The sequence below is a fragment of the Chenopodium album genome, chromosome 9 (assembly GCF_948465745.1).
Source record: "Chenopodium album chromosome 9, dcCheAlbu1.1, whole genome shotgun sequence".
NCBI lineage: Eukaryota > Viridiplantae > Streptophyta > Magnoliopsida > Caryophyllales > Amaranthaceae > Chenopodium > Chenopodium album.
Window position 1 is genome coordinate 3115138 of NC_137842.1, and position 72089 is coordinate 3187226.

At 38.3% G+C, this 72089-nt stretch overlaps 4 protein-coding genes across 30 annotated transcripts; all 4 read left to right on the top strand.

Annotated features, from left to right (window-relative positions):
• Nucleotides 1–11612: 11612 nt before the first annotated feature.
• LOC145559288 (uncharacterized) lies at nt 11613–15354 on the top strand. Its single transcript, XM_081620716.1, has 4 exons — nt 11613–12392; nt 12504–12563; nt 14600–14744; nt 14861–15354. The coding sequence occupies exons 1-4, from the start codon at nt 11613–11615 to the stop codon at nt 15352–15354; spliced, it is 1479 nt and encodes a 492-aa protein (XP_081476842.1).
• A 45-nt stretch (nt 15355–15399) lies between these two features.
• LOC145559289 (ATP-dependent DNA helicase RRM3-like) lies at nt 15400–16287 on the top strand. The gene has a single exon (XM_081620717.1). The coding sequence runs from the start codon at nt 15400–15402 to the stop codon at nt 16285–16287; it is 888 nt and encodes a 295-aa protein (XP_081476843.1).
• A 9595-nt stretch (nt 16288–25882) lies between these two features.
• On the top strand, nt 25883–27742 carry LOC145559290 (uncharacterized). Its single transcript, XM_081620718.1, has 8 exons — nt 25883–26026; nt 26118–26379; nt 26475–26583; nt 26666–26878; nt 26977–27088; nt 27206–27297; nt 27413–27533; nt 27605–27742. The coding sequence occupies exons 1-8, from the start codon at nt 25883–25885 to the stop codon at nt 27740–27742; spliced, it is 1191 nt and encodes a 396-aa protein (XP_081476844.1).
• A 4498-nt stretch (nt 27743–32240) lies between these two features.
• LOC145558253 (uncharacterized) lies at nt 32241–43993 on the top strand. Of its 27 annotated transcripts, XM_081619430.1 has the most exons (11): nt 32241–32518; nt 32989–33073; nt 34347–34504; nt 36230–36297; nt 37113–37310; nt 37428–37556; nt 37668–37725; nt 37853–37902; nt 37994–38077; nt 41756–41808; nt 42914–43993. In XM_081619430.1, exons 6-11 carry the CDS (start codon nt 37503–37505, stop codon nt 43062–43064), a joined length of 450 nt encoding a protein of 149 aa, XP_081475556.1. In that variant the 5' UTR covers nt 32241–32518; nt 32989–33073; nt 34347–34504; nt 36230–36297; nt 37113–37310; nt 37428–37502; the 3' UTR covers nt 43065–43993. The 27 variants fall into 27 exon arrangements, 11 of the variants coding, with proteins under 11 accessions (XP_081475556.1, XP_081475557.1, XP_081475558.1 ...); XR_014092407.1 differs by having other exon boundaries at nt 34331–34504; nt 37118–37310; nt 37668–37902; nt 42914–43432; XR_014092409.1 differs by lacking the exon at nt 42914–43993 and adding an exon at nt 42353–42905 and having other exon boundaries at nt 34331–34504; nt 37118–37310; nt 37668–37902.
• The last annotated feature ends 28096 nt before the right edge of the window (nt 43994–72089 follow it).

The following is a 72089-nucleotide window of genomic DNA, read 5'->3' on the forward strand; positions in this document are numbered from 1 at the left end:
TTTAATGCACAAATAAACTATTATTGGCGATCACTTGAATTATAATCAAATTACCCATAACAAGATTATTAATTATCTTATTAAGCGTGATTACAAGTACCAATTCCCTTTAAACATGCAATAAAAGGCGTGATCAAGCAATAAAAAATAAATAATGTATCAAGCAACATAATAATAATAATAACGATAATAATAATTATAATAATCACAATAATAATAATATCATCATAAATAAAATAACCATCATCAAAATAATAATATTCATAATCATCATAAATCATAATAATTATAATCATAATCATGTTCATGTTAATATTAAAGCATAATAAAAATAGCAAGATCCTAGGCATGATACTAACAAGATTAATAACAAACCCTAGCATGTCACTAAGCAATAAAAATCAAATCTTTAACCCTAACATGATACTAACATAAATAAATATTAGGAAGAACATAGGAAGCATCGTAACAATCATATTTAATATTAAAATTACCCTAGACATGATACTAGGAATATCATAATAACAATATAAACATGATTCCTACATCATAATATCAATTAAAACCATTAAAGCACTTACTTTGATGCCTCGTACCTCTTTCTAATAACAAAATACACACGTTAGTAACTTCAAGGAAAATAATAAACAACAATTAAATTAAATAATTAAAATAGAGATTTGGGACCAAACCCTCAGAAATTAAACCTTTAACGTCTAGGGCGAAGGCAACTTCGAATATGGCTAGGTGTTTCTAGATCTTGCGAATGCGGAATTTTGTATTTGAAAACAAAGTTTAGAAAAAGAGAGAGAGAGAGAATAATCAAGAAAACTTTATGAGAATTGGTCCATGAAAACGGAGTTTTTAATACGTTATTTATTGAGAAAATCAGCCAAAAAGATAAAATATCAAAACAGAGCACTTGGCGCACGCAAAACGAAGTTGGCGCACGCAAAACAGAGTTGGCGCCAACACCAGGCTATTGGCGCCAGGCACCAATGGCTAGCACCTGGCGCCAGGCGCCAGACCTGGTTCCAGGCGCTGATTTCAGAAATTGACGTGTTTTTGTTTTTATCATATCTTTTGATCCGAAAGTCCAAATAAGGCATATAATATGTCGTTGGAAAGCTATTAAAGTCTAATTTCCTACCTAATTAGAATCAGATTAAAATATTTTGTAGATAAAAAGATATGGCCAAAATAGTTGAAGGGTAGCAGTTTTGGATAAAGTTTCATGTCTCATTTATATCTTTTTCGTTATAACTCGGATTTAATATTATAATATATCATTGGAAAGATAATTTCAAGATCTATCCAACCATATAAAATTTCGATAAATATTATGAGGCACGAAAATAAAATCTGAATATATTCCACTTTGTACAAAACAAGGATTCTTAAAAGGAGTAGTTTTATTCAATTTTAAACTCTTTAAAACATAATTATCAATCCTAACTCCATTAGGATTTAAAAGAACCTTCTAGAGTATTCTAAAAGACTATAATCAATCCTAATAGCTTTAGGAATGATAATTAATAATAGGCCCTCCTCTAGATAATTGGGCCGCATATAAAAACCAAATCGGGCCCAGTTTAGTATTTTGGCCATAACTTCCTCGATATTCATCGGAATCGGGCTTATAATATATCGTTGGAAAGGTCTTTTCAAACCCCATCCGACTACACCATTATTGGACCCATATCATGGACCAACCAAACTAGATTGACTATTTTCTTAAAATAAGTTTTCAAAAACAGAGAGAAGATCGAGAAAAGAATTAAAACTATCCGCAATGCTAGACTTTCCACACTTTCACTTCATTCGATTATGATTCGACGTGAAAGGTACTCATCACTGGGTTTGGTTTTGGGGAGATACAAATGGGTGTCTACACAGGGTATGACCCCAGAGAAGGTGGCTACTCCAGATAAGAGCAATAATGCTCCAAAGCCAATTATCAAACTTCCATTCCCCAATCGTCACTTGAAGACAAATTTGGATAAGCAGTTTGGTAAGTTCCTGGAGATGGTAAAAGATTTGAAGGTAACAGTTCCCTTCACTGAATTAATCACACAAATTCCTTCATATGCAAAATTTATGAAAGAAATATTGACAAGGAAAAGGTCTATTAGTGAGATAGAGACAATAGCTTTCACTGCAGAGTGTAGTGCCATACTTCAAAATAAGTCTCCACCTAAATTAAAAGATCCGGGTAGCTTTTCTATCCCTTGTCATATAGGCAATCTAATGATTGATAATTCATTATGTGATTTGGGTGCTAGCGTTAGTGTCATGCCATTATCTGTGTGTTCCAAACTGAATATGGGTAAATTAAAAGCTACTAATATTACTCTACAAATGGCCGACCATTCTTTCAAATACCCTTTAGGTGTTTTAGATGATGTCCCCGTTAGAGTAGGTAAATTTTATATACCTGTGGATTTTGTTGTTCTTGATATGGCTGAGGATATGCAAACCCCAATTATTTTGGGTAGACCATTCCTTAACACTGCAGGAGCAATCATAGATGTAAGAAGTGGTAAGTTAACATTATCAGTAGGGGATGATAAAGTTATTTTTAATCTTAATAATACCCCTAAAAGCTCCATGACTGATTAGAAATGTTTTAGTGTTAATGTGGTTGAGAATTATTCTAACAAGCCCCAAGCTCTTGAAAAAGATCCCTTGGAGGCGGTATCTAGTGTTGCATCCCTTTCAGATAAGTAGACAAATGGCAGAAGGAAGTTGATGCAATAGAAAATGCCCTCTACACTGTTGGTCTTGGTTTTGAAGATGAAAAGGTGGAATCAATCAAGCAAGTTGTGCGATTTGAGCCTACGGTAAGTATTCCGCCAGATCGAGGTGCAAGTGTTGAATGCAATGACAATTTGAAGCAACCCTCGATCAAAGAAGGATCTTCATTGCGTAGCATTGAAGACCTCCCAATCCAAGTCAAGGAGGATCCACCGGACAAATTGAATTGGCGCCCCACAGGGCATGTCATAAAGCCGCGTCGCAGCCGAAACACCGCTAGACCGGGTGAGAAACCGCCCGATCAAGCGTTAGGCCATGGGTCCTAGTCATTGTACTTGGTAAGAAGGTCGTGCGGGACCTAGATAAACCAGCGCTTTGCGTGAGGCAACCCGTATTTTTAATGCTTTTTAGACTAGTTTTATTTTCCTTTTTCTTATGAGAGGAGAGATGAGGGAATTTAATGAGTTTTTATGAGTGTTTATACAGGTTTGAAGGAAAAGAGTTAGCCAAATTATGAAGAAAATAAGAAAATACGAAAGCTGATAATTAGCCTCGGGCCCGATCGGGCAAATGCCACCCGACCGGGCGCGAGAGCTAGTCTTCAAAATTAAGTATTTTCGCCCGACTGGGCGATGCGTGCCCGACCGGGCGCAAAATTCGTCGTATACGGACTAAATTGTATTCCCGATCGGGCGACTCTCGCCCTACCGGGCGCGAGAAGTGGCAAAAATTTGAACGTTAGATCGCCCGACCGGGCGAAGGGCGCCCGACCGAGCGCGAGAATTGAAAGAAATTCGGACTTAGATCGCCCGACCGGGCAAAATACCGCCCGATCGGGCACGAGAACTGTTCGATTAAATGGTCCAGATCGCCCGACCGGGCGACCCACCGCCCGACCGGGCGCGAGGGGAATCCGCCTCCTCTTCTTCTTTCTTTTCTTCTTTCTTCCTTCATTTATTCTTTCCTCCATTACTTTCTCTCTCTAAACCTCAAATTCTCTCTACCTTCTCTCTAAGATTTCTCCTTCATTCTTCAACCAAATTCAAAACTTTTTACATATTTGTAATCCCCTCTTCATCCTCTACATTTCCATATAAAAAATTTCAGTTTTTATTCAAATAAATTTTCATACCCATTTCTACCATGGCTTCAAAGAGGGCTAGGTCTATTTTCGGTAGGAGCTCCAGTTCGAGGGAGGAATACGACCCGGATTTGCAACTCCCGCACTGGCCGACGATCCCTATTGCTAGCCCCGAGAGCAAAAGGAGCGGCTAGAACACTTAATCGGGCGTGAGGTTTCCTTCTCGGTGGTTACACCGCCCTACTCTAGAATCATTTGGTTTGTATGATTTTGTAAAACGATTTTTAAATGACATTGGCATGAGAAAATTTGTTGATATGCACTATCCTACATTCCAAGAACTTACTTGTGAATTCCTGTCTTCTTTACAAGTTGTTAGTAGTAGAAATGGGCCGAACTTAATTTTTAGGTTGAACAATAGGAATATTAGTTTAACTTATGTAGAATTTTGTAAATTATTTGAATTAAATTCTGAATTACCTCACCAATGGCATGCGGACTATAAAATGGGTGACATATATCATGCTTTGACTGGTTTGCCTACTCCTGACCCCCAACATGCTAGTACCAAACCTATTCATCACCCTGTCCCAAAAATCTAGCAAAGATTTGCGGGTTTGTGTTTTTTAGGTAGGAACGAGCCCCAAAATGCCCAATCTAACGAACTAGCTGTCATAGGACACTATGTGTATGGGTTCGGGAAATTAAACATAGGTAGGTTTATTATTCACCATCTGAGCAGGCATGCCACGGCCAGCACCACATCTCGCACTCCCATCCGTTTAGGAAGCCTTATCACTCGAATAGCAGTGAAAAAGGCCGGTTTTGTAGTGGATGGACCCCACCAACTGACCAGCTGTGGACCAGATACCTATATGACTGCTAGGTATTTTGAGGAGTTGGGGTGGATACGACCAGATAGCGAGCAGACACCCTTCTGGTGTATTAGGACTGGGAGCGAGCAACCTTTGCCTATCTTTTCCCTACCCAGTCCTGACTTGACCGCATTTCCCCCAGGGCAACCATCCTATACATATGATCTTCTGGTTGCCAACGCTAGGGGGCAGGCACCACCACCACCAATTCCACCACCCCAGCCTCAGCCTCAGCCTCAGCCCGAGGTGGCATTCTCTCCACCTCGCATGTCTCACTCCATCCCTCATGTTGACTCTGACCCAGTTTGGGACCTTCAGAGTATAGGTCAGGCCTTAGGACGTATCCAGCATTCCCATACTGACCTTAGGAGGATGGTAGGCTCTATAGACCATAGGTTAGGGTACCTAGAGAGGAACCAGGGTAGAGCTCCCATGTACGATGATTATGCTCATCGGGGCAACATTCCCGACGATGCTATTTACCCTGACTGGTTTCAGCCTCCACCCCAGGGATACGATCGGGATCCCACTGCCCATGGTATTTACACTGACTATTCTTCCTTCCATGGGTACGGCCAGGACATTCCTTTCGGGGGACCGGCGGGGGGGAGTTTTCATGCTGATTATTTTGGTGGTAGCTCTTCTGGTGCAGGTGGCAGTGGAGGTGCAGGTTTCAGCTCCATGGATGAGGATGATCAGGACTAGCTATGCTGGGCTAGTTTCCGAGCCAATGAGGACATTGTCTAATTCTGGCTTGGGGGAGATTTTGGATTTGGTATCTTTCTTTTTCTTTTTTCTTTTATTTTTGGTGTGTTTTCTTAGGTTAGATTTATTGCTTTCTAGGTTAGTTTTATTGCTTTCTTATATATGAAAAATATAAAAAAAAAATAAAAAAAATAAAAAAAAAATCCAAAAATACGTTCCAATGAATTGTAAATCATGTTTCCCTGTGCCCCTTACTTGAGGAAATTGTTTTGATTCTTGGTATATGATGATAATCATTGTGGATTAGTTGATCATGATTTGATGTTTGATTGCCTTGAAACCTTAACATGCGTCAATTTTGCCCAACTACTTGTGAATATAGTGCTTGACTAGTTGATTTGATTAGGAATGTATGATAGTTCCTGGTATGTCAATGAATTTGAGTATTGGTTTGCAACTATAAGTAATGTTTATATGATTCATTATTATGCACATTGAGGAGGACGAAGGCATTTGTTCTTTTAGGTAGCCTCCAGATGATTGTAGATACATTTGTTCCCTTCTTACTACCCATGTTGTTGCCTTGACTTTTTATTGTTTATTAGCCACATTACAAGCCTATTTTGCCCCATTGGTTACTAGTCCCAAGCTTGGCTTGGGGGAGCTATTAGTGAGTGAGGTGAGGGAGTTTGTAGTGTGCTTATTATTTGCACAATTTGGGTGGGTTTTTGAGAAGTTGTTTTGTTTTTTATCATGTTTATTTTTGATGAGTTTGAGAGTTATATCTTCTTGACAAAATAAAGCATGATGTTATGAAAAAAAAAAGAGAAGTTCAAGAGAAAAAAAAAATGTGAAAAATAAGTGAACTTCAATAGAAAAACAAAAAGAAATAAAATGTTCAAATGTTCTAGTTGGAGGTTGATCAAAAGAAAAAAATAGAGCTTCAATGAAAAATTCAAGTTTGGAAATAAAGTTAGTTTATTCACTCCACTTCTTCATTATTATATTTCCATTAGTGAAATTTTAAGAGTTGGGATTGTTTATATTGTTTGGAGTATATTTGGTGGATTTTTGTTGGAGTTGGTTATGTAGGAGATGTTGATCATTATTTATTTTGATCATGGGCTTTATTAGGAGTTGCTCCCTTAAGCATAGTTTTTCTCTCACTTATTCCCAAATTTATCCTACCCTTTACCCTAGCCTTACATTACAAGCTTTAAAGACCTTCCGACCTTTGTGCATAGAATTGTATGAATGTGAAAGTGTTGTTTATCAATGCAAGTTATGATTTGACATATTTTGAGTCGACTAGTAGGTTGAGCGTTCATTGTTTTATACACACGAGAGTGTGAGTTGGGGGGGCATTGTTCACATAAAGGGTTGGTTGGAGAGTGATTGAGTACATCTTTTACTCGCCACATAAATGAGAAATGAGTGTGTGAGCACTAGTCTTGAATTCTATATGCTCTTGTGGTTTGCTCTATTTGACAATTGTTAGGGGAGATTGGTAGTTAGATGGATTTGATTGGTTGATTTTAAAGCATGTTTATTTGATTTACCCTGGATCGTTTGTGCTTGATTTTTACTTTTGGGGTGAAGCATATTTATTGATTCATTGATGAGATCTTTGCTTAGGGACAAGCAAAGGTTTGGCTTGGGGGAGTTTGATGTGTCTATTTTATATAGTATTTTTACCCCCGTCCCTTGGTCATAATTAGTAGTGTTTTTGGCTCTTTAGAGCCACTTTTATTACTAATTGGTGTTATCTAGTGTTTTCGTAGATTTGGTTGACTTTTGCAGGGATTTACACTTTTGGAGTATTTTCCTGAGATATTTTGGAGCAATCACGAACATTGGAGAAGCACGACCAGATTTTATAGCCCAGGGCCGGTTAAAGTCATCGAACCGGTGATTAAGGGCTCAGTATAGGTGATACCGGGGCATTTGGACCGAGTATTCAAGACCCGAAGAGGAAACCCAGGTTGGCCCGAAGAATTGGAGCTCAATCTTAGTCTAAATAGTAGACCAAGAGAGCCGCCCGGCCAAAGAGGCTGGCGCCCGGTGACGCGCCCGGCCGGGCGCGAGATTTAACCTGAAGAGAAAAAAGGCGCGCCCGATCGGGCGCGTGTAATTATTAGGAGACGATTAGCGTCGTTTTAGTTTGTTTTAGTTTAGGATTTGTACGGAGTATAAATACTCCTATGTAATACGATTTTACTCTATCTCTCTCTCTCTCTCTTTCTTTTACTTTCTTAATTGTTTTCTTAGATTTCTTTCTCTAAAACCTTTGTTCTTAATCTACTCTTAATTCCAGATTTATTTTGGTAACGATTTCTCTTCTCTTAATCTCAGTTGTTTATTTTCATTCCTTTAATCATGTCTTGCTCTATTGCTTTGATTAGTTTAGTTTCTATTATGTGTGAGTAGTTTAATTCTAGGGTTTATGGGGATCCATAATTAATATGAAGGGATAATTTGTTATTATTGATTATTGGTATTGCATGATAATTTCTTATTGAATTGTTTTAATTCTTTGCAATTAGATTATGAATCGAGCAGATGTAATTTGATTGTGAATGTTTAGCAATATTGAATTGATGAATCGAGCAGATGTAATTTGATTGTGAATGTTTAGCAATATTGAATTGATGAATCGAGCAGATGTTAATTTAATATTAAAGGCTATTTTTAATAGGAACTTAGATCTAGTAAATTGCGAAAGCCTGTTAGATCTATGCTGATTAATAAATTGCGAGAGCCTGTTAATCATGTTATTTGTGCAATGTTAATTATTAATTATTATGTTTTATCCCGAAATATTAATTATTGGTGAACCTGTGACCCTAGGCCTTCTTATTATTGTTTTTCTCCCTAAACTTATTCTTCGTAGTATAATTCCTTTAACAACAACAAATTGGTTACTTTAATAATTTAGATTATAATTGATTAATTAGGAATAGAAAGACCAGTTTCCCTGTGGATTCGACCCTACTTACCTATCTACTTTAGTGAGAGGACTTAGGTAATACTTTTGATTTGGGGATACGACTTTACCCTGTCAGATACATTTAAAAGGCATGGGTTCTGTGATCAGTTTCTTAGGGTTGCATCTGGTTAGGTTCAAACTTCAATATTAGAGACTTTGACCTAGGGAGGGATTTGTCTTTGAATTTCAGTTTGGCTTTGGTCAGGGAACTTAGTCTTGTTTATCTGTGTTTGAGGACCTAGGTGTTCTGGTTTCCTTATACGTGGTTTTTTATACGGACGGGTGAAGGCCAACCACCCTCGGAATGTATCCATTTCCTATCAGTGTTTGCTGAACCAGGTTGTGGCATGTTTGGAACTGCCAGCTCCTCTTTACACTCTGTCTGTAAATGGTGGAAATGTTGTTGAGTTGCACCTTGATACGGGTGACGTGTTAGGGCCCTATGTGTACAATGGTGGTCCGGCTGATACCCTCAACAAAGCCTCAATTGAAAAAGCATCTGAACAGGCTGTTAGGGGGCTAAGGGCTGAATTTGGTGTTCAGGTTGATGACTTCTCAAGTGACAAAATTGGTAAGCTAGAGCGTTGTGGGTTCTTGTATGAGATGAAACGCTTGGGGTTGGAATCTATTGAGAAGCCTAATGGGAAGACACCTGTGAGGTGGCCTTCTATTCCAAATCAGAAACGCGCTACTAAGTACGTCTGCATTGATAAGCTAAGTACATCTGCATTGTTCACGTCTGCATTGGTAAGCTAAGTACGTCTACATTGATTACCTAGATGTTTTGCGTTCTTTGGCTGCTGAAACTGGAGCCATTGTCTCATCGGTTGAAGCTCTGGAAATAGCTGACAAGAAGTGCATTGCTTGGCTTACAATATGCACTCCAACTCTTCTGGTGGTCTAGAGTGCATATACAGTTCACTGACTGGGAAATGCAAAACTGCTGCTCAAGATGCAGCAAAGAAAGGAGTTGGTTTTTTATGCTCCAGCTACAATCTGAACATTGTGGATTTGAATCATGCAAATGTGGTTTATGATGGGATTAAGTGTGCTCTAGCAAAGAAGAGTTTCATGGCAGTTAAGGAGCGTGTCTTAGGTGTTCAACAGCCATTGCATTTGCCTCCGTTCTTCACTGCACCTGAGTGCAGCACTCCTAAATCTACTGCCCAATAGTTAAAGTCTTTTAGTTGTCCCCCAGCTGCACCACGGAAGCCTAAAGTACGTCCCAACACTGCCTCTCGGGCTACTCTTACTCCTGTTGCAGTCCCTGAAGACTTAGAGCTTGTGTTTAAGCACAGGAAATTAGAATAGAATCTAGGGGGCTTTTGGGGGTTGTTTTGTGAACATGGCACATTCTTACAGCCATAGCTAGAAATGTTTGTTTCAGAAACTATCTGATGTTTCTTGTTTGTTGTGATTAGCACTGCTTATGTTTGTTATTCCTAAATGGCTGAAGTCTGTGAGTATGCCAGGACCCACTGGCCAGTTTATGTAAGCTTATGCTTTATGTGTTTTAATGATAATGATCCATTTTCTTCCTTATAATTCTGGGTTATTGTCTGCAATTGTTTCTGTTATAGTGTTATTTTCTACTGTTCATTATGTTTCTGTGTTGTTTGCCTGTTCCTAGAATTGTCGCGTTCAATGTTCTGCAATAGTTGTATTTGTCTACAGTTGTAGTGTTGTTGCCATGAGTAAGGAATCTTGCCTTCTTTACTATCTAGATGCATGTTGTTGGGCATTTTCTAAGTGTGGCTGTTTTAAAATTTATGTGATGTAGACCGCTGCCTTAATTACAAGACACCTGCTAATGCTCGTGCCAGCAAACGCACACGGGCCTTGGATGCTATGGTCCAGCCATTCTCAATACGGTATAAATTGTATATGTAATGTGTTGTTGTCGGCTTTGGTGCACTGTGGTGTACAATGGCATTTTACCTGATATTGTTTTACAATTGCAGTGAAACTGGCGAAACAAGTATTCAGGGTGCACAACAACATGTAGCTAAAAAACCTAAGAATAAACCTAAGCCTAATCCAAAACCAAAGCCAAAGCCAAAGCCAAAGCCTAAACCAAAGAGTGAGCTCCTCTCATGAAAAATAATATGTTATTAGCTTGCCTTATAAACTAATTTTTAATGATGTGCTGCAGTCAACCCGACTGCTGTTATTGGTCAGCCGCTGCCAGTTGGCCCTCTGCAATTAAAGGTGCTGCCTCCCTGTCTGAAGTGTGGTGCTAAAAAATTGAACATGAAACATTGCACTTCTGTTGTGGAGATGGGGATATCAAAATTGCTTCAAATTAATACCCTCCTGAATTGGAGCGTTTATTTATGTCTGATGATGAAGATGCAGTGCACTTTAGGACATATGCTCGGTTGTATAATAACTTATTTGCTTTCAACTCATTCAGAGGTGACCATGATGCTAAAACTGAAAAAGGAATTTACGTATTCAAAATGCATGGTCAGATATACCATTTTCTACCTGATCTGTTACCAAAAGAGGGGGGGCCTAAGTTTACAGTTGTATTTCTATGATGGCCAGTGTGAGGCTGCAAATAGAACTAAGTGTTTTCCAGAAGTTAGGGACGATATTATTGAAATTCTAATGCGAGTCACCAAAGACAATCCATATGCTCAGTTTTTCCGGTCTTTAAAAGAGATCAATGTAACTGAGGATACGCAAATAGTTATTAATCAACATGAAGTTTTGGACCAACGCGTGTTCAATGCACCAACAAGCGATGAAGTGGCTGCTATATGGACAGACAGTACAGCCATACATCTCTTTGTCCGGTATATCAGATGACATTCATCGAATATATCATTATTATGGATGTTATGATCCATTGCAGTATCCTCTTCTGTTTCCGTATGGTGATTGTGGATGGGCATAGGGGATGTGCAAGAATTACAGAGACAAACAACGGCATGGATCAACAGCAGTAGACCCTGTGCATTCATGTTCTGTAAACAGTGAAGAAGATTTGCTTGCTGAGGAGGCTATTCGTGAGTTCCTATATTACTATGACAAAATTTGCTATTTTGTTATTGTTATTTGGGGGAAAAAATGATACAACCCTTATGTCATTGTGTTCACTAACTTCTGTGTCTTATATTTAGGTGCTTCGAAAAGTAGTGGAACTTCAGACAGGCATATTTCCCCAAGGCAGTATTATGCGTATAAACTTTAAAATCGTCCACGCAATATGCTGCTTCGTGCAAGTTGTTGTTGCCAGCAGTATATTGTAGACATGTACATCAAAATAGAAAATACACAATTAGATTTCTTCAGGCGAAATCGGCAAACAATACGTGCTAATCTCTACCAGGGAATTTTAGATTCTGTGGAAGGAGGTGAAACAAATGTTATAAATGTTGGTCGTAGAGTTATTCTTCCTCCGACTTTTATTGGAGGGCCACGTGATATGAAACGCCAGTACTTAAATGCAATGTCATTGGTTCAGCGCTTTGGAAAGCCTGATTTATTTGTTACTATGACATGCAACGCTAAATGGCCTGAGATAACAGCTGAACTTGCTCATGGGGAACTTGCACAGAATTGTCCTGACCTTATAGCACGTGCTTTTCGGTCTAAACTTATCAGCCTTAAACATGAGATAATGAAAAAACATGTGTTTGGTGAAGTTGAGGCAATGATATATGTGATTGAATTTCAAAAAAGAGGCCTTCCTCATGCTCACTTCTTAATCATTCTTAAAGGTGAATGCAAGGTCAAATCACCTTCAGATTTTGATAAGTTTGTGTGTGCTGAAATCCCTGTTGAGTGTGACAATCTTCGGAAGATAGTCTTGGCCCATATGATGCATGGCCCTTGTGGCCTGCGGAACCCTTCATGTGGGTGCATGAAGAAGCAGACAAATGGCTATATTGCCTGTAAGTATAATTATCCTAGAGCATTCCTAAGCGAAACAACAAACAATGAAGATGGCTTCCCAATGTATCGAAGGAGAAACACTAGTGAAAGTGTACATATTCGGGGAACTAACTTAGACAACCGGTGGGTCATTCCGTATAATCCTTATTTATCAACCCTTTTTGACTGTCACTTGAATGTTGAGGTTTGTTCAATAATTCAGGCAGTCAAGTACTTGTACAAGTATGTGTACAAGGGCCATGATAGGGTGTCGTTCAGTGTGGTTGGTGTAGACACCCATTTGTGTCTCCCCAAAACCAAACCCAGTGATGAGTACCTTTCACGTCGAATCATAATCGAATGAAGTGAAAGTGTGGAAAGTTTAGTGTTGCGGATAGTTTTAATTTCTTTTCTTTTCTCTCTATTTTTGAAAACCTATTTTGAAAAAACAGCCAATCCAGTTTTGTTGGTCCATGATATGGGTCCAATAGTAGTGTAGTTGGATGGGGCTTGAAAGGAGCTTTCCAACGATATATTATAAGCCCAATTCCGATGAATATTGAGGAAGTTATGGCCAAATTACTAAACTGGGCCCGGTTTAAGCCTTATATGCGGCCCAATTATCTAGAGGAGGGCCTAATATAGATTTATCATTCCTAATGCAATTAGGAATGGTTTTAGTCTTCTAGATTCTTCTAGAAGGTTCTTTTCATTCCTAATTCAATTAGCATTGATAAATTGACTTTTTGTTGACTTTTTAGAGTTTTAATCAGAATCAAAGAACATTTTTTAGGAAAATACGATTTTATCCTCATGTACGGCAATTTCTATCTGATTTTAAGAAAACGCGTGAATTTCTGAGTCAGCGCCAAACGCCAGCTGTAGCGCCTGACGCTACGCTTGGCGCCTGGCGTTAGCCTTAACGTCTGGCGCTAAGGTCAGCGTTTGGCGCTAACTTGGTTTTTTGCGTCAGAACTCTGTTTTTGATGTTTTATCTTTTTGGCTGATTTTCTCTATAAATAACGTGTAAAAAACTCCGTTTTGATTCACCAACTTTGATCAAGATTTTCTTGATTACTCTCTCTCTCTCCCTCTCTCTCTTTTCTAAACTAGCCTTCTCTCAAATATAAAAATTCTGCATTCATTAGATTTAGATACACCTAGCCATATTCGAAGTTGCCTTCTCCCTAGACGTGAAAGGTTTAATTTCTGAGGGTTTGGTCCCAAATCTCTCTTTCAATTATTTAATTTAATTGATGTTTTGTTGTTTATATTTTCCTTGAAGTTACTAACGTGTGTATTTTGTTATTAGAAAGAGGTACGAGGCATCAAAGTAAGTACTTTAATGGTTTCTATTGATGTTATGATATAGAGTTCATGCTTAGGTTGTTATTATGATATTCCTAGTATCAATGTCTAGGGTAAATTTAATACTAAGTATGATTGTTATGATGCCTTTTATTTTCTTTCCTAATCTTGTTAGTATCATGTTAGGGTTAAAGCTTTGATTTTTATTATTTAGTGACATGATAGGGTTTGTTATTAATCTTGTTAGTATCATGCCTAGGATCTTGCTATTATTATGCTTTAACATGATTATTGATTATAATTATTATTATGATTATTTTTATAATTGTTATGATTTTTATAATTATTTTTATGATTATTTTGTTGCTTGATATTTATTGTTATTGCTTGATCACACTTTTTATGCATGTTTAAAGGGAATTGGTACTTGTAATCACGCTTAATAAGATAATTAATAATCTTGTTTAGGGTTAATTTGATTATAATTCAGGTGATCGCCAATAATAGTTTATTTGTGCATTAATATTCAACCAACATAAATAAACATGTTTAGGGTAATCCTATTAATTTCATGTTAGTCAGAAAGCACACATGAATACGGTCTGAATAAAGTAGAGGCCTATTATTAGGGCAGGTTCAATCTCTTTTAGGTTGGATTTGTACCTTCATCCCCGAACCCTATTTGGTTCAAGACCTTATGGAGTTGACGATCTCTTAGATCGTTAAGGGGTGTAACCTTCACCTCGTGAACGGTTAACAAGTTCCTAAAAAAACTTGTTGGCGACTCTTTTGCTCTATCTTCTTTCCCTTTGGACGCCACCGTACTTTAGTGTATGATCACAGTGGGGTTCAAGCTAAGGGATAACGCTTGAAATATTCCCTACAGCTGGCCAGGAGGATGCAACTTTGGATGAAATTAAAAACTTTTAATCTGGCACATGGGTTTCTCCATGTGAAGCAGCTTGGAGAATTTTTGGATTTGACTTATTTGAAATGCATCCGCCTGTTCAGCTCTTACATGTGCACTTGCCTAATATGCAAACTGTTGTTGTGCACCCTAATGAACGTTTAGACACTGTGGTTCAGAATGATAAGCGTTCACGCACAGCTCTCATAGAGTTCTTTAGGCTGAATGCAGCTACTGCTGGTGGTACAGGTCACCTGTACAATGAGATGATTGAACACTATAGGTGGGATAATGGAAAAAAAAGGCATGGTTTCAAAGACAAAACAAAAGAATAGTTGTCGGACGCTTGGCTTTTGTTGCTCCAGGCGAGGGTGAGAGGTTTTTCTTGCGTCTGCTACTTATTAATATTCAGAGTCCTAAATCCTTTGAAGATTTGTTAACAGTGAACGGGCAAGTTTGCTGTACTTTCCAGGAAGCAGCTATTAAAAGAGGCTTAATGGAAGCAGATGGTGCAATGGTGGCTTGTTTAGAGGAGGCATCAGAAGTGAAAATGCCTGTAGCAATGAGGCAACTCTTTGCTACTATCCTTATCTTCTGTCAGCCCAGCAATCCTAACACTTTATGGCTGCGCTTCTATAGTTCACTAGCACAGGATTACAAGCATGCAAATCCAGGTGATGAAGACAAAGCAAGAAGGCTAACTGTAAGATTAATTGAACAGTCATTAGAAGGCATGGGTAGATTGTTAGCAGATTTTGGCTTGGGGCATTTGATAAAACTTGATGATGCAGAAATCAGGAAAACCAGAGACATTGTTGATGCCTTGGAAGCGCCAATACCTGATGAATGCATTTCTTGAAGAGACGCTCTGAATTCAGCTCAGCAGATAGCATTTGATAGCATTATGGAACATGTAAATGGCAACATTGCTGGTTGTTTCTTTGTAGATGGTCCTAGTGGGACTGGAAAGACTTTTTTGTATAATGCACTATACACTGAGGTCCGGAAAGCTCAGAAAATTGTATTGCTTACCGCCACTTCAGGGATAGCAGCTTCAAACATACCATCTGGCAGAACAGCGCATTCCAGATTTAAAATTCCTCTTGATTCAGATATATATCTTGCATGTGATGTTCCAAGACAGGGTAGCCTGGCCGCTTTAATTAGAGCCACTTCTTTGATAATGTGGGATGAAGCATCCATGGCACGACAGGAAAATGTGGAATCGCTAGATCTGCTTCTCCGGGATCTCTGTGACCCTGATCAAGTATTTGGAGGAAAGGTGGTTGTATTTGGACGGGATTTCAGGCGAGTCCTCCCTATTGTTCCTCGGAAGTCTCAGAGAGAAGTTGTAGCTGCAAGCTTAGTCAGATCATACTTGTGGCCTAAAATGATAAGGTTCCGATTAACAGAGAATATTAGAGCTAAACACGATCCTGCATATTCTGAGTTTTTACTGGCGGTTGGAAATGGACAGCTGCAGAATACTGAAGTTGACTTTGTGCAGTTGCCATCACACATTGTACATTGCTATGACCCGGAAATCGATCATGTACCAGTTGTGCCATCTGCTACTTTCCCGAAAGTTGGAAGCATGGATATATGTCCAAGCATTTTTACAGAAACACCAATCCTTACACCCATGAATGAAGATGTAGATTCAATCAATACTTTTTTATTGACCAATTCCCGGGAGAGCATGCTTCATACAAAAGCTTTGACTCTCTTCTTGATGATAATTGTACCCTCTACCCGACTTAATTCCTCAACAAATTATGTCCTGGAGGTATGAGCCCTCATGAACTCATCTTGAAGATAGACTGTCCTGTTATCTTACTGTGAAACATAGTGCCATCTGAAGGTCTGTGTAATGGAACAAGGCTTATATGTAAGCGTTTTTTACCAAATAATATTCTTTGCGTTATAGCAACAGACCATTACAAAGGGAAATTTTGGTTTCTGCCACGCGTTAATCTTCGCCCTTCATCTTCAGCAAATTATCCCTTCCAATTTGAGAGGAAGCAATTTCCCATTAAGCTCAGTTTTGCCATGACAATAAACAAGTCACAGGGTCAAACGTTTAACAAAGTTGTCGTATACCTCCCACAACCTTGCTTCTCACATGGCCAGCTATATGTAGCGCTCTCACGTGCTAAGAAATCTAAGAAAGTCATTGTCTTCAGCCCAAAGGTATCTACTACATTGTCTGCTTCATATGTAAAAAATGTTGTTTCTTATGATGTCCTAAGGTTAGCTTCAATCATTTAGCCAGGTGCAACTATGGTCTGTATGAGCTTGTCACAGTTCAGTTTCATTAATTTTTGTACACATAGCCTGTTGCAATTTCAGAATTCAAATAAATAGCTTGTGTTGTTGTTGGATTTAGATACATCCAGTATCTCTTTATTTTATATGCTATTGCCTTCATTTAGTATCATTTGCTAAGATTTCTTTGCCATTATCAACACTCACAAGTTCTTTAATAGTAAACTTTAAAAGCTCCATGTATTACATATTTGCTAAACAAAGAACTGTTATTCTTTACTAGACTTTAACAAGAACAACCATTTAAAAACATCTTCTGACTAAAACTTAGCCTAGCATTAGTACAAAGAACAGACATAAGACAGTGATAAATCTCACTTAGGGTACATAGGACAATACACTTAATAAAGCTTAAGTACCTAGACATTGAATACCTAATATCAACCTAAACACATTTCTAACATTATACTACTTCAGAATACATTTAGGAAATTAATAACATTTACTTAGATCACAAGCAGTGCAGTACAGATCTAGCAGCCAGTTAGATAAAATAAAGGCTTTCTTGCTTAAAATGAAACTCCACCTGAAGCATCACTTGCAGGGGTGTATGATGGGCTAGAGTGATGGTGGATATCAGTGCTGTGAAAAATAGGATGGTCGGTGTACTTGCTTGTTCCTTCTTGTGAGTTTTGTTTAGCATCAACCTCAGCAGTTTGCATGCAGCAGTCTCCTTGTTGACTGGCCAGGTTATCTTCTGGTTCACCAAAACAGAGATCAGAAACAAGTTTCTCTAGCTTTTGCATCCTCTCCTCGAGTGAATTAACACGATCCACCACTGCCCCTATGCTTGCTTCTTTAGCCGACCCTTGCTGTCCACTACTACCCTCCTTGCCTTTGCCCTTGCTTGCCATTGTGAATTGTTTGCTTTGAAATATGATGTATGGAATAGCTAAGATATTGCAAAAATCACTATATATTTGTACCACCTTAGCCTCATTTATATATACAAAGATGATACACTCTATTGCTTTTAGGATAAAGGTATGCTTGCATAAGTTATCTCATCACAGCTCATACACCACTGACACGGTAAAGTCGTATCCCCTAATCAAAAGTAATTCCTAAATCCTCTAACTAAGGTAGATAGGGAAGTAGGGTCGAACTCCACAGGGAAACAAGTCTTTCTACTCCTAATTAATTATTATAATCTAAATTATCTAAGTAACCAATATTTATAATTGAATAATAAACTAAACTACGGAGATCAAGAATAAGGGGAAAATAATATATAAAAGGATCTAGGGCATAGGTTCACCAATAAATAATACTCCAGGGTAAAACATAATAATCAATCATTGACATTGCATAAATAACATGATTAACAAACTCTCGCAATTTACTAGATCTAAGTTCCTATTAAAAATAGCCTTTAATATCAAATTAACATCTGCTCGATTCATCAATTCAATATTGCTATACTTTTACAAGCCATAATTGTAAAGCGTTAAAACAATTCAATAAGAAATTATCATGCAATATCAAAAATCAATAATAGTCAATCATCAATGCATCAATTAACCAGATCGTAAAGGGCTTTCGCTACGTATTACAATCACAGAATTAAGCTACCGGTATTAAATCTCATCTCTCGAATCTCGACTTAACCATTTATAAATTAATCTGCCTATTGAAACTAGACCTAAACATCCATTCTCATCTGTCGAATCTCGAATCAATATTGTCAAACTCATCCATAAAAGATCAGGCCTAATCTAGTCACAGAGCATTAAATCAATCAATAGGAAATTAATCTAGCATTGATAATTAACAACAATAAATTACCCCTTCATATTATTTAAGGATCCCCATAAACCCTAGAAATAAAACTACTCACACATAATTAAATCTAAACTAATCAAATAAATAAAACGAAACATAATCAAAGAAGTAAATGAAAAGCTGAAATTAAAGGAGAAGAAATTGTTACTAAAGGAAATCTGGATTAATGAAGTAATTAAGAACAAAAGTTGAGAGAGAATTTAAGGGAGAGAAATATCCTAAGTAGAGAGAGAAAATCTAAAAGAAAAAGGTAATCCAAAATTACGTACATAATTCGTACTTAAACATTCCTCAAAACAAAAATTAAAACTAATCTAATCAGCTCTGAGAAAAACACGCGCCCGATCGGGCTAGAGGCCGCCCGATCGGGCGCGCCTTTTTCCTTGCGCCCCTTCTCAGCAGCGACGCCCGATCGAGCTAAATGCTCGCACGACTAGGCGCGCCTTAGGCCACGCACCAGCAGTTGCATGCCGCGCCCGATCGTGCTAATGCTTGCCCGATCGGGCCCTTGCTTCTCTTCGAGGATTGGACTTCGATTGGGCTTGATTCCTCAGCCCAATCCGGATTTCCTCTTCGGGTCTTGAATACTCGGTCCAAATACCTCGGTATCCCGAGCCCTTAATCACCGGCTCGATGACTCTAACCGGCCTTGGGCTTCAAAGATGGTTGTGCTCTTCTAATTTCCGTAGTCGCTCCATGAAAAACCCGAGAAAATGCTCCAAAGGCGCAATTTCCTACAAAACTTAACAAAGACTACGAAAACACTAGAAAACACCAATTAGTAATAAAAGTGGCTCGAAAGAGCCAAAAACACTACTAATTATGACCAAGGGACGGGGGTAAATTACTATATAAAATGGACATATCAACCACAAAATTGGATTAGAGCTTAAATAAACTGATGGACAAAAGAGCCTACTCATAAGATCATATGCTACTGAACATGGACTTATAGCTAAAATTGCAGACAATCAGTGTGCAGTAGTTTTGAACCACTTGATGCATTGCACAACATAAATATGCTTATCTGATTGTACAGAGGTGTTGGCTACAGCTATATGTTTCTGTAAAATGTAAGGCCTTTAATTTGAACCCTTTATCCAATCATCTTGTATTGTAAATTTACTGCACACTATGCCATGAGCTCAGCAGATATCTGTCTATAAAAATAGATGTTTTAATCATCTTTTCTTGTTACATTTAACTTTCTGAATTAGGGTTTTAGCATTATTAAGATGTCCTTACTGTTTAATATATGTATGACAACTTTACACAGAAGGCCATCACACACATAACAATACTACAAAGATGTTTATTTAATCAATAGTTAATATTAAAAACAAACAACATAGAACATCTTAGATCAGAAAGACATGTAATTAGAAATAGCACACTAAATCGAGCTTCCATATAAAGGCTACCAACACAGGTAGCCTAAATTATATTCGACACAATGCACTTTTCTTATTATGTCCTCACAGACTATTGTTAGGACTTATTACATCAAACCTAGACAAGGGAATATCCTTAATGATTCACATTGGCACTAGATCTATATCAAAGAGTGCAGGATATCCTTTTCTATACTTAATTAATGTGCCTTGATTTTCTTGGACATTATACTGAGATGTGAAATTGGTGACTCTTTTTATCTCACATTTGGTGATTAGGACACCTTTCTTCACACATTTCACCTTAGCATGAAACTGTGTATCAAAGTTCTGAAGTAATACATAACTTGAGTCCTCGAGTTCACTTAACCAGTAATTTGCAAATTCGACAGGTACATTCTGCAGACAACACGATAATACACAATATTATTCCATAAAAATAGTTTGGAACATTAAAAACAAAAAAAAAAAAAAAAAAAAAAAAAAAAAAAAAAAAAAAAAACACTTACAATTGTCCCTTTCTTAAGATAAGGTGCTGTAAAAATAAATTTAAAATGTGGCTCACGACAATGATCTGCAAGCTCCTCAAGGCGAGCATTTGTTTCAGCCATACTTGCTGAGCTGCCATGATAAGCTGGCTTACGTCCTCGCCTCTTGCTCGAACTGCTATTGCCCTTGCCAGATCCGCTACCTTATGTTCTCCTGCCACCTGTTGGCCTCAGTATCTGAACATAGAATACACTCTGGCCTGTATACGTAAATTTGAGACCATCCCCTGGAATTACACCATCGTCCCTAACAAAATCACACCAGCCACCTTCTAAAACAGTGATCCAGCTATTTCCATCCTCTTGTTGTACCATAGTAGCTTCCCAGATTCTTGATTTACCATGCACCAGCAAATCGACACCTTGAAATCCTTCATATAATATGCCTTGGAATTCATCAGGGATGCGCTGTAGAGTAAAATGCAAGGCCAAAATATCACCACAATTATAAAGTTAGCAACAGAAAACAAAAGCTAAGCATGTAACAATTTTAACATCCACATTAATGGTAACTGCATGTGTTACAGCATAGCAAAATAGTAAATCAATAAGCCCCATTTCATACCACTTTCTCTGCATGCTCAGGCCGATAACGAACAGTAAAAGTAGTTGCATACCCAGTCATTTAACTTGAAAAACAAGTTGTTAAGATAATTTTTTTTGCTTGTAATCACAGTTTGATGAGTATTGCATGCTTGATAGCAAGCAGTACTATATATAGAACAAAAAACAGACCAGTTTTTTGTATCACATTAAATGCATTTAATATAGCCTTGACAAGAAAACACTTGAATAAGATTCTGTTTTCAGACATTGAAACAGAAGCCATATTCAATATTCTTTTTGGATATTCAATGACAGTCATAATTCAGGTTAAAAAAAATCATGAAACTCATAATGCTCCACAAATATCTGTATTTTAAAACTGTCATGTATGTTTTGATACAGATTTAGCATATTTCATATAAACCATGTAATCCCCCGTATTTTTAAATATATTATAAATGAAATTATATTTTATTCATAATATTTATTTGTATTTTTCCGGAATTTAATTTCAAAAGTTTCAAATTATTTTGGGTAGAAAATTATTTTTATTACAATATGATTTTTATGAACCATCATTCTATAATTCATGTCCAAACAATCAAAGCCAATCTCACTTTACATACTTGATTGGCCCATTAATTTTATGAGGCCCAATCTTACAACTTGCCCTACACCACTCTCTCTCCTATAAATACCCCATACATCCCCAAATTTTTCCCCACACAAAAAGGTTAGTAAATTCTTTTCTCTTTATTTTATTTCTTTATTTTTCCTTTATTTTTCTTTTCTTTTTCCTTTTTCTTTCTTTCTTTTCTTTTCCTCCTCCTTCCTACGTGAGAAGCTGCTGCCCCAATTTGCTGCCGCCACTTGCCTTGGCCGGATTCCGGCGCTGCCGCGCCCTGGCCGGCGGACCACCAGCCTGCCACCGCAGCCACCCTCCCCCCTTCTTCTTCCTTTGTTTTCTTAATTTTGCTTAATGTTCATATAATTAGTTTTGAGTTTTGATTTTATAGTATAAAGTTTATATTTTTAGTATCAAAATCATGTTTTTGATGTTTTAAACTAATAATTTCAGATTATAATTGTTGTTATAATTTTCAGATTTTATAATTTTAAAACCTAGGGTTTCAATTTATTTAAATTGGGATTTTAGGGTTCTTATGAGCAATTAATTTGGGGCTTTTGTTCCTATTGCATTTCTAATGATTAATTAAGCATAAAAACATGTTTTTAATGAAGTTTTAAGGACTTTTAATCAAATTTATATTGCTGGAAATTTGTTTAAGTGTTAATTTGTGATTATTGGTTGTTTTCTAGGAGGTGATTATTCTCTAGCTAGGAGACTTCTAAGTGATTAAAAGTGGCACAAAGGATTGTTTATACGAGGTACGTACATGTCTACTTCGTTGTAAGTAGTATCATGTTTAGGTACCAAAGAAAAGAACTTAGTTTCATGATTAGAGAACACTTGGATGAAAATTGTTTGGTTATACATTTAATTAATTCATGTGCTTATGTTTATGAGACATGTTTTGGTGAATTGATTATGTTTGTATGGAATTATGGATGCAAACATGTTGAATTATATTGGATTAATTGTTTGTATGGAATGTTGATACAAGCATAATTTTATTGGATTGGTTTGTTAACCACATTTAGATTATTAAAGGATTGGAATTGAATGGTTTAAGTGGAATGAATTTATTAATTATTCCACAAGGTTGTTATTTATTTTATTTATTAGTCAAGCATGACTTGTTATTATGTTGAGTAAAGTGGATTAAGCCTAAATGGCTAGGTGGGTTGACTATGTTCAACAATTTGGATAATTTGGAAGTTTAATGGATTTAAATGTCAATTTGTGATGTGATCACCATTGTCCTAAATAAGATTAAAAGTAAATTGATGTATGATTTTTATGTATGGTCTATTTGATTGAGTCGGCTATTAATTAAAATTGTAATCACGTAAAGTGAAACATGGATGAGCAATAAAACTCTGGAAAGCGTGCACTTCTGGAGTATTGACAATTATGGGTTGGGGTACACGGTGGTAGCCCGTGGCTTTTCGAGGCTTGTTTGATCAACATGTCCTCTTTTCTTTTGGTATTTACATTTTATTTTATAATGAAAGTTAGATGGGATCCTAGACTAACTTTGTGAGAATGGAGTCGCGCCCATTCTTGCATCGCGCTAAACTTTTATTTTAAATGGTCATTTGGGACCAAAATGATTTGGTGGATTGGACAACCTCGTCTATTGCTTACTTTAAATTAAATTAATTAAATTAAATATAAAGAGTCAAGTGTTTGGAATTGATTAGCAAGTATGTTGAGTCGATTGAATTGTTTAAGTGTGGAGTCTTGATTAATGAATTCGTGTTGTATGTTTATTTACTTTAATTAGTTGAGCATGCTAGGCTTGGTACGTTGTATGTATGTACTCAGCTTTGCTGATTGCGTGCTTTTGTGTGTTTTCTTTTGGTCATGGCCTTCGCCTTTCAATGACCCTGTGATGATCCAATTATTACACTTGTATTATTGGGGAGCAGTATTGCACAGGTTAGCTTGATGATGTGAAGTTAGGGGATTTGACATACGCATTGTCAAGGGATTGGTGTGATTGAGAGTATTCGTTCTTTGTGTTGAACTTATTTATGTTTTACTGTTTTAATTATGTTTTGGTACTTTGATTATTGGTTTGGTTTTAAATAAGGGCCTTTATGGTTCCAATTTGTAAGCTTTGACTTATTGGTTTTCTAAATTATATTATTTTAATATTTAAGTTGGATTTCTGCTGCAATACTTTGATAAAGCCTTAACGTTTTAACACGTGGCGGTAACATGTCAATGGTTCTCCACTATTTTATTTAAAGTAAGTGGTTTGTAAAAGGGAGAATTATTGGGGTGTTACAAACCAAGTATCCTCAAAGACAATATATTATCTACTAAATGAAAAGCAAACCATTTCTTAATGCCAAGCATTGTAACTAGGTCAACTGTATTCATGAAAATTGTGCTGTAGTAAATACCATACTATTGTTACAGTCAACCCAAATTGTTTTCATTAGACTTTCAACCCTTAATTAATTGCACAGCTTTGAAAACTCTTGAAAGAACACTATTTTCAATAATCAGGCAGAATGCAACAAATATTCCTTCCCAATAGTCATAGACAACTATTATGGTAAGCCAAGTAAGTCCAAGTTATTTACCATTCTCCAAAAACATAACATATAAACATGTAACTGGCTTGCTCTAGGCTGCCATGTATGTCTTAACACAAATGTATCTTTAAAGAGGCCATATATTATGTAGTGGCCTAATCCCAAAACCAATCCTAAATGTGTGATTCTATAGGCACAACTTTACCTTAGTCTAAGGTCCTGAGACTAACACAAATGCTTATGGCTGGCCACATATGCAGCCCATTCCTTTGATTGCCAATATACTTACATTTCTCAATTCATAATGTTAGCAAATCCAATATCAGTTTTCAAGAGTCACATTATTTTTAAAACAAAACAAAAAAGATAGCATCTTGGATGCTAGTAATCATGGAACAACTAATTATCCAATGGTTATTAAATAGAATCAGCTATCACCTCCTTCAAGGCTATTACACAGAAGACAACTACTTAACCCAATTTTAACATGATGCTCTAAATAGACATTGAAAAGAATCCCCATTTTTCTAATATAGAGTTCTTTACTATGATAACTTGCATTTTTAAAATCGAAAAAGCTAAGCTCTGCAACTTGCAAAACAAAAGCAATGCCACAAGACCTATTTAAATGCTGGTTATTAGATTGCTGCCATCATTGACATTTTGTGCACATAGGTTATTAGATAGCAACTTCTTTTTAACCAACTCCAAATCTTCAAGAAATATCTACATTGGTAAATTTCAATGCTGCACAAATCAATAAAGCAGTTCAGCTTTCTAGGGAACTAAAACATTGTAACAGCCTTTAATCTGTTGGTTAATAAACTACTCTCATCATTACTTAATTTTGCACACAAGGTGTTAAGGAACGGCTAAGTATTTTGCTATATATTTCTACTGCTATAAGTGGATGCTACTAACAACTACCTTCTTTCCTGTTACAAAATTCTATACACAAGTTGCTCCAGCTTCCTCTTCTCATCCAACTGCATATAAAAGTAAGTTCATTAATGCCTTCTGCTATTTATTTTTATCTTATACAAATAATGATAATAATATTATGAATGATATGACTATATTATTCTTTCTTATATTGAAATTCTCATGTACATGGCATTTATTATCAATCATTTCTGCCTATATCATATAGCAACCTAGATCTATCATATCTGTCTACTTATTATTGTTGAATTTTTGCTTGCAATTCCTACACTTAATGCTTCACAAAACTATTTCCCTAGATCTACTTCATCTGGCATACTTAGATTGTCCACCACTTTTCTGTACAACATTTAATTTTTATGGTACTGTATTAGAGTTTTGCTTCAAGTTAAAGTACACTTATAGCATGCACATATTACACTTGCCTTAGTTTAGTGCCTGCATAAAACCTGAGTATAAATTAAGTTATTGTAACTTTGTAAGTTGGTGGGCTAATCAAAGTCTGATGTGTGCCTGCATATATGCTTAGTGAGCAAACATATGAAAGTTGCTTAATACTTTGATTAATACTTAAGCTAGAAAAAAAAAAAAAAAAAAAAGAACAATTTGGAAGGCTGCCTAAAGCATGATATGTGCATGCAAATATGCTTGGTTGGACAAAACACTCACCTGTATGTATTATTAGATGAAGCCTGAATTTGTGCCAGTCAGCAAGCTCACTCCTAAGAGCAAATCCTACAAAATCAAGGTAGCTGTGAAGGAAAAGTCTCCTGTAAAAATTCCTGCTAATAAAAGGAGATTCCAAAAGCTTGTCTTTGCAGACGATGAGGTACCATCCTATGGTGTAGTTATCTTATTCTACATGCAACGTTGACTATCTTTTTTCACTAGCACTTTAGGTTGTCTTGTTATGTATACAGGGCAATGAGATCAGAGGAACATTGTTTGGAGATGAGATTGATCACTTCAAAACAGTCCTTGAACATCAAAAAGAGTACATAATTTTAGATGCTCCTATGAAGGCTACTGACCCCAAATTTGTTAACAAAGAAGGGCCATACCAGATTGGCTTTGGAGGAAAGATTGCAATCCAACCTTTGGTACCTGATTCTGGTCCTGTTCTTCCACAATATACTCCTATTGCTGATGTTCCTCCGACTAGAAATGATGATGATCGATTTGGTAATGGTGTTCATTTTTATACCTAGATATACAAATACTTCTCATGAATTACTCTTGCCAAATGTCTAATGCATTTACTGATGCTCAAAATTCAGACATACTTGGTGTTGTTGTTCACATGGAAGATGTTCGGCAAAGGACTTCACTCAATGGATTTCCATTTGATGTTTGCGACATTGCTGTTGTTGACCACAGTGTTCAGAGGTTTTCATACTTCATAATGCCAGTGATTACTCCACACATTATAGGCTGCCAATAAACTTAACAATGCACTTTGTCCATGCAGGCCTGATCAAGCTCTTATTATCTCGATGTATGGCAGTTTAAAACCAGCTACACACAGAGGTAACTTCACTCCAGTAGCTAGACATTTACTTCCCTTGTTTGCTATGTTGGCTAATGGTGGACAAATATTGCTAGGTTTTTCCCTGGCATCTTCCATGTCAACAACCATTGATCCAAACCCAACTTCTCCTGAGGCAGCTGCACTGCGCGACTGGTACAATCAACTTATACACTGTCAATTTAGCATACTCCATGTACTCTGCCTATTTGTGAAGCTTAGTCTGCCATTGCTAACTCATTATAAACATGAAGGGTGCAAGGAAATGCTGACAAATTAAATGACTGTGTTGCTCACCAACTCAAGTGGATTGAAGAACTTAGCAGCAAAAACCTCACACCAGTTGCTGCAGTTGCTGACAAGACGGTATGCTTAACAGATTACCTCTGTAGCACAATCTACATAACTCCTCTCATTTTCTCACAAGCTTAATCTAGCTTGCAGTCGACAAATGTTACTCCTGACACACGCTTCTGGGTAAAGATAACAATCCTTAACCCTCAGGAAGAAGATGTTGTTGCATACATTGGATGTGTAACTTGTAGCAAGCGATGTGACTACTTTCAAGGCTCTAGGTTTATGTGTACGCACTGTGGAGAAGAGAAAATTGTTGAATTAAAGTATGCTTTGACTCATTACACTAATTATACTACATATATACAACAACTAATATGCATTCAATCAATGTAGGAACAACTTCACCTTTATTGCAACAGATGGAACTGGTAGCATCCGGTTTACTGCTTTTGGCAAAGAATGTGCAAAGCTGCTACGCTCTACAACCACTGAACTTCTAGAAAAGAAAAAACAGGTAGTTAACAGTTCACATGTTCACAATATAAGTTTCATGCACCATGCTAACTATACCTGTACAATGTATAGGAAACTTGGCCAGAATTTGCTGCTCTAGCTGCTACACTACAATCTAAGGCCTCACTTTTTCAAGTTGGCCCTGCAGGCACCATCAAGAGGTCAGGCGTACTTAAGTGGTACGTGAAGGTTGTTTCACTCGAGCAATGATTGCAACATAATTGGGCTTCTAATAGGAACACACTCCTCTAAGATAAGCTATGCTTATCCTTTTGCATGTGTTCCTATTCGACACCTTTTACACAATGCAGGATTACTTAGACCATTTTATTTCCCTTTCCTGATCTGCTCTTAGTGCACACTATAGTTATGCCAGCCATACATGTTAATTTCCCTGTCTTTTGAAAACTTTGACTTACTGTCGCAATCTGCGCCTTATTCCTGTAACTTTTGCTGGAACTGATTTGCTATGGCTATGTGTGCTTTTGATGTAATTATTTTAACACTTGTGCTCCAGGCTTAAATTAATGCACTTAACTATTTAACTGCATATCTATACCTGCTACTTTTGCTTAATTCAATGCTATTAACATGTTGTTTCACATGCCTAATGAAGTGATCACTTTTTTCAAATCACAAGACTCTGATAGCCTCATGATATCACAAAGTTTCAGAAACTCAAAGAGTGATCCTTGCATTCATTCAATCTTTCAGTTTGCAACACAATACTTAATCTTTGTGAACATCGGTCATTTTGAAAATCGTTTCCAATTCTTCCAACTATTATGATCAATATCGTTCAAGGTCATTTCAGAAATCGGTCAGATTACAAAACACTGTAAAAAAACCATAACCCACAAAGCTAAGCTAACAAAATATATTGGTAACACTGTTATTCTTTAAATCAAAGCTACTAATACTACACATCCTCCCGATAAAGTTAGACATATAATGAATATAATCGCTACTGAACAACCAATCCATATAATCTTCACCTTCTAAACACCTTTCCTCCTTAATCAAAGAAATACATGGGCTATGCAGATTACCTCTCTATTGTCCTGATCCTTCTTCCCTTTCAAAACCTAGAAGGCTAGAAGGATTTGTATCTGTAACAACCTTAACTAGCTCACATGAAGTCTTAACAGTCCTGTAAGCCAAACATACTTATAGTTCATGATTTTAATGGCAACTAATGAAGGATCTAATTTTTGGACAATTAACTGTATTTTGCTTCCCATATGCATTCCAAACCAGAAGTAACAGGAAAATGCTAGCCCAACTACAATTGAGTTCAAAAACTATCAATTAAACCAACAACTAATTAACCAACATTCACTTCATATGAAATACCTCTGATTATATATAGCTGAATAAATAAAAATTTAGACAAACATATTTATAAAACCTTCAATATTTAATATTCCAAACATAATATATATAGATGCCATTAGTTCCAACAACAAAATTACATTAAACCACTTAGACAGCTAGCTGGCCCTAGAATGACTATCTACTTAACCAAAATCTATACTGCATAAACTACTTGCTTAGCTTAATCAGAGTCAAACCCAAAAACTTCATAATCATCACCAGAAACTTCAGGTGAATGATGATGGTATGGGTAGCCAATGTCTTCTTCAGATTCTCCATCATACCACGAATCATATTCTGCCTGCAACCCATCTTCCTCCTCTTCGTTTTCTTCTTCTTCCTCTGAGCCCTTCTCCTGATTAATCTGTGGTTGTTGTTGCTCTTGCTGCGCCACACCAAAGTTTACCTCACCAATTGCAGGCTGCTCCTGCACTCCTTCAGCATGAACAACAACAATTGAAGAGATTACCTGTTTCACAACAGGCTCTTCATCACTGATTTTCATGTCCGTTTGCCCTCCCTCGACACCAACCTTAAAACCTCATTACCCTTGCTACACTAAACCCTGCTTTTGGATGATTCCCCTTTGAAACCCACAAAGCTCCTCTTTCTGACAGGTTCTTTGTCGCTGTCGCTATCGCTGTCAACCTGAATCGGAGAAGCAAACTTACTACCAATTCTAATCCCCTTATTCTTGTTCTTATCCTCAGCAACTGGGATCGAAGGAGCAGAGTTGCTGCCAATTTTAAGCCCCTTATTCTTCTCCTTTTCCCGAGCAACCTCAGCGCACTTTTCAAGTTGTTCATCGATATCTTGCATTTCCTTCGCCAGCTTTGTTAATTTTTGGGTTGCATCAAGACGAGCCTCATCCGCTGTGAAATATCGACCCAAAGGTTTTCAATCCTTCTTTCTAAGAATTTACGATACCATTCTGTAAATGGAGTGTCTTCATCGCTTTCATCCATGAGAGAGCTTAAGTTTCAAAGTTTAATGGAAGATTAGAAATGCTGAATACGAAAAGCTCTTTCAATTTGCATCAAAAGAAAAGAGAGGGTTTTTGGGGATGTGTGACTGATCACTCTCCCTTTTTAATACACCCCATGTTGTCACTTGACGTCTTTTCGAATGTCTTCATAGCATGCAGAAGAAGAAAGGTCGCCTTGTTTCAGAAAATGCACAATGACCGAGGAAACGCTACAGTTTTAAAACTAATACTCTATAATTTTTTTGGAGCAATAAGCTTGTTATATATAACTACTACTAAGAGTATCCAAAAATAGAAAGCAAGTTTCTTTCACATTTGTTTAATACCAAACCAACTTACAAACTCATATAATAAATTTATCCTGGAATTTTTGTTTAATACAAAACGTTTATTACATTATAAAAAGATTGTTTTAACTTCAACCCAATTAACCTCATACATTAAAATGATAGTTTTTAGCTTATACCCAATTAACAAAATATTGTCGAGCAAAAACTTAGACGAGTGTAAATTAAATACGCGCCGTTCCATTTTAAAAAATTAGATGAGTACTAAAACTCACATGTAGTAAATTATTAAAATATAAATTTTAATTTTTAAAGTGTCATTTCTTATTTATATTTTACTCAAATGTTACCCTTCAAGCCTTTTTCTACCAAGGTTTATTGACATCACCTACATTTCATTATTGATTGGCCTATTTAAGTTGTTTTATTTCTTAGTTATTGAATTAAGCCCACAAAGCCAAGCTCTTGCAACCTTGCCCCTAAAAAAGACAAAAAAAATTATAGATTAGCTACCTTTTCGTAATATAAGCCCATTGTATAGATTTAAAGCTAGACTATGGTACGCCCAATTTAACTTATCATTCTATAATTGAGTCATGCAATCATATTTTCTTAATTTGATACAACAACATTATTAAGTATTACTACATAGATAACAAAAACATTACTAATCTATAAACATCGATAGCATTGTATTTATAGATAAAACAAATGCTTCAACAAATTAATTATGCATTTACATTAAACACTAAACGGAATCCTGCCAATTCGCCAAACGGAGCGCCACATCGCGCGCGCGGCGGCTCGAAAACTAGTATAATTAAATACATGTATGTAATATTTATAACGGGTTATTTGATTTTAAGGAAATTTATTTTAGATTTTGTACAAAGTAAAAGTCATAGTTTAGGTACAATTGTAGAAACCTTCTTTCTATGTGACAATTTATTTTTATTATATTAAGCAAGTAATTTTGGAGGGAAAACTTGTAATAATATGTTGACAAGTGTCTCTTTAAGTTTCGCCTTTAGTATTAAGTAATTGATAATTGATTGATTGATAATTGATGATTGATAATTGATGATTGATGTGGCCGATTTTGTGATTAAAGAGAATTAGGCCCTGTTCTCTTCACCTTAATTTTGCTGAACTGAAATTATTTTTACTGAACTGAAATTATTTTTGCTGAACTTAAATTATTTTTGCTAAACTTAAATTAATTTTACTGAACTGAAATTATTTTTGCTTAACTGAAATTATTTTTACTGATTTTCTATTATAATTCTTCTTTAAGAAAACTGAATTTTAGTGAACTGAAATTATTTTTACTGAACTGAACTGAAATTATTTTTACTTAATATTATTTTTTTAAGGTGAATAGAAAAGGGCCTTACAATGAATTATCTTGTGACTTTGTGATTAATTTAATAGTTAATTTTCATTAAATGAGGATTATAATTAGACAGTAAAAAAAACCTTAGCCTCCTTTTCTCTCTTCTCTCTTCTAAACCTAGTCTCCATTGTCAATTTTTAAAGGGGCTTCCATCGGATTTCACCGGTGGAAAGCCCCAGTCTTTATTTTCTTTTAAGCCTTTTGTTTTAGGTTGCAATAATGTCTCCCTCGAAAGAAAGAGTTTATCTCCTTCGAAAGACAAGGTTTTTTCGATCTCCTTCGAAAGACAAGGTTTTTCGTACTCCTTCGAAAGACAAGGTTTTATTTGTGCTTAATTTGGTCTCCGGTTGTGCGGTGCTACTATTGATTGTGGCTCGAATTTGGGTTACGGAATCAACACAAGAATTTATTTTCTCATAAAATTGCGAAGCGACGACGGATCCACTCAAAAAGTTGTATGAGACAACGAATCGAGAATATGCCGAATTGTTATATTTATGTATTTGGATTCTTAGCCGTTCCCCGATTAATTCTTGTTAGATTTTGTTAAATTCGTTTTCATTATCGTTCATTGTCAATTGTAGATGCCGTATGACTTATATCATTGAAATTTAGTCTTCTTTAGGACTTTTTTCAAAAAAATAAAATTTAATAGTTAATTTTCGAACAGATTCAACATTAAAAAAAGGAATGTACTCGTATGAAACTACAGCGCTACCCCTGTACTTGGACAAAGATAGTCACATTAACGTGATCTAGTCAGTTTTTGTTCTACTCGTCTACTCCACAGGAAACTAAACTATTTTGTGTTCTCTAAAAAAAAAAAAAAAAAAAAAAAAAAAAAAAAAAAAAAAACTATTTTGTGATTTGTCGGTAAAGATACCTCTTCCTTTGACTCACCACCACCGTCCACCGCGCGCATCCATGGTTGGCAGACCATCATCAAGGTCAGTGTTTGTTTCATCTTTTGTAGGATTGGTTTTAGATGTTTATATGGTTGTTGATTGTTGATTTGTTTTCTATTTGTTTTTTAAATTTATAATCATTGTGATGATGTGATTGAAATTGAGGATAAGATGGATTTAATTCAAATGGAAATTGATTTTCTTATATGTCAATCTCAATTTTAGGTCGCTGTTGATTTTTCTAGCCAGAAAGATGGAAGGAATCATAAGAGATGTGATTTTCTTTTATTGCTATTATTTTCTACAGATTTTGGTTGTTAAATGTTAATTGTTAAAGTTTGTATCTGCGGGTATTCTAATATCTTTGTAACTGCACAAAGTCCTGAAAATTTGAAGACTTTGTTTGAGTTTATCTGCAACGGATTTGATTCATTGGATTACAGGTTTCGAAGTTTGTTATGAGTTTAGATTGACCTATACACCTGTTGTGGAATTATGACTTTCTTTTACAGGAACATATGGACTATGACTTGGTCTAGACCTTTAATCCCAAGTCTAAAGAATGAAACCTACAAACAACACAGCCAAACAATCCAGGTAATGAACTTTTGCTCTTTTTTTTTTTTTTTTTTTTTTTTTTTTTTTTTTTGCTTCAGCATTCATCCTTCAGCTATTGACTAAGTATGGTCTTCTCAAGAACATTAGGATGTCTAAAGAAAGCAAAGTTCAAATGGTAAATTCTCAGTGTTCAATGCCAACTTGGAAATAATTAAAGTATTATTTGTTAGGATGAGCCGATGAGGCATAACATAAGGTTGCATACTGTAATTTGTCATTTGTTCGACCCTGTTACCTTTCACTATGCTCATACCGTTACTTTCCTAAGCACATAGAGAACCTTCACGATTGTAGAAAACTGTTACAAGTCAGATTTCAACAAGCTTTGTCAATTAAAGTCCATTTGGATAGGTGCTTCTATACTTTTATATGCCTGAAAACAGGAGGCATATGATGTTTGTTACTTCACATTTGGCCCCTGGTCAATTTTCTGTTATCCTTGAGTTTTTGGGTTTTTCAATTTGTTCCCCTCCCTCATCCCAAGGTAGCACATCTTGTTAGAGAGTGAAACAAAAACCACTCCATGGTTACTAACCACTGCTACCTCCCCATCATAACTCACCATGAGATTATCACTAACCCTCAAATCTACACTACTCCAATAATTGTTTGATGAGAGAGAACGAGTATCTGATTGAACGTAATCCTTTACCATCATGTATCATCATGATCAATGTCCAAATTCTTCTCAGAGTGGGCTTGCCAAGAAGAAAGTGGCCAAGCAAATTTAGTTCTAACATACCTGGATATGGGGATTCTAAGGCTATAACCTATAGTTTATCTTTTAATTTCCTGATGTCCGAAGGACAGCGAATGAGAACCATGAGGAGAAGAAACCCATGGGAGAAATTGTAGAAAAATTGTCTGCTTTGGCAATTTCTGTAATCCAAACGGTTGCTTATGTCTTTTGGTTGTTCATATGACTGCAACTTTTGGTATTAATTTTGGATTGTGAATTTGTACTTGTTTATATCTACTACCTCCGTTTCGTATTAGTTGCAACTTTGGAATATTTTATATCTCACAAATAATACCCCAAAGTTACAACTAATAAGAAATGGAGGTAGTAATATGTTTCATCAGCACTTGCCTTTTGTATTCTGTATCCCTGTTTATATCCTAGTGTTGATTGACTTCATTGCCTCATCATTCATCAGCTCTTATGCTTAAGTGACAATCTTTATGTTTTTGGCTTATATAAAGTCTGCCATCTACTGTATGCTAATTGCCTATTAGAAATTTGTCTTCACAGATGTGGTTCGAACTGTTTTGCCTAGCATCATACCACCATCATACAGGGGTACAACAATACGGTACTTGTACTATGTTAGAAGCACTTTTACTGGGAAATGGTTGATATTGGAAAATGGCCACGCAGAGAGTGATCTGGCTCAAAATATTACTGGACTGGTTAGTTCTTATTGATTTTCTTATTTTTCTTGCCCTTTTGAATTTAGAGAATTCAAAGTCCGCAACCATTCATTATCTCAGCACCCTTCTTTGCTATGTCTCATTGTCTCACTTACATAGGTGGTTTTTTTGTTTCAGGTTTTGTATTTAGATTTAGGTTTAACACAATTGATCTACTTGTTCTGTCCACCTCATTCTGATGACCATTTGTGGTATGCCTTATTGTAGTGTCAATTCTTTTCTCATACGGCCATTGTGTCTTATTGTCTTGGCTGGTACTCCCTTTGCTCTATGTTAGCTGGTGTTTTTGCTTTTTAAAGAGGAACTTAGACTGATAATTATTTTGAAACACTGAGAAATATAATATAATTTGGTAGATTCGTAATTATTTAAAATTTATTTTGTTGTAATTTTTTAGTCAATATACCATGAGAGATGTTTGCGGTCAAAGTTTGATCGCGAAACAACGGTTAATATGGTATGGAGGAAGTATGTATTATTCTATTCTTTTACATGACCTTTTCAAACATTACCGTGCCAAATGACTTTGGCATTTTAACCTTCTACTCTTGAAGTAGTTCTAAGTCAAACCCAAGAAACTCAATCTCTTCAATAATTATCCCCAAAGAAGGCAAAGATCTCCTCCCAGAAGACCTCTCTCTGATGAGTCTGGTGTGACGGACAGGGAGTGCTTCTAAAATCATGGAATCAAGTGGCGAGTGCAAGGGTTTTTGTAAAGTTAATCTGTTGATAGTAAAATTGTTCAATTGGAATATGAGAAAAGGTAGTAATAAAAAAGTTGTTGCAAAATTTGCCGATGACATAAAATTTGAAGAAGAGTTTAGAAAGAAAGTCTGCTTTCATTGCTATTGCTTCAAATTGGGGGAGTAGAAAGTTGTGTGCTTGAAAGATATGGAAGTACTGTTTGATGAATTTTAAAGCTTAGCCCACGTTCAAGCTAGAGATTTACAATAGGTTTTTTCAGTTTACGTGAAAGAGTTTCCTTAATAATTGAATTGGCCCAATGGGCACTTGACATAGACAAGGACGAATATGGAGAGAGTGAAGAAGACACTTTTGCTTTTTATATCGTTGTTATAGGATAATTGTCAATTCAGATAACTTTGACCGAGTTATTCAGTTATACGGTAAGGTAGGATTACATAATACACACGTGTTGAGGGTACCAGTTGAAGCTGCAATTGTATGAACAATTTTCTTAAATAATGCTACAAGAAAGACTTATGCCTTGTTCTTTTGAACTTTTTTTTTTCCCCTGAATTTTAGTTTAGCTCAGCTCCATTCAATTCAATTTGTTTCAATTTAGTTCATCTTAAAAAATTAACATTGTTTACTCTTACTGTTCAAAGAAGGTCAAACTGATGGTCTTGTTTTCTAATACTGCCAGAGAGAGTAAATATTTGGAGGTCATATTGATGGTCTCCATTTTTCACTTTTTACCATTTGTTACTATATATATTATACATGTACATTGTTATGAAGAACCACTAACATGTCTAACACCATTAGTGGTTCTTGGGTAAAGCCACTAACAGTATTAGTGGCTCTAAGCTTGTTGGCTCGACTTCTCCAGCTCTTACAAATCTAGTTTGGAGTTTCAGCCAATCCGGTTACGGCTTTGTAGAACCCTTGCTGGAAAATATCTTCTGTTTGTGTTGTTATACATTGAAATTGCAATTAATAATCTTTTTGTCATATTTTTAGAGATTGTACCAATCCAGACCATTCAAACAGATATATATCGGAAAGAGCTTGATGGGGATTCAGAGTGGGTAAGCTGATGAACCTTGTCTTCACGAATATTTCATGTGATATCCTGTATTCTCATCAAAGCAATCGATACAGCAAATTTCCTGGTGCTATTTATTGCTTTGAAAAATCTCTTCAGCTTATCTGCTTATGTGACACCAATGACGCTTGTGCTCACCATTTTTCCATGTGTGCCCGTTAATTATGAATATAAGAGATACCTTCTTCCTGTCTCTCTCTGAAAATCTCAAGTAACTCTGTAGTACCAGAAGGTTGAGGAAAAGTCAAAAATATGAAGAGGCTAGGGTCTAGTTAAAATGTCAAAGGGGTTTTTGAATTTCATATTGTACTTCCTTAGTTTTTGCTTAATCTTTTCAAGATGCCATTAAATCTTTTCGTTTTCAAAAAATTTAGTTTTTGTTTCTATTTATGCTTATAAAAAATATATAGTAAACTATATAACAGAATTCAGCTTGTTGAGCCACAAAATGTTCTGTTTCTTATCTGGGGTGCATAAAGTTAAGTCTACGCCACCCAGGTTGAAAGTGGACAGGTCAAAACATATGTCCTCCCTCAATCTGTTCTTATCTGAGAATATCTTTTATTGTTTATTGAAAGTGGACAGGTCAAAACATATGTCCTCCCTACAACTATATCTTAAATTTGGACATGTTGGAACAGCTAACACTCAACTGTGTCGTTGCATCATTAAGTTCAGAATATTCCACGTCACTCTTGGGTCTATATATTACTCCGACATCTTGTATTCAATTCCAACCATCATAACTTGAGACAGCTGTGATATGAATCATTTCTTAGTTTTGAGCTTTCTTTAAAGGTTAGGGCTAATGATATATATGATGGAGCTGAGGAAGGCTATGATAGTTCGAGGGATGAAATTTTATCTGTTTCATCAATAGACAGTCTTCACAAGTCATTTGGCAGTTCACTGTCTTTACAAGGATCGGCCTCAAGGTCCTTTAGAGATCCCCCTTGCATGCAGAAGCCGATGAAGTTCTACATTATTTAGTTGGGGGTAAGTAAAGCAGCTGATGTCTTTCAAGTAACTGGCTTCTTTTTCAAGGCCTTTTAAGTTATGAGTAGTGTTATATATCCAATTGTGATACAAAGCAAATTTTCTCTCTGCTACCAGATATTTTGTCATCCAAGAGTCCTTCTGTTATCTCTCCAAGAGTGCAAAGAGGATATTCAAAAACTTTTTCTAAAGATGAAGATGAAAAGGGACCATCTTCTCCCATCCAAACTACAGAGGCTGCTGCGTGTAATTGTTACAATTTCATGTCTCGATTGTCTCCTACATTCTGTTTCTGCACTTCAAGCATCATTTATCATGTTTCTGTACATTCTAATTAGATTTAAACATTTTCTGCAGCAGAAGGCTCTATACGAGGCGGGTCTTACATCAAGCTTGATGATCAAGTTCTGCTCAGGTTCTCACCCAAGAAGTCAGATTCAAAATATTATTTCAGTGATATGGTAAAGTTGTAGGATTGCATAGTGGAAATTTGTGCTCTGTCAGATTCCAAAATTCGATTTTTACACTTTGGTGATAGATAGGTGGGACCCTTACCTTTTTTCATGAAGAAGGAACAAGGAGGTGCCTTAAGGTAAATAATTTTTCACAAATGAAAACATCATGAATAAAAAGTCAGATGGTTTGCGGTGATGTAAATGGCTATGAGACTTGTTTTTTTCCAGGTCTCGATCACCTTGGAGATTTCGGAGACTATAAATCGGCGTTCTGTCCACCCATCCCGGAAGAACTCCCCTACTCTTACAAAGGTGTGCTTGTGTTTTCTCAGTCATCTCTTAAAAAAAGCCTAAGTTGCTTTATGCTTGCTCTTCTTGCTATCCTTCCTGGATATTTTCCTGCACATTTTATAAAGCAGCTCGTGAAAATTTGATACTCCGTATTTTATTAGGGGTACCCAAGTAAAACTTCACGCAATAATTTTTCATGCTTTCCATCTCCCTAATCTTCTGTATTTATAGAACCAACTAACCTCCTAGCTTCCTCTCCAAGCCAATCCCAACAGATTTTTATGCATTACCAATATTGCCCCTCCCCTTACATCGGTTTATTACAGGATTTCCTTAAAGAGCTAGAGCAAATCAGTTTGTATGTTTTCGTATCAGTTGCAGCACTGGCTACCTTCTCTGGTGATGGTGCTTCATGTTATTTTTTTTAGCCACAAATCGCTCCTTTCTTCTCTCTTTAAATATATCCTCTCCTACTCCACCCTACCTCCACCCCATTGAAAGTTTTGGGTGGGATTTTTTAACACATAGAAGGGCTAGAACTAGTGAAGTCTGTTTAACCTATCGGAATCATATCATATACAAACCCTAAAAAAATAATAAAAATATAATGGGATAGATGAATAAATGCTTACCATACACTAATCTCAAGACATACACCAATTAACCTAATCAGACGTCGCATAAAGCCCTTCCTTTCCCTCCATTTCCTTCAATCTAAACACACTCTTTATGAGCATAAATTTTATTAGTGCTTAGTTTTGTGGAAGTGTTATTTCTCTTAATCCTTAATACTTGTTATAGTGAATGCCCTTTAGGATTAATCTCTCATGCGTAAAGATTCTCAATACAAACTTGATAGAGATAATTACCCCCAATTATATAGTATCTTCCACTATATTAGCCCTTGTATTATATTTCAAAGTCATATCTCTACCTTTTAACTTCAGTTTTTGTTGTTTTGTTCTAATCACGAACCTTCTACTTAGCAATTAATGTCTCTACTTTACATACCTTGAACAATTTCTATTAGCTTTAGCTTTTCTTCCATCGACCAAAACTAGAATTACTAGATGCATTAGCCTCTATGAAAGCTTTATCAAAGTACAGTATGGGTAGAATTCAATAGCTTCCTTAATTCAATCAAAAGTCTCATTTAATTTCACAAGTAGTGGTTAAGCAGTTTTGGCTTTACCTTCTAGTTAGAGGTGATCTTGGGCCGTGTCGGGTTGGGCTTTGCCTATCAAATAGGACCATTTCAGGCCTGAGCAAAAAAAATTGTGCCCAAAAATATGATCAAGTCGGATTTTAGGCCCAAAAAATTACCCAAAACCACCTTTTTATCGATCCTATCGTGCTTGGTTTGATTAGGTCTAATTCTAATAGCCAATGAACCCTCACAAATGGTCTACGGGATCTTTGTTTTTGGTCTTTAGTGTTGTGTTTTAGCCTTTTAGGTCATTTTAATCATCCCTTTTCCCTTCTCCTTATGCCCAAAGCTATCTACCCTCATTCCTATCCCGATGGTTTGAATAACCACCACCGACCCAACAACCATAACCCCTTATTGTCCAACTCCCCCGGCCCCAACCACCAACATTCCCACCCATCAATGTCAAAGCCACTCCAAATCTATGAAATTTCTAATTATCATCCATAATCAATCAAATCACCATGAATCATCCACCACCCATGAAAATTTCCCTAGTCATAATTAAACCAATCCCCACTGACATGCCCCCCCCCCCCCCCCCCCCCCCCCTTCAAAACTCAAAATGTCACATTTACATACGGGCCTAAATCTACCGCAAGTGTATGGGTCAATTACTATAAATATAGGGTGAGTAAGGTATCGTATTCACAAGGAGGACAACTCAATTACCAAATTAAGAAACTAAAATATTATTTAGACGATGTAAATTAGGAGAAAAGTACTACTAAATTATAATAAACGATAAGAGTTGTAAACTAATAAAAACGACAGACAAGTATTAAGAAATACGTACTTATCACCTATAAATTAGTTTGTTGTTCCTTTTTGAAACTCCCTATTCTCCACTCCCTTTTGTTGTGTTTGTTGAGAGGGACATCCATAAGTCGAGCGTTGAAGTACAATCAAATTTCAGCCAAAAACCATTCTCGAGTCTTTTGATGTCTTCTAATTGATATAGCTGGACTGTAGGTCAGTTTCCGTGTCAGCTCACTGTGCACTTCTGAGACACTAGCTGTCCACCATTCATAGTCGTGCAGGCGAGTTCGGATGGCACTACTGCTATCCCGAGCTTCATCAAATAAAGCAATCAATTAAATCTTCGTTCAATTATGTTTTTTTATACAACTTTACGCAACAATGGAAGTTGAAAAACTTTTTATATTACCTATTTTATCTAGCATATCTTGCATGTCATACTGCTGAGCCAAAACACAAATATTATGTACGTATTCTTCCAGGGTGAATGCAGTTAGTTTTCCATGTTTGTTCCATTGGTGTTCTAAGTGTTCGTGTTCTTTATCATGTGAGAAATTAGGCGAACATTTCTGGAATACAGCACCTATGTCATTGCAGAATACCTGTAAATTGAAATTTAGTTAATATAAAACATTTCTATTTATCAGTGATGGTTTTTCTTCTTCTTCTTTTTTTTTTTTTTTCCTTTTTTGTTATATTACTATGAACTTGACTAAGTAAAGATGCTGAAGTATATATTAAGAGACCATAGATTCTATTTCTAAATTTTATATAAATATGATTATATTCATTATCCATCTTTAATTTATAAAGCTGTTTTAGTAGTGCAGAATCCATCTTTCAGCAACAAGGCTAGGGTGTCTTTCACTTCTTTAGTTCGTGCTAGCTAACATCTAAATAGGGCCCTTGGCTTACTATTGAACCTTCAACATTAATCATTAAGTTTGAAACCTCGGTGTTAGATCCTCAACATTTTGTCAACCACTCCACTATTCAGGTTCTTGAAAACCTTCAGGCCTTCACACCTAGGGTTATGTTTTTAGCTTTCCTCTTTAAGCCGGAGTATTTTATAACATATAACATTATTTTCTACAATAAATCTATACAAATTTACTTACATCCATGTTGAAATCCTCTTAATTAGCTGCTGCACCAGATGTCGCAGCAAATTTCTCATCCACGTGCCGCAACCCATGAACGATAAATTTATCCACACTGTGCTTTTTTGCATATTGCCTCAATTTTGGCATCTCATCCTTATATAAGGTCTGGAATGACTTTGGAAGCTGTGTATTTTTCAACAATGAAGTAGGCAAAATTTAAAATAAATTGTAATATGGAATATAAAAGGTAAAACAGACTACCATCAGGCATAAAACATATGTCGCCTCCGATGGGTTGAAATTAGAAGGGATGGGCGGTAGACGTAAGGTGGACAACAGTGGGGGTTGGCCTCTGAGCGGTCTCGAAGGTGGTGGATGTGATGGTCTTACACCTCCACGCTTCATAACCTCTAAATAAGTTGGTCCTTTAGTGTTCGTTCCCCCTGACTGCTGCTCTTCTCCCCCTGACTGCTGCTCTCCTTCCCCTGAATGCTGCTGTCATCATGTGTAGGTGTTAGTTTACTTTTACATATACCATTTTTCTTTAATACTTCCTATTGTATATCCTAATATTGATATTTGTGAAGTGCATAAGAAGAAATAATGACAATTTTGCCTTTTATAATGCAGTTCAAGGACTACAAGATAAACTTTGGGAAGGTGGATTTGGCATTGTTTATAAGGTGATTATATCTTTGTATATGTTAAGCTTGTCATTTTTATTTTATTTTATTTATTTATTTTAGTTTGAACGGTGTTAAGCTTGTCTTATTACTTAACTACTTTTTTTGTTATCCCGTTATACTTTTTGCAAAGGATAAAACATTATATTAAGCCCAGTAAACCACAACCACTTTTAAGGTAAACCCCTGCCTACTCATCTTCACATGTGGCGCTTTGTGCCATGTAATAGTTTTAAGCTTAGCTCAACCAACACAAAATTAAGCACAATTTATCAGTCATTATAAACAGAAGAAAATAGGGAAAAGTTGAACACATTAATAACAGAAGAACATATTTAACACAAATTAGCTTACCTTCAAAATTTTCCTCCTGACAGCGAGAATCCAGGCAATCTCCACACACCATTCCAAGTAAGCAGTAGCTTTCACTGGACAATACAAATAATTTCAGACGCCCTTATAATTGAAATAAAAGGATGAGTTGTAACTAGTCCATATAATTCATGAAATCTACCCTAAACTGGGAAATGACATGTTTTTATAGATTATCAACAAATGGAAAAGCATTGGGACCTGTCAGGGAAGATGTAGATAAGGAATAGAAGAAATCTTACCCATGGTGAATAATTTCTCTGTCAGGGAAGCCGAGTGATCAATGGGGCAAACCAACCAGGGAATTGCAAATAATACCAAACAAAAGTACATGAGTAAATTCTTCCCTTGGAGTTCTACCACACGAATTCTTTTATCACATCGAATAACAAAATCCCATAAATCATGAACCAACGAAGACACTAAGGCGAGTACCCTGAGCTTGTTCAGTTCTCTTTGCACAAGGCCTTCTTTGGTTAAAGGATATTTGTCAATGCCAAATTTCCATATGATATTTCTACCACAAGGATTAACAAATTCACCTTGGCATCCCACACTGATGATATCATTGTCATCTATGCCGCAGACTTTCTGTGTGTCTAAGGCTTACAGAGTTGTTGAAGGAAAAATGCCACCAATATATCTTAAACTTCCTTGACAGAATATCCATTTTCTCCATGTGATGATGATATACCTTATTGAGAGTGTACATGAAATCTACTGCGATACACAGGTATAACCCAACAAGCTTCCTGCTGAGTTCTGAGATTGCCTTCGCTTCCCGAACATCTGAATTAATTCTACCAACATCAGAGGGCTTGCACTGCAACAGTTTCGAAAGATTGGATGTGGTGCTTTTCCTTGATAGAAAGTCTTTTTCATAAAGTTTCTGCTGATGCTCTCGAGTAAAGGGAAAGGCATCAGCCCCATAAAGCAACACGAAAGTAGGACGTCCATTGAACAAATCAATTCTGATATCATCTGGGATGAGACACTTAGAAGGACCTTTGAAATCGAGGTATTCACATATAAAGTCACAACGCTTTGAGTCATTGAATGGTACTACGAGACATGGATCAATCATAAACCCTAATTTATGATTACATGTATTATATTTTCGGCCCATACCCGGCTCTTCATTCCGATTATAAACTACATTTTGCCTATCCATCTCTGTAAACTTCCCAAATCAAACCTGTTTCAAAAGTTATTGCAAGTCAAATAAGTATGTACTATTACTCAAGTATAATTCAAGTCAAGAATATATATATACACATCAAATCACACGAAATATCGCCATGAGACGCATTCTTGCTTCCACTGCCCCTAAAGATTTCCAAAACAAACCCTAAATCACGTTTAAGTTTCTCATCTTTACCCATCATCTTCATAATTTTTATTATTATCATAGATTGATTTAGTTGAAATCGATTCTAGGTCCTAGAAATTCAATGTAGCAAGATCAAAAAATATGAACACGCAAATTAACCTCATACGATAAGTTTAATACGAAGTACAGTATATGAATTCCTCTACTAAATTTCCACATATTTTGGGTTTCTTTGAAAGTGAAGAAAATTAAAAATCTAAGTAGAGAATTACCAGGCCAGAAAATGAAGGAAGCAGCAGAAGATGTTTTGCTCCTACAGCAATGTAATATGTAAAAACTCGTATTAACTTTTCTTTTTAAAATTTTTTTGTTTTATGAAAAGGGAAAATACTTTCTCTGTTTTATTTTTTTATTACACTATTTGTTATTTCAAGCTTGTCATCAATTTGACGATTAATAGTTTTAAGTATATTTTGTAAAAAAAAAAAAAAAAAAAAAAAAAAAAAAAAAAAAAAAAAATTAATTTAGAAAATTATATTTCAAGATGAATTTAATTAAATCTCACATTCTCACATGACTTTTTTTTTTTTTTTTTTTTTTTTTTTTTTTTTTTTTTTTTTGTGAAAGTAGTAAGCGAGATATGTGTACACTGCATGAAATAATGATTTGATTCAATACTCGACAATTATAGTTTACATCAAAGAAACCATGATTTGATTCTATAACTTATGTATTTGTTAGAAATGATTAACTTTAGTAGATGTCATATACTTTTTATTAATCAATAAATTATATTATTAAAAAACTGAATTAAAATGATTCAATTTTATTACGCATACAAATGAGTTTTGAGCATTGTGTTTGGAGAAAACAAAATAGGATAATGAATTATTTATGTTTTTTTTTTTATATAAATTATTACTTTGGTTTATGTATTATTCATACAATTAGTATTAGGTACTACTGGAGTACTATTCTCATGGTACTCCAACATATTAAATGAAATAACACATCTTTAAAACAAAATAACATAAAAAGCTGTGAGAGTATATAAATCAATATAAACCTAAAATAAGCAAAATTTCAATTTCATTTCTCTCTCCACTTTCTCTCTCCCCACCTTTTCTCTCTCTAATTTCCCAACCCACCATTTTAGCATCATCAAATCTTTAATTCTTCTCAACAAAAACCAAAAAATTTCTTTTGATTATTATTTTAACCACTCAAACAAGCACAAAATTGCTCAATCAAAGCTGAAAATCAATTTCACTACATAAAAAATGGTTTATAGTTATGAAAAATATAAAGAAACGACAATTATGAACAAGAATGAGCAAAACAAAGTAAGTATATTTAATTTGTTTTGTTTTTAGTTTAATTAATTGAAAATGATACTGCTAATTTGAACTAAATATGTTAATTTGATTTGATTCAATCGAATCGTTATTTTTGAATTTGCCAAAATGTTGTGTTATTTTCATAAAACTTTATGTTATTTTACCAATTAAATACTATGTAGTTCTACTAAAACATTATGTTATTTTACGCAGATCTTGTGTTGTTGTTTGCTAAAATAACCTTATGTTACTTTGCTAAAACATTGTGTTACTTTACGTAAACCATGTGTTATTTTGATAAATTCTAGTGTTATTTTGTGGAAACCTCAGCCCGTGTTATTTTACTATAAACTTATGTTATTTCACACGAACCTTGTATTATTTCAGTGAAATCATTTATTATTTTGCTAACAGATTATTGTGTTATCTTACTTGAACTTTTTGTTATTTTGCTTCAAGTTTTTGTTATTTTCAAATGTATGTTATTTTTACAGAACAATACGTTAATATCCCTCTCCGAAAAAATTCGCTCACTTTATTTTTTTTACGTAAAATTTCTTCTGAAAATTCTCATAAATTTGTTCGATTCTTTTTCTCTTCTTTAAATAAAATCATCTTCATTCAAATTGTTGTTCAAATTTTATCAGATTCTCACAAATATAAAACACTTAATTGATTTTTAGGGTTTTAATTTTTCTATTTTTTGAAACAAAGGGTTTTAATTTTTCTGATTTTGGTAATTTGAGCAATTAGCTCTTCAATTCAACAAAAGTTCTTAATAATAGAGTGATTATTTGAAAATTTTTGAAAAATAAAGTAAGACAAAGGGAAGAGCAAAAGAACAAAAATAGAAGAAGGATTTTTTTTTTTAATTCAAAAGCTAGTATTTGACCCCCTGGAGTACCATGCTCACGGTACTCCAGGAGTACTATAGAAATTGTGTTATTCATATACTTCCTCCGTTCTTTTTTATATATATTTGTTTCAATTATTACGCTTGTCAATGCATAAAAAGCTAACCATCAATATCTTTAAAAATTAGAATTTAGCTAACAAATCTGTACTAAGGTTTGCATTTATTTTTTCACCTTTTTATCTATCTTTTTTTTTTTTTAACAATTTGAGTACTGAAGTGATGATTTAGGCCAAATTAAAAAATTTACTCTCAAACCATAGTACCTTAGAGTTTTATAATAAATTTTTTACTGTTAAGGTAAAAAATAGTCTAAATTTTTGGTTGTTTAGATTTCCCTTCTTTCCTCTCACATTCTTTATTTTTAAATAAACTATTGACCAAACTATCAATCTTTTACAATTTTTTAATACTCCAACACTTACCAGATATGTCAATTCGGGTAAGCGGATTGAGTTTGGGTTGACCCACGACAGGTCGAGTCTGTTTGGGTCAAGGTTGCCCTTTTAACCACCTTGGTTCAGGTTGGGTAAATTTCGGGTCAAGGTATGTCGAGCTAGGGTCTGGTCAACTTCAAATCAGTTCATATAACACAAGAGTCGATTAGAAAAATGAGTCTATAACCCTTCTAAAAGCCCCAAGCACCAAGACTGTAGCAATTTTACTGTTCCTGAACAGGAAATTGACGGTTTTGCCCTCCCTTGCCCTTAGCACCCTTCCCTGATTGTAGAGGTGATCATTTGCGGGCTTGGGCGTGTAACACCCCAATAATTCTCTTTTAAAACCTTTAAATACCCTGAACAAAATCCAAGAGAATTACTGGCGTGCTACCGCCATGTGTTCAAACGTTAAGGCTATATCAGAAATTAGCAGCGGAAAAACTAACTCAGTTATAAATAAGTTTCAAACCAATAACCAAAACCAAATTAAATGATACAAGCTGGAACCATTAAGGCCCTTATTCAAAACCCAACAAAAGTAGTAAATAAATAAAACCAGAGTTTAAATAAATTCAAACTTAAGAAAAGAAATAAACTGCGAATAATAACCAACTCTCCACTCAAAATTCCACAACCCTGATGCGAATGCTGCATGTGTAAAAACCTGTAGTTAATCTGCTCCCCAATATTACAAGTGTAAAAATTGGATCGTCACAGGGTCATTGAAAGGCGAAGGCCATGACCAAAGAAAGACACACACAAAAGCACGCAATCAGCAAAGCTGAGTACATACAAGCTGCGAAACAAATAAGAAATCCATAACATGCTACTAATAATCAATCATCATGCATCATTAAATTCTAAACTCAACACACGACTCAACTATTAAATTTATTAAGACCTCACTAATTAATATTAACTGACTCATTTATTTATTTCATTGGATTTAGCAATAGACAAGGTTGTCCAACCCATGTCCCATTTGGAACATCAATAAAAGAAAAAACCCCATGCCTCCTTTCGGAAACATCAATTAACATCCAACGACCACGGGCGCGACTCCGTGACCGTAGTTAGTATGAGATCTCACCTAACTCCTAGTTTTAAAAAAAATATTTGAAATAGGAGACTCGTAGATCAGACGGCCTCGATAAAAGTACACGGCTAATACCCTGTGTACCCCAACCCCTGATTGTCATTACTCCAGAAGTGCACCAATCCAGAGTTTTATTGCTCATCCATTTTGCACTACTTTACGTGATTTACAGGTTTAGACTTGGTGATGACTCATATGCAAACAATACGATCAATCCAATATCAATTTAATCAAGTAAAACAACTTTTCAATTTCAATTCTTGATTTATTAGTGACAAGCAACATTTATTATTAATTCCTTTAACTACCTCGGTGTATAAACACCTTGAGTGCATAAGGCACCCCAAAACCTTAACCTCGTCTTATAAGACTTGAATTCTTCCGTTACTCATCCTATTTCAATAATCATGAATGAGTAATAAATTAATCATTACACCAATTGCATACCATTGCCTCTAAGCGCACCTTGCATAATTAGAACACAAATAATACTTGCAATATAAAATAGTGCACATCATATGAAATTCACAATGTATAACCAAACAATTTAACTCAGTCATCCCTATACATGATACTAAGTTCTCGATCCGTCCTTAAACATGCACCTACAAGCAAGGTTTCGTAACTTGTACGTACCTTGAATAAACGAATTGGTATGCCACTTTACTAACTAGAAATCACCTTCAATAAACTCCTCTCCTAAACCAAACAATAACATCTCAACCAAGACTCAATCAATCAAATTTACAGCAATACTAACTTACTTTAAAACCTTCAAAATCTAAATCAAACAACACTTTAAAACCTTCCTTTTAGTTAAAATTATAGGCTTATATATAGTTCTTTATATTTCCTTCATAAAAACCTTAAAATACATCATTATACATGAAATTACAGTAAGTTTAAAGTTTAATAAAAATCTTAAAATTATTTAAAAAACCCCTAATAATCTCCCTTTTTAATGGGTGATTAAACCCTCTTTATAAAACATCAAAAGTAGTACTTTGAAACTATTTTTAGCACTTAATACTTCAATAAAAACATATATTTATGCTTAATTAACTTTAAACATAATTAATTTTATTAATCAAACTCAAGGATAATATTTTAAGTATAAAAAAACTTCGTGAAAATCAAAAACTGCCCGAAAATCATATTTAGAGGCTGAATTTGGCCACGATAGGGTGGTGCATACTACCAAGGGTAGTGATTCTTTCTTACAACGTTGTTTCCACATGGAAAACACTACTTTTTTTTGTCAAAATCAGATGATTTCAGAACCTGATCGGGATTTAAACAGATTAATATTAACGAACGGAAATCTAAAAATTAAAACACGAATTTACATGTTCAAAATAATCTGGAATTAAGTTAAACTAATCATTAGTTATAATCACCAAAATTTCAAAACATCATTACTATAAAAGCCCTAAATCAATTGTTCATAAAAACTCTAAAATCATGATTTTCAATAATTGAAAACCCTAGGTTATAAAATTTACAAAATCTGAAAATTATGACACTTATAAAATCTGAAATTATAAAGTTTAATCATCAAAATACAACTTGATACTAATTAAATTACTTTCAAACAATAAAATCAAAATCCATAAATCAATAATTATAATTATACAAATTAATAAAATTAAGGAGAAAGAAAATAAGACTAACCTTTTTGTGTGGGAAATTTTTGGGGATTCATGGGGTATTTATAGGAGAGAATTGTAGGGTAAATAGGAAGATTGGGCCTCATAAAAATAAAGGGTCGATTAAGTAAACAAATGGGTTAGGCTTGTGTGATTGGACATAAATTGTAGAATAAAGGTGCATAAAATAATTTGTTCAAATAATTTTCGACCCAGATTAATAATTTGAAACTTTTGAAATTAAATTATGAAAAATAACAAATAAATATTATAAATAAAATAAATTTTCATTTATAAAATATTTAAAAATACGGGGGATTACAGGGCGGGTAGCGGGCCGGGTTTATGCTTATTTTTTTGTTCAACGGGCTTTATGTATCAAACCCGAACCCTTTTATGCGGGCTTGATACTTTGTCCATGCCCGCTTACTAAACGGGCCGGACTTGCCCGCGGGCTAACGGGCCTTAAATTTTTGTATTATTTTTTGTAACACTAATTAATCTATTATTATTTACATGTGCTAAAATTATTTTGGTAGCGTTGTCTTAAAATTTTTTATTCACAAATAATGATAATAGAAATTAAAAAGACACAAAAAATGTCATAATATAAAATTAAAATAAATAATTGTAACCAATAAAAGCTTATAGTTCACTATAGTCTTTGTGTATTGATTATTTTATTTTCTTAAATACACAAAGTATTATTTTTATTATTAAATACATTAATACAACACTAACTAAATAAAAATTATTAAAATAGTATTATTATTAATATAAACGGGCCGGGCGGGCTAGCCCACGACACATATTTTCTTGTCCATACCCTCCCATTTACATTAACGGGTCGGGCCTAGCCCGCCCAAACATCCAATTTTTTCAAAAAGGTTGTCCAAGCCCGCCTTTTTTGCGGGCCGGTTTGGGCGGGTTTAGCGGGTCGTCCCGCCCATGAACAACTCTACCTGATTGACCAAATTGCCAGGGGTGGTTCGGTCTTTTTGCTTTAACATTCCAGGTGTTCAAAGTGGGCTGACGCGTGGCATTCATCCTCTTGGTCTTTTCGGGTTGCCCATTTCTCTCTCCTGCTTTTGCTCCTCTCATCCTCACTTCTCCTAACTCGTAAGCATCCTCAAATTTCTCTCTCACTACTGCATTGAAGCGCACTCTGGGTTCTCCATTAAAGCGCACTCTGAGTTCTCCATTGTCTTATCCTTTGTTTTTTTTTCGCCTGATTTTGAAATTCTAGGATTAGGGTTAGGGTTTTTGGTTGGTTTTCAAGATACTCAAATCTTGATTTGCTTTAATCAAAATTCTTCATCTCTTTTGATGAAGTTGAGTCACTAGGTTCATTTCTTCTGCTGTAAATCGGTTGAATTGTAGTTTGAAGCAATGTTTACACCCCAGAAGAAGGTTTTTACGGGTTGGTCTTTGTCGCCGAGGAGAGAGAATCAGAAAATTCCAATGCCGAATTCGAATTCTAGCGCACGAATTTCTGAAAATGGAGGTGCGATTGTTGTTAGGGATGGAGACGATCTATATTTGGATGGAAGAACTGCTAAGCTTGAAAATGAGGTGGGTTTATTTGTTAATTATATCTGTTTTATCTTAATTACTCAATTCCCCCCCCCCCTTTTTTTTGGCATGAATTATGATTTTTTGCTCACCTGGGTTTGCTCTGTATTTACTATATTTTTGTGTGTCTTACTTTATTTTTTTTAATTCAATGAATTTTAGTATTTTGTGCTCTGATTTGAGTAGATTTGTAGTTTTGCTTAACGATATAAGTACTCCGTATTGTTTGAAGTATAATATTAATGAATGTTGGGTCTACTTGAGTAAGGTTAAGAATTAGTTGTTTTTTTGCCGTTTTTTAATTGGAATTCTGCTAGAGATTAGCTTCCCTGCAAGGCAAACAGAGTATTCACAGAAGAAATTAAGAGGAAGAAGGAAGATAGATTATATTGATGAATGGCAGAACTCAAATAATACACCTTTCTGTTTAGGGTAATTTTACCCCGCCACGTGGTCCAATAAGAGGATGACACGTGTCAGCCCCAGGATGGCCCAAAGTGGACCTATCCCTGCTTGACACGTGTCACTCTAGAAACCTAGGGGAAAATGGCAGCCTTCAGGCCCAAATCCCGAGAAAGCCGCAATGCGGCGCAGCCCACCAATGATTAGGGTTCAGTGACCTAATCAGGGGCACAAATCCCGAGGACCCTATAAATAGGGAGATTCCCCTCTTTTGGAGGGTGTTGTGGGTAAAAATACCCCGTATACGTGGACCAATCCCATAGTGACACGTGGCCCAGTTATAGGGTGACACGTGTCACCACGGGAAGATGCCACCTAATTCAGAGCCCTTAAGGCCGTGGACCAATCCCATAGTGACACATGGCCCAGTTATAGGGAGACACGTGTCACCACGGGAAGATGCCATGTGTTAAGGGCATCTGTTCCCTTAATAATCAACATGCCAGAAAGCCCTAATAACGTCAGGGCCCAAATCCCGAGAGATATCAATGAAAGCCGCAAAACGGCGCCCCCAGAGTAGCACGTGGCACTCACTGATTGCACAGCCAATCACGTCACGCAAATCTAGGGTATAAACCCTAGAAAGGGGCACGAGTCCCACCCCTATAAATACCCCAATCATTTATGATGAGGGGGGATTCAGACAATTGAAAACAACAGATCATTAAATAGCTCCAACTTCTCTCTACTTTTTCTCTCTAGCCTTTTCCGTTCTGATCACTGACTTGATCGTCGGAGGCGAATATTCCGTTGATCGGAGTATTCGTTGTTTTGCAGGTGGGACCGACTCATTGCCAGCAGAGCGTGACCATTATCCCAGGAAATCCAAAAAAGACCCGAAACATTTGGCGCCGTCAGTGGGGATACTCGTACGTTATGGCGATAGACGGCCAGACACCTAATCCAGGCGAGGATGGACATGTAGAGGATTTAATCCCTACGATCCGTACTAGCGATCCTCTGATAGCCACATTTGAAGAAGCTGATGACCCTCCTGTTACCGCAGCCTCTCTTAAGGCCGCGCTTAACAAACTCCAAAAAGAAATTGAAAACGGAGCCTCTACCTCTAGGCAGCCGCCTAGGAGAGAGGAACAGAGGGCTCCAAAGAAGACACACAGCAAAACAGTCCATGCAACGGACGCTGGAAACACTCCATTTCGAAGGCCGACTGGAAGGTCCCCGAGAGTACCGCGGACTAATTTCTCTGACTTGCTGGCGAAAACACAGTCGGCTGGGGGGAGGGGTAGGCAGCCTCGAAGAGAGGAGCCTGAGCCGTCCAGACGATGGAAGGACGCAAGAGATTACCTTCGGCATAAGCAGCGGGAACGCGTCACCTACTCGGACACGGCCTCAACCCCGACTATGCCGGATAATTTTTCACATCATTCTCTTTCCCAGCATACTAACACGGCCATCTCCAGTAGAAGTCAGGCAGTTCGCACCCCAACTCCTATTCCAGCCCAATCACTGCATTATCAACCTCAGGGGTTTAATGGCTTGATGCAGCCAAACCCCCAGGCATACGGACAATATGGGCCATATGGGCAGGTGTACGGACAAGCTCCCTATCTGGCTGGACCGTCCGTGCAACCGCAACCCATCGATTGGCAGATGCGCCTACTTACTCTGGGAGATAAGCCGCCCCCGTTTTCGCAAGATATCTTAAATGCCCCTCAGCCACCAAAGGTGAAGAGTGTACTTGTGGGAGCTTATGATGGCACGGGCAACCCAGAAGAGCACATCACCTCGTACAGGAACCTGATGTACTTGCAAAGCGTAGATGATGCTACTTGGTGCAAATGTTTCCCGGCCACTCTGAAAGGTGTGGCACAGGGCTGGTTCAACAGTTTGCCGGCCAGTTGTATCAATTGTTTCACTACTCTTAGTTTGCTGTTCGTGGGAAATTTTTCATACAACATAACGCCTCGAAAGACTAGCCTTAACTTGGCGACAATCGTCCAAGAAAAAAATGAGGGCTTACGCTCGTACGTCCAGCGATTTAAACAAGAAAAAGCCCAAATTCATAATCTACCGGACGAAATGGCTTACTCTGAATTTCTCCGGGGATTAAGGCACAATGGTTTTAAATTTGACTTGGTAAGGAAAAAGATTCGGACATACGGGGGTGTTCTGTGGGAAGCCGAAGCTTATATTGAGGCGGCGGACTTTTGTTCGCTCACAAAAGCAGAAGCGCCGGCCAAGGGGGCTGAGAAGAAACCTTCTCAGCAAGACTCGGCCGGCCAAAAGAAAGAAGGAAAAAAGAGAAAGGAAGTCTGGGTGGCTGATGGCCAGCCACAGAAATCCAAGAAGGTCAAGGCGTACGAGCCTCAGTTTGAATTCAACAAGGATTGTTATTCTATCTTGATGGAAATCAAGGATAAGTTTGAGTTTGAGAAGCCACAGCCGCTGAGAGGCCCGGCTTAGTATAGGAACAAGAACAAGTACTGTCATTACCACAAGGATGTGGGACATGACACGAACGATTGCATTAACTTAAAGAGACTGCTGGACAAACTAGCCGAGAAGGGCATGCTGAATTCATATGTGATGAAGTCCAAATTCACCTACACGCGGACAAACAACACGTCCGAGCAAAGACAAAAGAATGATAAGAACAAAGATAAAGAAGACGATGGCAACAACACTGATTCAGGCTTTGTGGCCGTGATATCAGGAGGATTTGCCTCAGGCGGTCCCACTATGAAAGGGATCAAGCAGGACGCCCGGAACCTGGGAAAGGTGATGCAGATGGATTCAGTGAAGGCTGAACCCTTCCCCGAAGTAATCATCAGTGAGGCCGATCGGGGGGAGGTCAAAGCCTTGCATAATGATCCCATGGTATTCATTATGAAGATAGCCAATTTGAAGGTCGGACGAATATTGATAGACACGGGTAGCGCGGCTGATATCATCAGCCTGACCGCCTTGAAGAATCTAAGCTTCCCAGAGGATGCTCTCCAGGACATCACTCACCCGCTGGTCGGATTTGGGGGGAATGTCATCCACCCAGTGGGGCGGATAGACTTACCTGTCCGATTCGGGCAAAAAGGGGAAGGAAGAGATATGGTTGTCCGCTTCTTGGTCGTGAAAGAATTGACTGGATATAATGTCATACTCGGCCGTCCTACACTAAATGCAGCAAAAGCAGTCATTGTGCCTCACCTAATGCTGATAAAGTTTGAAAGGACAGACGGGAAAATAGGTACAATCCAAGGAAGTCAGAAGATGGCTAAGGAATGCAATCAGTTGGCGGTTAAGCCTACAATGCGCGGACCAAAATCGTCCGAGCCAAAAGAAGAAGGAACCTCATTCCCAACACACCAGGTCGGCCAGAAGCGTAAGGCGACCAAGATAGAGCAAGCATAACAGCTAATAACTGTCGGACGGCCAGAAGAGCTACGCCCCCAGCTGGCCGGCAGTCACCAGGATATAGTGCTTGACCCCGATCAACCAAGTCGGACGGTCAGTGTGGGCACTATAGCTTTGGGTGTGCTTGGGGATGAGTTAATTCAATTATTGAGAGAGTTCAAGGATGTATTTGCATTTGATGTCGGTGAGATGCCAGGTATAAGTCCAGATCTGGCCGTGCACAAATTGGCTGTGAATCCGGCCGTTAAACCTGTCCGTCAGATGAAAAGGAATAATGGAGAAGAGAGGAATCAGGCGGCCGCAGAAGAAGTCAAGAAGCTTCTGGACGCCGGTTTCATTCGGCAATGCTATTACCCAGAATGGGTGGCCAATGTGGTCCTTGTCAAGAAGCCGAATGGAACTTGGAGAATGTGCGTAGATTACACCGATCTAAACAAGGCATGCCCTAAGGATAGCTTTCCCCTGCCTAAAATCGACCGTCTGGTTGATTCGACGGCCGGGCATGCCCTGATGAGCTTTATGGACGCATACTCCGGATTCCATCAAATTCCGTTATGGGAAGAAGACCAGGAGAAAACAACGTTCGTGACTGAGTAGGGGTTGTATTGTTACAAAGTTATGCCATTCGGCCTTAAGAATGCCCCAGCTACCTTTCAGCGACTTGTTAACACAGTCTTCAGAGATCAGCTCGGCCGGAATATGGAGGCGTACATTAATGACATGATTGTCAAGTCAAAAGAGTCGGCCGACCAATTGAAAGATCTACGAGAAACTTTCACCGAACTCAGGCGGCATAAGATGATGTTAAATCCAAAGAAATGTGTCTTTGGTGTTGAGTCCGGTAAATTTCTCGGATTTTTGATTGATCAACGTGGAATCGAGGCCAACCCTGAAAAAATCCAAGCTGTCATGGACATGAAGTCACCAAGGACAATTAAAGAAGTCCAAAGATTGACCGGCTGTTTGACCGCACTTGGTAGATTTCTGTCAAGATCAGGGGATAAGTGCCGCTATTTCTTTCAAACCATAAAAAAGAAAGCCATGTTTGAGTGGACATAGGAGGCCGAGGAAGCATTCGTACAGCTAAAAGTCCATTTACATACATTGCCTCGGCTTGTTAGTCCACTTAAGAGCGAGAAGCTATTCATCTATCTTGCTATCTCAGAACACTCCTTAAGTGTCGTCCTACTTGCTGATCGGGACGGCCGCCAGATCCCTGTCTACTTTATTAGCCACGTTCTACATAACGCTGAGCTAAGGTATCCCCCCATTGAAAAATTTGGCTTGGCATTGTACATGGCATCAAAAAAGCTGCGGCCATACTTCTTGGCACATTCAATTGTGGTCTACACAGACCAACCTTTGAAGAAGTCATTTACAACGCTAGAGGCAAGCGGCCGTATGCTGAAATGGGCCTTGGAAATGAGAGGCTTGGATATTACATTTGAGCCAAGAAAAGCAATCAAGGGGCAAACCTTTGCTGATTTTTTAGCTGAAATGACTCGGCCGGATCTTCAGACGGCCGGAGATCAAATCTGGAAAGTGTTCGTGTATGGCAGCGCGACAGCCACTGGTTGCGGTGCAGGTGTTATATGTCAGTCTCTTGAAGGAGATAAGTTTGAGTACGCCCTGAGATTCCAGTTTCAAGCCTCTAATAATGGCCGAGTACGAAGCCCTCTTGGTCGGCCTAAGAATGTGTAAGGCGGCAGGAGCGACAAAAATTGACGTATGCTCGGACTCTCTACTTGTAGTCGGCCAGGTGAATGGAGACTTTGAGGCGAGGGAGCCGGCCATGATAAAGTACTTGAAGATTGTAAAAGAGGAGGCTGAGAGCCTAGATCATTTTACCCTACAGCAGGTCCCTCGTTCGTCCAATCATCAGGCGGACGCCCTCTCTAAGTTAGCATCCTCAGCATCATGTGATACTCCTAGATCAGTGTTTTGGGAAGTAAAAGAGAAGAGGAGTATTGACGCTGAGCCAGTACACGCAATTGATAGAAGCTCCACTTGGATGGACGGGATCATATCTTACCTTAAGGACGGATTACTCCCGGCCGATCCTAAAGAGAGCTGGTTGATGAAAAAGAGAGCGGCTTGGTTTGAAATTAAGCAAGGAGAGTTGTTCAAAAAGGCATTTGTAAAGTCGTACCTGAAATGCATCACTCCTGAGAGAGGGTACGATGTCTTGGATGATATTCACCATGGGCAGTGTGGTTCCCACATTGGAGGACGAGCTTTGGCTGAAAAGGTTGCCCGCCTGGGTTACTACTGGCCGAGCTTAAAGTCGGACGCAATGGAAATGGTAAAGAAGTGTGACAAATGCCAGAGGTTCGCAACATTAATTCATCGACCCGCCAACAGTCTTTCGGCCATCAGTAGTCCGCTCCCCTTTGCCAAATGGGGGATGGACATTTTAGGACCATACACACCAGCGTCCGGCCAGAGGCGGTATGTGTTTGTAGCAGTAGACTACTTCACAAAATGGGTAGAGGCCGAGGCCGTCCGGGGCATCAAATGGACGGATGTTTCAGCTTTCATATGGAAGAGTATCATTACATGCTTTGGCGTTCCTCGGTCTATGGTGTTTGACAAAGGACCTCAGTTTGAAACGCCTCAACTCAAAGAATGGTTGGAAGACCAAGGCATAGCTCATTGCTTTGCTTCAGTCGGCCGCCCACAAGCAAATGGTCAGGTAAAGGCATACAACAAATTGATCTCCAATGGAATTAAGCGCAAGCTTGAAAGAGCAGGCGGCTTATGGGATGACGAATTGGTTAATGTGTTGTGGTCCATACGAACCACGGCCAAAAGTTCCACAGGAGAAACTCCCTTCTTCTTAGTCTATGGTGCTGAGGCGGTCCTTCCAATTGAAATGTATGAGCCCACTCTTAGGGTGATGCTATATGATGAAGCGGCCAATTGGGAAGCCATGAAGACCGCTCTAGACTTCCTTCCTGAAGCTAGGGGCAATGCGGCGCTTAGACACGAAATCTATCGTCTTCGGATGACAAGGGCATACAATCGCCGAGTGTCAAAGCGGCCGATAAAATTGGGAGATCTGGTCCTAAGGAAGATGGAGGCGGTGGGGCGAGCAAATGAGGATGGCAAGCTGACCCCAAATTGGGAAGGACCTTATCGAGTCAGGGAAGAGGTCAGAGATGGGACTTACCGTCTTGAAGCCATGAACGGCCGACCCATCCCGCGTACATGGAACACTGACAATCTAAAGAAATATTATGTTTAATTACTTAGCCAAAAGCTGTGTATACAGCTAGGTCTGTTGACCGAGCAATGTAAGCCGTACAGCCATGACAATGTAATTTTGACAAATTAATGAAAAAGTCAAACGTTGTTATAATTATTTTTCCATTTAATTTATGCTTATTTGCACAGTCATAACTTATACGAATAGGCCGCGTGGAAGTTGCAAGTAGGTTTCTTGCAACATAGCAACACGGTCGCAGAACAAAAGTAAATTAAATAAAATAAGAATGGGCAACTTGATCCCAAAAGTCACATGAATGCGTCCGCCCTTAATTAATGCGGACAGGTAAGGTACCCTGTGAAACTCATATAATGGGGCAAGGGCATACCTAGGCATTCCAGCCCAGCCGAACATGAAAATTTTAAGTTGAGATCACACTTGGAATTTTCTGAGTGCGTCCAAGCGATAGTTTCAACGGAAAAACTCACATAAAGCCAATTGAACGACCAATTAACATGTTGATTCGGCGTACCACCTAGTCCAAGGGCAATCATTATTATGATTTGATTAACTTGGTAGAAGTCATACAACCTAAAGTATAAATTCTACCAAGCCAATCAAACCACCCAAAGTATGGACTAGGCGAACGCCGAATAAAGGGGCATACCCCCCAATTGTACAAAGATACAAAAACGTGAAAAGTACGTGTACGAAAATGCAAAACCATGCAAAAACTTATTAAGTATAAAATGTGCAAAGTATGAAGCAAAAATTGGAAGCTAAATTAATAAAACGGCCGCTCAAAAGGCGGTAAAATATCTTACATAAAAGCCGCTCGAAAAGGCGGTTGAAAAAGTCAAGAAAAATATACATAAATAGAGCTTAAAAGCAGAGAAAGCTGAAAGTCAGGGGGCGACCGGGGTTGAAGCTGAATCATGGACTGGGATGGGATCCTGAGAAGCTGCAGGAGAGACGTCCTCAGCTGGCACCTCTTTGCTCTCCGCTTCACCATCATGGTCGGCCGCCACTTGATTTTCCTCATCCTCTGAGGTTGTTGGTGTGTCGTCCAGCTCAGGAGAAGGTTGTCCAGCCTTCTTAGCTTCTTCTCTGAGGCAGACGAAGTTGAGGCGCTTAGTGAAGCGCTCTTGAAAATAGGCGGCCTCCCCATCGTCCACCATGAGCTCGAACGCTTCGAAGAAGAAACTCTTCAGCCTATCCTCAGCGTGTTGCTCAATGCGGACGACCTCGTCTGCGCTAGGGGCCCGAGGCGTCTTCAGCTGGAGAGTCAAGTCCTCAACAGACTTCTTCAAGGTCTCCACCTCGGCCCTAAGTGCGTCCGCCTCGTCCAGGGATTCTTTCAAATGCTTCTGGGCCAAGGACACATCACTTTTGAGCTTCTCTGAAGCCTCAAATCCCTCCTTCCAGCGTTGGCCGTCCAGGAGGACCTGATCCCTCTCCTGCCTCATAGTGTCCCTGGCAAAGGTCTCCTGTTCGAGGGCCTTACCCAGTTTCACCAGATCCTCCGCCTGCCGTGTTGCCTTGTCGGACAGTGCATTGATCTGGGTATCAAAATATCGGCGCTGGACGGCCACTTCCCCCGTAACAGCATCCTGGGCCTTCTGGACGTTTTCCCAGGCGCGCTTCAGCTTTTCGTTCTCTTTCTCCTTCCATTCAAGGAAGGCGGTCAGCCGCAAGAAAAGCTGCGCACAAGAAAAACAAGGTAAATGCGTTAGCAAAGCGAGAGCAAAAAATTGACTAAGTGCATTTGAGGGTAAAAGTTACCTCAGCGCTGCAATTGATCATGGGGCTGCGGAAGCCCTCATGTATCCCCCGCAGCTTGTCTCGCTGCTCAGCAGGGACGGCCCGGGCCATGGCTTCCCGCATAGCCTTCTTGTCCGCCCAAGTAAGGGACTGGCCGGGCAGCTTCATTTGTAGCTTCTCTGCAATGTCTGTAGGCGAACGCAAAGAGTTTAATGTAAGCTTAGTAAAAAAAAAAAAAAGAACAAAATAAAAGATCCAAAGTTACTTGGACTGACCGTCAGAGAAGCTTGGAGGGGTAGGAAGGTTGAAAGTGAATGGCGGGGGCGGCGCAGGCTCGTTATCCCCTTCCCCCGTCCGGCCAGGCTGATCACCGGCCGACTGACTAGCATCAAGCCAATCAGATTCATTGACTCTTTGGACGGGCGGAGTCACTTCTGGCCCGGTCGGTTTTGCCGGGGTCGACTTACCCCTACTGTCCGATTTCTCGGACCCAACATGACCTGGCATGGCGGCCGGATCTATGGACTTGGAGGCCCCGCTATCTCTCAGCCGGGGTTGTTCTCCTTTGGACTGCCTAGAGACAGTCTGCGACGTCGTCTTGGCCGCAGAAGTGGAAGTGGTCTTGGATGCGACCGTCTTCCTTTGTTTGGACGCCTTACCGTCCTGATCCGTCTTGGACGCAGGGGACGACTGCTTCCGTTTGGACCGAGGGGTTGGAGTGGCCAGCTGTAGAGACAAAAGTTAGTAAAAGAAAACAAGATAATATAATAGGCCGAGCCAAGTTAGGAAGAAGATCTCTTCCGTAATACATACACGGACGAGGGGAAGAAAGCTAGATGGGTTTACTTACTCCTTTAGTTTGCTCGTACAGCCTCTGGCGAGCCTTGTACCGAGCCAAGTCAATCTCGGACATGTTGACCTCCCCTTTCTGCTCTTGGTCCAACATCTTGTACGCCTCAGCTGAAAGAAAAGAGGAAAAAGAGTTAGAAAATTCTTCAATATCAAATAACCTGTGTAAGTGTAAGAATATGTGTCCGTGCGTCCACCTTGGGGAAGGTTCTTGTACAGGCCATAGGCGGACATAAAGGTGGGATCCCGCAGCCAGCTGGATAAAGGGACCCAGTTTCTTGTACAGGCCGTGTCCACCTTGGGGCAGGTTCTTGTACAGGCCGTGTCCGCGTCCAGCTTAGTCAGTGAGTGCATCTCACAGAAAACTGCAAAGTCCGGCTTGAAGCCTTTGCAGATGCACGTCACTAAGTACCCAAAAATATTCAACTAGCTGTTTGGCATCAGCTGGAAGAGGGCAATGTCATACTCGTCCAAGACGGTGCGGACGAAAGGATGGAGGGGGAAGCGCAGTCCAACGTCCAAGGCCGCCCTGTAGACGCTGAAGGATCTTTGGCGCGGCCTCTCTTCTTCCCAAGCGGCCAAAGCGCGGGACTTCCTTGGAGGCTGGATCTCAAATCCCTCCCCAAGGTGGAGGAATGCCTTGTATTCCTCAAATTTGTAGTTCAGGTAGCCCAAGGCTGTGCTACCCACTGTGCAGGCGTACGGATCCTTGAAGTTGTCAATATTGGCAACATCCTCCTCGGCCGCCTCTTCGCCCTCTGCGGCCGCCGCTCCACCCTCGGCCGCATTCTCAGCTTCATCCTCTTCTCGCTGAGGAGCGCTCCCAAACTCGGAAGACGACACTCTGTCCAGGTCGGCTGCCTCCGCCGAGCTGCGACTCCTAGAGCTATGGCCGCCTCGGGGAGAGATAATGTCTTCAAGTGGCCGTTTGCCCTTATCTTTGGCACCGGCCTCCTGACTCCCAGTAGGAGGAGCTTTGCGAGGGGGCAGGTCGGACGGTTCATTAATTGAAACCCCTGTTCTTGGTCTGTCCGACCTGCCATATCGGAGATAGAGTTCTGAGGGAGTGGGGACGGACGCATCAGCGTCCGCCCGAGAAGAAGAAGGAGGCCCCTCACAGAGTAGCAACTCGGCCCCATCCATGACCGAGCTGACATATTGGGGGAACCTCAACCTCGGAGTTTGCCCGGACGTTCCCCCCATTGTAGATGCGCCTTGAGTTCTTTGACGCTCCTCGAATGAGGAAGTTACTTCCACGGCCGAGCAGTGAGTGCCCGTGGAAGCGGTCGTAGGAGTGGTGGAAGGGGTCTCAACGTTAACATTGTTTGGGTCATAAGGAGGCCTAGGGTTTACCAGACTTCCGTCTGGATTTCTGGCCGCATGACGATCGTGCGTTTGCATCGTCCGTGCCATGTTCGACTGCAGGGACAGAGAAGAATGGGTGGATGTGAGTTGGTACGCACTATAAATGGACCCACTCCATGAAGGAGACAACTCGTCTCCGTCCACTCTAGACTCCTCAGTCCCAGGCGAACGGCCGGCCTCATGAGGAGAAACGGACGAAGCCGAGTGTTGAGCCAGATTTTAAATAAACAAAGAAAATAAAAAGACAAGGAAAAGAAAAACAGGCGGCCTACCTCTGTACGTGTTGAAAACTTGGAAGCCTTGAAGATTGATCGGAAAATTCAACGAATGTCACCGGAAAACTCAAATGCACGGCGGAGCTCTTGAAGATTCAAAAGAAAATGCATTTTCTCTCTCTAGAAGCTCTGACTTCTCTCTAGAAAATGTAAAGTTCCAAAGTACCAAAATGAAGTCAAAACCCTTGTATATATAGGGAAAAGTTATGAGGGTAAGAGAGTAAATTCATCTTTCCCGCCTAACACAGCTGAATGGTTACAATTTGAAAAATGTGACCTAGAATTTGGAGAGACAAGGAGCAACTCCGTTAAATTAGGCGGAAAAGAGGATGACCTAGTAAACAGCGCGTCCAAAAGGAAGTTGGCAGAGCTAAAGCTCTCTCCGCAGTGGCAAGACGGCCACATCTCCCAAAAGTAAGACGGCCTATCTTCGTCCAGGAGACGTTGACAGAGCTAAAGCTCTCTCCGCAGTGGCAAGACGGCCGCATCTCCCAAAAGAAAGACGGTCTATCTCCGTCCGCGCCATTTGTATAGATAGGCGTTCGTTCTAAAATTGTCAGGCGGACGGAAAATTGACAAAACCATAATACCCTTGTACGCACCAAGGCTACTTGAGGTCAGAGGAGTCGGCCTGTAAGCGTACGAGCCACCCCCTCTGAGGGGAAAATGTTGTGGGTAAAAATACCCCGTATACGTGGACCAATCCCATAGTGACACGTGGCCCAGTTATAGGGTGACACGTGTCACCACGGGAAGATGCCACCTAATTCAGAGCCCTTAAGGCCGTGGACCAATCCCATAGTGACACATGGCCCAGTTATAGGGAGACACGTGTCACCACGGGAAGATGCCATGTGTTAAGGGCATCTGTTCCCTTAATAATCAACATGCCAGAAAGCCGGGCCCAAATCCCGAGAGATATCAATGAAAGCCGCAAAACGGCGCCCCCAGAGTAGCACGTGGCACTCACTGATTGCACAGCCAATCACGTCACGCAAATCTAGGGTATAAACCCTAGAAAGGGGCACGAGTCCCACCCCTATAAATACCCCAATCATTTATGATGAGGGGGGATTCAGACAATTGAAAACAACAGAGCATTAAATAGCTCCAACTTCTCTCTACTTTCTTTCTCTAGCCTTTTCCGTTCTGATCGCTGACTTGATCGTCGGAGGCGAATATTCCGTTGATCGGAGTATTCGTTGTTTTGCAGGTGGGACCGACTCATTGCCAGCAGAGCGTGACCAGTATCCCAGGGAATCCAAAAAAGACCCGAAACAGAGGGCACGTTTTACCATTGATTACAAACTGTCCCTATGATAGAGACATCTGAGCTTGGAATCCGAGCAGATACCCACCTAACTTTCCACACCTTTTTCTCTCCCTTCAAGTTACTAACTTGTTCGTCGGAGGCGGAGTACCACCCAACCGGTGTCTCCGTTTGTTTTGTAGGTACAGGCCGCACCGGACCAGTCTTTGTGTTGTAACTCTCCCAAAGGACAAAAATACCCAAAAAATTTGGCGCCGTCTGTGGGGAGAGTACCTTGAAGATGGTTCAAGAGTCTGTACTACCTCCTAACCGTCTGGGCGATGACCCAGAAGTTTTTACAGACCAGGAGGATGATGATCCTCAGGTCGAAACCTATACAGCCGATGATGGCTCTCTGATAACCAAGCGCATCTGGCCCAGAGAGACTCTGGAGCGGGGTGCCTCCCAGGCGGGTGCAAATCGACCCCCTGGGCAGCCGGAAGGGGAAACCCATACGGCAGCTGGATCAGCACCTGTCACCCGAGACGAACTCATGAGATTCATGACAAGTTTCAAGGGTGAAATTAAAGAACAGATAACTAAGAGTCGGGCTAGCCCAAGTAGGGGTCAGACGGTCAAGAAGACTCCTCTGGAAAAGGGGAAGTCAGTAAGAGATCGGCAGCCCACTCCTCATCCAAAGGAGAAGGCAGCCGGGACCATTGATTGGTCCAAAATTCTTCTTCCTAAGAGGAATACCAACAATACCCGCCGGACCCAGCAGCCGGTGGGAAGTAAAAAATCAACTCTTGATGCCCGAGAGATTATCAACCGGAAGAGAAATCAACAGTTATCTGAGTCGGCTTCTACGTCGAATTTTCCAGACAGCTTCAACAATACTTCTGCAGGGAATGCACTTTCCTTGCATGAGAGTCAGACAGGCGGTAATACCGTCCACTCTGGCCCTCAGATGATCGGGACTACACCATATGTACCTTCTCAGGTCTACGGTCAGTACCCACTTTACTATATGCAGTCGGCCCTCTTCGGAGGTCAGGTGGCATATCACAATGTCCAGCCACTGGACTGGCAGCTCTGTCTGCTTCGTCTAGGTGAACAAACTTCTGCGTTCACCCGGGAGATAACCGAGGCGGCACAGTCGGCCAAGGTTAAGAATGTATTGGTAGGTACCTATGATGGTACCACCAACCCGGAAGATCACCTCATGGCTTACACCAACCTCATGTACTTACAGGGTTGGATGATGCCAATTGGTATCGATGCTTCCCGGCTACGTTGAAGGGCATTGCCCAACAATGGTTTGGCAACTTGCCAGCCGGGTCCATTGATAGTTTCAGGAAGCTTGCCTTCCTGTTTGCTTCCAACTTCTCAATGAACATCCCTGCTAAGAAAACAAGCCTGGACTTGAGTACCATTAAGCAGGAGGAGAGAGAAGGGTTGCGCTCCTATGTCAGGCGGTTCAATCTGATTAGAATTCAGATTCAAGGACTGTCTGATGAGGTAGCTTTTACAGACTTTTTCAAGGGTCTGAGAGATGGGTCGACTTTTAAGTTCGACCTAGTCAGAAAAGGGGCTTTCACTTTACATGCGGCCCTGAGGGAGGCGGAAAGCTATATTCAAGATACCGACCTCTGCTCGCCTGGTAATCAGTCGGACTCTAAGAAGTCTGACAAACAGAAAGAAAGCCGGCTTGCTCAGCCGGTCAAAAATAAAGAAGAGAGCAAGAAAAGAAAAGAAGTTTGGGCGGTTAGTGACTCTGATCAGCCGTCCCAGAAGAAGAAGAAAGAATTTAAACCGTACGTCCCTAAGTACGAGTTTAACAAGGACTGCAACTCCATCCTCATGAAAATTAAGGACCGGCTGTCCCTAGAGAAGCCGAATCCAATGAAAAGTTCAATTCAATCAAGGAACAAAAACAAATTCTGCCAATACCATGAGGAAGTTGGCCATGACACCAACGACTGCTTCAGCCTTCAACGGGCGTTGGACCGTCTGGCTGACAAGGGGATGTTAAAGTCCTACATTTCTAAGTCCCCAGCCGGGGCAAAGAAGAAGAATAAGGGTCAGTCCTCCAAGACTACCCCCCAGCCTGCTAGTATCTCGGATACCGACAAGGAGCCGGTCTACACAATAGCAGGCGGTTTCTCATGTGGTGGCCCTGCCATCCGGGGCACCAAGAGCCATCTTCGACAGATGGACAAAGATGATGATAAGCAGGCGTCTGCAAGCTCCTCCTTCCCAGACGTCCTGATCACTGAGAAGGACAGGGGCAGCGTCCGCCGTCCGCATGATGACCCAGTCGTCATTGAATGTAAGGTTTCCAACCAGCTGGTTGGACGGATCCTTATTGACACCGACAACTCATCAGACATCATCAGCCTCCGGTGCCTGCAAAAGCTGAAATACAATGTCAGCAACATGCATCCGGTCACCCACCCCTTGGTTGGTTTTGGAGGTGGGATGGTAAACCCAGCCGGAAGAATTAACTTACCCATCCGGCTTGGAGAGAAAGGCCAGGGACGACATATTGTCGTCAGATTCTTGGTCGTTGAGGAGTTGACCGCCTACAACATTATCCTTGGCCGGCCAACTCTCAACGAAGCCAAGGCGGTAATCATCCCGTCTCTCATGATCATCAAGTATGAGAGGGATGACGGCTCTGTTGGTTCCTTGAATGGGGATCAGAAGACGGCCCGAGAGTGCTACCTCTCAGCCGTCAAAGATACTATGGCCCCAGACGGCCAGGAACCAATAGACCTTGACAATGTCAAGGATGCCGACCCAGTACCCGTCCCACCAGCAGTCGGGAAGAAAAAAAGGCACCTCCGCTGGTGGAGGTGAAGAAAGAGAAAAAATAGCAATCACTGACCGGTGAACGATCAGACGAGCTCCGTCCCCAACCGGCTGGTGAAAACATTGATCTCGTTCTGGATGACAGCCGTCCAGAGCGTACTGTAAAGGTTGGGACGGTTGCTCATTGATATGTCCATTTTATATAGTGTTTTACCCCCGTCCCTTGGTCGTTATTAGTAGTGTTTTTGGCTCTTTAGAGCCACTTTTATTACTAATTTGTGTGTTCTAGTGTTTTCGTAGTTTTAGTTGTATTCTACAGGAAATTGCACTCTTGGAGCATTTTCCCGGGCTTTATGGATCAACTACGGAAGCTAGAAGGACACGACCACTTTTGGAGCCCAGGATCGGTGAGAGCCGGTGATTAAGGGCTCGGTAATTGGGATCCCGAGGCAATTGGACCAAGTACTCAAGACCCGAGGAGGAAATCCGGATTGGGCCGAGAAATCAAGCCCAATCGAAGTCCAAGCACAAGGAGAAGCAACCGCCCGATCGGGCTACCTCTAGCACGATCGGACGCGGCAAGACTAGTAGGCTGAGCGTGCTGAGGCGCGCCCGATCGTGCGAGCTTCTAGCACGATTGGGCGATGCTGCTTGGGAAGAACGCGAAGAAAAAGGCGCGCCCGATCGGGCGCGCGTTTTTGGAAGACCTGATTAAGTTTAGTTTTAATTCTTGTTTTAGAAAACGTTTAAATACGATTTTGTACGGAATTATTAGGGACCTTCTTCCTTAGACCTTCTCTCTCTACTTTATTTTTCTCTCTTTTAAATTCTCTCTCAACTTTTGTTCTTAATTCTCCCATTAATTCCAGATTACTTTTTGGTAACAATTTCTTCCCCTTTAATTTCAGTTATTTTATTTTCTCCCTTGATTATGCTTTTATTTATTTATTTGATTAGTTTAGTCATGATGATTTGTGAGTAGTTTAATTTCTAGGGTTTATGGGGATCTAATAAATAATATGAAGGGGTAATTTGTTGTTGTTAATTATCAATGCTAGATTAATTTCCTATTGATTGATTTAATGCTCTGTGACTAGATTAGGTCTGATCTTTTATGCATGAGTTTGACAACACTGATTCGAGATTCGACAGATGAGAAATTATGTTTGGGTCTAGTTTCAATAGGCAGATTAATTTATAAATGGTTAAGTCGAGATTCGAGAGTTGAGATTTAATACCGGTAAATTAATTGTGTGATTGTAATACATAGCGAAAGCCCTTTACAATCTGGTTAATTGATGCATTGGTGATTGACTATTATTGATTATTGGTATTGCATGATAATTTCTTATTGAATTGTTTTAACGTTTTACAATTGCGGCTTGTAAAAGTATAGCAATATTAAATTGATGAATCGAGCAGATGTTAATTTGATATTAAAGGCTATTTTCAATAAGAACTTAGATCTAGTAAATTGCGAAAGCCTGTTAGATCTATGGTGATTAATAAATTGCGAGAGCATGTTAATCATGTTATTTATGCAATGTTAATGATTGATTACTATGTTTTACCCTGGAGTATTATTTATTGGTGAACCTATACCCTAGATCCTTTCATATATTGTTTAGTTCCTTATTCAAATATAAACTTTGGTTACTTCATAATCTAGATTATTTTAGTTAATTAGGAATAGAAAGACTTGTTTCCCTGTGGAGATCGACCCTGCTTTCCTATCTACATTAGTTAGAGGATTTAGGTATTACTTTTGATTTGGGGATACGACTTTACCCTGTCAAAATTTGGCGTCGTTGCCGGGGAAACGGTTCTATTTTTATTTCTGATTGTTTTTGTAGTCTAGATTATTTCCCTTTTTGTCTCAGAGAGCGTTAGTTCTCTGAGAAAAATCTCACATTTGCTTCTAGTTTTTTTTGTTTATGCCCAGGTGTTCCAGATCAGGTTACATCCCATTCGATCCTGAGATCGAACGTTCCTTCCATAGACAGAAAAATCTCTACAAGCAAATCCTAGCGGATTTGGTGATAATAACAATAATCACCGCGATCCCCCAACTGGTTCTAGCGATTCAGTTACATCATCAGACGCAGAATCAGAGATGACGGCTCCAAAGAAGCTTAGTGATTATTCACAACCAAAGCTTACGGATTTTCCACATCTCACCCCTACTCCGGCTCTCGATGGGGTTCAATTTGAAATTTAACCTCAATTTATAACGATGATAGAAAGGAAGCAATTCAGTGGAGCCAAGGGTGAAGACCCGAATCTTCACATTGCCGACTATTGTCAATATTGCAACACCATCAGGCAAGCCGGGGTCACTCAAGACCAAATCAGGGAGATTCTCTTTCCTTTCTCTTTAACAGGAAAAGCTAAATTGTGTTTTAATGGCTTAAATAGAACTACACTTGGTATAACTGACTGGGAAACTCTTGTTTTGAATTTCTATAACAAGTATTATCCTGCAGAGAGAACAGCCCTACTACGGAGTGCGATCCAGAATTTTTCCCAAGAAGCCGACGAATCTTTATATGAGGCTTATATTTCCTCCATTTCTATTCAGTTGATGCGCGTTCAATTTACACAGACATGTTAACTTATTAAGGAGAGGAGAGAGAGTGAGAGAGAATGATAAAGCAAGTACGGTAGCTAGTAAATGCAATATGTAAAACTTACCCAAAAAGAAAACATGTCAACTAAAAAAAAACTTCCTAAAAATGAATATGTGTCAACTAATAAAACGAAGATAAGTATTTATTATGATGTATTGTCCCATTATTATATAATACTAGTATATGGGAAATGGAAAATTAGTGAAAGTGAAAAAAGAGAAGGGAGTATATTAGCAAACGAAATTACAATTTTGCCATTACTGTAGAATGTTTTGGGCGGTTAGATTGAATCTAATCTACGGCTAAGATGTCTTCTAATTGGGTTTTTCACTCTCTAAATTCCATCCACTCTCTATAAACCCTAGTTCATGCTACTTCGTGAATTAGAAAATGGATTCGAATCAAATACTACCAACATCTCCTGATATTACTTATGAAAGAAGGTAGTAAGTTTATGTTTACGGATTTTTATTATATTTTTTTCAAATTTTTTTCTTTTTTTTTTATTAATTTTCGTTTAATTTTTTGTAGATCAATCGATTCACAAAGCACGGATAAATCTCCAATACAAGTCATTTGTCCATCAAATCAGTAAGTAGTGATTTTATTAGGGTTTAATTATTTGATTTTTTGTTTAATTTTTAAATTATCATGTTTGAACACGAAAATTTGGGCTCGAATTTGGGAGGGTTTGGCTCGAATTTTCTGAGCATATACATTGTTAGTCGAATTCCATGGGTTTTTGGTGCCAAATTTTTTAGGTTTTGGGGTCGCTTTTAGAAATCATTTTTAGATGCTTATAACATGTTCGATAAAATGCCAAGTTGAAATTTAACTACATGTTGCGTGTATGATTATGGAAATCAATATTGTTGTTTTGACTATCTTTATTTTGTGGTATTTGTCATATTATTATCTGAATACAAATTATTTGAGGTAGTGATTTGTATATAGGCTATTGAAGCTGCTCTAGGTTAGCGCAGTAGATCCCCTAAAAAAAACTGTTTTTTCACCAAATGCCCCTGAGTAATTTTTTTATTCACTAAATACCCATCAAAATTTTCAAAAATACTCCTGAGTTTAAGAAAAATGTCACTAAATGCCCAAATGACTAACGGAAGTTAACTCCGTTAGTCATTAAAGCCTAATTATGCCACGTGGAATAATTTTATTGGTTGTTTATATAATTATTTTAAATTATAAAATAATTAATTGATTATTTATCATAAATAATATGCCACGTGGCAGCATATTATTTGTATTTTTCAATTATTTTTTTTATTTAAAAAAATCACCTTTTAACCCCCACTAGCCAGCCACCTTAGCGCAGCCACCGCTCCACAACCGCCACCCAGCCAGCATATCTTCCGCCGGCGCCTAGACCCCCTCCTCATCGCTCCAGCGCCGCCCGTCCCCTCAACCCTGCACTACTGCCCGTTAGTTGAACCACCATACCCGACCTCATCCCTCCTCTATAATTGTAAAAATCCCTCACTGTCTTTCCACCTTAACCAACACATCCGACAACCACTCCGGCCGAAACTTATCCCTTATCTCGTACATATAACACAACCACTCATTTCCTTCCAATTGAAACTCAACCATCACCTTATTCCACCTTTCTTCAAACTCAGCAGGCTCTACTTTATCTGGCAACTTTTTCATTATATGCCACATACATAACCGATGTTCAGATTTTTGAAACACTCTACTAACATCAATTTTCATAGCTGGATCTTGATATGTGATCAAACAATTGGGTTCATTATTGCCCATTTCCTTAAAAAATGTTTTGAAAACCCACTCAAATGATTCAATATCTCCCTTTGCTATGAAACCAGCAGCAAAAGTGATACAACTCTTGTGATTATCAACCCCTGTAAATGGAGTAAATACCTTGTTATACCTGTTTAGAACAGTACATGAACATCAAATTTCATTACATATAAAATATAGCACTACGTTTTTTGAACATGTGAAAAAAAATTTAGAACATATGAGTAAAAAGTTAGAACACGTGATTAAATATTTATAACATATGATTTGATATTTAGAACATATGATTTGATATTTAGAACACATGATTTCATAGTTAGTTGTTAAAGCTTATGAGCAAATAAAACAAATTTGGAACATAAGACTAAAAATTTAGAACATTAGAAGCAATTTTTAGAACATTCAAAACATAAATCAGAACATAAGATGTGAGCTCTAGAGAGACAAGAATCATCATCAACTTCAAAATCAAAGAAAAAAGCACTCCACATCAACTTTTTCTTTGTGAAATTGTGTACAAACATTTAAGCATCGGAACTTTGAATGAATGCTTTTGAATCTCTGTGAAAAATTTTAAAATCTTGCTTGGAAGCGCCAACATTTTCATAGCCTCCAAGTATTTCCTTCATCATTCGAAAAGTTTTTACATGACCAATATTCACCTATTATATATAGGCACAAAATAGTTTTATAACATATAAAGAAACTTTTGGAACCTAAGTATCATTTTAGATTAAATGAGTAAAAATTTAGAATACATGATTAAATATTTAGAGCACATGATTTAAACTTTAGAACATATGAATAAAAATTTATCTACGTAAGTAATTATAAGTGAAATTTAGAATAAATAATTGAAGATTTAGAACATGTGAGTAATATTTTAGACCATACGAGTAAAAGTTTAGAACGCCAGAGTAAAAATTTATGATAGAGTAACCTTTGATCAACAATCATTTTTTTGGTGCAAAATGTTCATCTTTCTTCCTTCTTTTTGAAATAGATTACAACTTGGTGTGTAGAGGGGATGCGTATGTCCTTTGTGGCAGTGGCGGACCTAGAAATTTGACAATAGGGGGGACAATTTCGATAATTCAACTAACATCAAACTGTTTTTTTTTAAAAAAAAAACGGGTACACAATACAAATAATCCGGGTACATACTTGTTTAATACTAAAAAGTTACAATCCCAAAATCTATTGAATAATACAATTCGGTTATATAGTACTAAAATATCCTCAGAATCTTCATTCTTTGAAATCGAACAATGATATCTTCATCGGGCGCTTGTAAAAACACTTATTTCTCAATGAAAGTAACCAAACAATCATTCATAAGTTGATCACCATACTATTTCTCAATTTATTTTGGATATATGTCATTGCCGTAAAGACTTTTTCAACACTTGTTACAGCAATACACAAAGTTACAAACTAATTTATATATTAATTAAATTCACAAACTACTTGTCTAATTTCAAAGTTTCAATCTTCCATTCACCATATTCACAAAATAATTCACAAATTCACAAATTCACAATTCAATTCACAAACTAATAACAAATAAACTAAATCACAAATTAATTCAAAAACATGATTACATAAACACAATTACTCAATACTCATAAACTAATTCTTTAATTTTTTATAATCTAAGATAAAAATTTGGAAATAATCCCAAAAAAAAAAAAAAAAAAAAAAACTGACCTGGGTTGTCGGGGTTGATTGTTGAGTTCAGTGGGTTGACACTGATGTGTCTATTTTATATAGTATTTTACCCCCGTCCCTTTGTCATAATTAGTAGTGTTTTTGGCTCTTTAGAGCCA

Bases quoted from the DNA above. Each gene is read 5' to 3' on its own strand.
- LOC145559288 (XM_081620716.1), top strand. From the start codon at position 11,613: ATGCTGCTTCGTGCAAGTTGTTGTTGCCAGCAGTATATTGTAGACATG. The intron at 12,564-14,599 runs GTTGGTGTAGAC...CCGCCTGTTCAG, and splicing joins ATAGGGTGTCGTTCAGTGTG to CTCTTACATGTGCACTTGCC. The intron at 14,745-14,860 runs GTCACCTGTACA...TTGTTGCTCCAG, and splicing joins AGCTACTGCTGGTGGTACAG to GCGAGGGTGAGAGGTTTTTC.
- LOC145559289 (XM_081620717.1), top strand. From the start codon at position 15,400: ATGGAACATGTAAATGGCAACATTGCTGGTTGTTTCTTTGTAGATGGT.
- LOC145558253 (XM_081619433.1), top strand. From the start codon at position 37,503: ATGAAGATGAAAAGGGACCATCTTCTCCCATCCAAACTACAGAGGCTG. The intron at 38,078-41,755 runs GTGTGCTTGTGT...TTTATAATGCAG, and splicing joins ACTCCCCTACTCTTACAAAG to TTCAAGGACTACAAGATAAA. The intron at 41,809-42,913 runs GTGATTATATCT...TGCGATACACAG, and splicing joins GATTTGGCATTGTTTATAAG to GTATAACCCAACAAGCTTCC.
- LOC145559290 (XM_081620718.1), top strand. From the start codon at position 25,883: ATGAAGCCTGAATTTGTGCCAGTCAGCAAGCTCACTCCTAAGAGCAAA. The intron at 26,584-26,665 runs GTTTTCATACTT...TTGTCCATGCAG, and splicing joins GTTGACCACAGTGTTCAGAG to GCCTGATCAAGCTCTTATTA. The intron at 27,089-27,205 runs GTATGCTTAACA...TTCTGGGTAAAG, and splicing joins CTGCAGTTGCTGACAAGACG to ATAACAATCCTTAACCCTCA.